General features: G+C 46.4%; 2 protein-coding genes across 7 annotated transcripts; both read left to right on the top strand.

Moving 5' to 3' along the window:
• The first annotated feature begins 14,862 nt into the window (after positions 1-14,862).
• On the top strand, positions 14,863-28,371 carry LOC123070083 (transcriptional corepressor LEUNIG). 6 transcript variants are annotated; one of them, XM_044493106.1, is made up of 18 exons: positions 14,863-15,197; positions 16,217-16,314; positions 16,428-16,537; positions 17,866-18,240; positions 18,375-18,457; positions 19,429-19,516; positions 19,617-19,692; positions 19,843-19,892; positions 21,036-21,335; positions 21,996-22,166; positions 22,974-23,204; positions 23,274-23,388; positions 25,352-25,461; positions 25,539-25,688; positions 25,831-25,995; positions 26,094-26,213; positions 27,494-27,700; positions 27,982-28,371. In XM_044493106.1, exons 1-18 carry the CDS (start codon positions 15,166-15,168, stop codon positions 28,126-28,128), a joined length of 2,628 nt encoding a protein of 875 aa, XP_044349041.1. In that variant the 5' UTR covers positions 14,863-15,165; the 3' UTR covers positions 28,129-28,371. The 6 variants fall into 6 exon arrangements, with proteins under 6 accessions (XP_044349041.1, XP_044349040.1, XP_044349038.1 ...); XM_044493105.1 differs by having other exon boundaries at positions 14,864-15,197; positions 21,963-22,166; XM_044493103.1 differs by having other exon boundaries at positions 14,864-15,197; positions 21,033-21,335; positions 21,963-22,166.
• Positions 28,372-29,467: 1,096 nt separating this feature from the next.
• Positions 29,468-30,760, top strand: LOC123065433 (uncharacterized). The gene has a single exon (XM_044488709.1). It carries the CDS (start codon positions 29,541-29,543, stop codon positions 30,678-30,680), a length of 1,140 nt encoding a protein of 379 aa, XP_044344644.1. The 5' UTR covers positions 29,468-29,540; the 3' UTR covers positions 30,681-30,760.
• The last annotated feature ends 41,329 nt before the right edge of the window (positions 30,761-72,089 follow it).

The raw sequence follows: 72,089 nt of genomic DNA, 5'->3' as shown, positions 1-72,089 counted from the left end.
ATATTGCTTTTTACGGATGCCTTTCGGGTTGAAGAGTGCTGGCTCAACCTTTGCAAGAGCAGTCCAAATTGGTTTTGAGCCCCAGCTACATAGAAATATGGAAGCTTATATGGATGACACGGTGGTCAAAATCAAGGACAAAGCAATCCTTGTGCGAGATCTGGAGGAAACATTTGCAAACCTGCGCAAGATCAATCTCAAGTTGAACCCTGAGAAGTGTGTCTTCGGCGTCCCGTCGGGCAAGCTTCTCGGGTTCTTTGTGTCCCAGCGCGGGATTGAAGTGAACCCAGATAAGATCAAGGCCATCGAGCAGATTGAGGCACCCAAATGGATCAAGGACGTGCGTCGGCTCATTGGCTGCGTTGCCGCCATGAGCCGGTTCATCTCCAAGTCCGCAGAGTGTGCCCTTCCCTTTTTCAAGATCTTGAAGAAGGCAGGGCCAGTGGAGTGGACCCCAGAGGCCGAGGCAGCGCTGCAAGATTTGAAGAAATACCTCTCCTCTACCCCAATGTTGGTTGCACCCAAACCACAAGAACCATTGCTGCTCTATCTAGCGGTAACAAATCAGGTGGTTAGCGCCGCACTAGTGGAGCAGAGAGAGGTTGGTGAGGAGACAACAGCAGCGGCGGAGTCAACGGTTGGCGGGCCAGAACCCTCCCCGGTAGGGCTCGGTCCCAGCAAGACTGGTGTCAGTACGACAGGGCCCGTACGACTGGGTGAAGAGGCGCACAAGAAGAAAATGGTACAACATCCAGTTTACTTCGTCAGCTCCCTCTTGCAGGGGGCTGGGTCGAGGTACTCATGTGTGCAAAAGCTGCTCTTCGGCCTCCTTATGGCTTCGAGGAAGCTACGCCATTACTTCCAAACGCACGAGATCACGGTGGTCACCCGCCTCCCATTACAACGGATACTGCATAATCCAGATGCAACGGGGAGGATCGTGGAATGGGCCCTGGAGCTGTCAAGTTTCGGTTTGAAATTCGAAAGTACCTCGATGATTCAGAGCAGAGTCTTGGCGGAGTTTGTTGCAGAATGGACCTCGACGCCTGACGAAGAGGTACAGGAGACCACTCTCCCTGGCAAGGAAACGAGCCGCAACTGAATCATGTATTTTGATGGTGCCTTCTCGCTGCAAGGCGCCAGTGTTGGTGTGCTGCTTGTCACACCCACTAGAGAGCACCTCAAGTATGTCATCCAGATGCTCTTTCCCCGAGAGATGTCAACCAACAACACCGCCGAGTACGAGGGTTTGCTTGCCGGTCTCAGGATCGCGGCAGACCTCGGAGTTAAAAAGCTCATCATCAGGGGCGACTCACAGCTCGTCGTCAGGCAGATCAACAAAGATTATCAAAGCCCGTTGATGTAAGCTTATGTAGATGAGGTGAGGAAACTGGAGGAGCGCTTTGACGGTATACAAGCGGAGCATGTCCCTCGGGCGGAGAACGACATCGCCGACTACCTGTCAAAGCGCGCTGCCCTCAAGCTACCTGTGGAACCAGGTACTTTTGTGCTTCAGTTAACTCAACCATCCGTTGAGCCGTCAACCGGGCAGAGCAAGCGGAGGAAGCTAGGCTCCGACAAGTACTTCCACACCGAGATCCCCGGAGCCGCCGGCGAAGATGTTGCCGTAGATGCCGATCCTGCCGCGGGACAGCCGACTCCGGCAGGACCTCAGGTCATGGCCGTGGAGGCGGCTGCTCCCGTGGCAGAAGAGACGCCTTTGGTCCTTGTCGTCGAGCCACAGGCTCCGGCATGGGCGCAGCTCACCATCCGATTCCTTCAAAAAGGAGAGCTTCCTGAGGAGCAGGAAGAGGCGGAAAGAGTAGCCCGCCGGTCTGCTCTGTACCAATTTGTTGATAACGAATTGTACAGAAAAAGACCGAATGGGGTGAAATTGAAGTGCATCTCCCGGGAGGAAAGACTAAAGCTGTTGGCAGAGATACATGGAGGCATATGTGGCTCCCACATAGGGTCGAGGGCCCTTGCCGGCAAGGCTTTCCGGCAAGGTTTCTTCTGGCCCACCGCCCTCCAGGATGCGACGTCACTAGTAACCAAGTGTGAAGCATGCCAGTTCAATTTGAAGAAGCTCCATCAACCAGCTCAGGCCTTGAAACTATCCCTCTCTCCTGGCCCTTCTCGGTCTGGGGGCTCGGCATATTGAGCCCTTTCCCCCGTGCTGTCGGGGGCTTTGAGTACTTGTACGTCGCAATCGACAAGTTCACAAAGTGGCCAGAGGTGGAAGCAGTGAGGACGGTGACAGCGCAGTCAGCCATCAAGTTCTTCAAGGGACTAGTGTGCCATTTGGGGGTACCCAACAGGATCATCACCGACAATGGCACACAGTTCACGAGCCACGCCTTCATGCAATACATTGAGGATCTCGGCAGCAGGGTCTGTTTTGCCTCTGTGGCACATCCACAGAGCAACGACCAAGTGGAGAGAGCAAATGCTGAAGTCGTACGAGGCTTAAGAACGAAGACTTTTGACAGGCTGCGCAAGAGTGGAAGGCGCTGGATTGATGAGTTGTCGGCGGTTCTTTGGTCGATCAGAATGACACCAAATCGAGCCACCGGCTAGACGCCCTTTGCCCTGGTCTACGGGGTAGAAGCAGTTCTCCCCACGGAACTCATATACGGGGCACCTCGAGTGCTCGCTTATGATGAGCTTGAGCAAGAGCGATTGCGGCAAGACGACGCAACACTCCTTGAGGAAGATCATCTCCGGGCGGCTGTGAGAGCAGCACGCTACCAGCAAGCCTTGTGCTGCTACCATAGCCGCAAGGTTCATGCTCGAAGCTTTGAGGAAGGCGACCTTGTTCTTCGGCACGTTCAGTCAGCCAAGAATTTCAACAAGTTGACGCTAAAGTGGGAAGGCCCTTATCGGGTAACACGAGTCACCAGGCCTGGCGTAGTCCGGCTGTAGACCGGAGATGCCATTCCAGTGAGCAATTATTGGAACATCGAGCATCTCCGCAAGTTTTATCCATAAGGCGCGGCTGCCGGGCCTCCCGGCAAGCCACCCTTTTGTACAAGCCTTGTCGGCAAGGCATGTAACACTTTGTATAAAGCCAGGCGCAGACCCTGAGCATAAATAAACGAAATGCTGGTGCCCTAAGTTATAGCATGCATGCTAGGTTGAGTCTCTTCCTTGGTTAGGGTTGATAGTGCTTAGCGGCGGCTAACCCCTAGCTTAGAGGTTGAGTGCGTGTCTCTCTGTTCTTCTCTGTCTTCTTTGGTTCGCAGGGCACCTAAGTATTCTTGCCGAGCTATTTTGGAAGAAAGGGAACGGACCGGCGTCTGGGCCCCGACAAGCCAGAGTTGTCGGGGGCTGCAAGAGAAAGGATCCATCCGCGACAAGCCAAGGTTGCCGGGGGCTGCAGATCCAGATAAGTTCTTTATCCTCTATCATGCATTCCGTTATGGACTGGGATACGTGAAACCTCGTTTTATCCCTTGGCTACCGTGCTCCCCCTTTTTCCGTACCCTAGGGCCATCTCCTGGGGCCGGATTCGGTCGTAGCCGCGGTAGCAAGGAAATGAAACGAGGAGCCTAAGCCCACCTCATCCCTGCCTCCGCCAAGAGCGAGAGAAAGGTCGAGCAAAGTGGGGGGACGGCAAGGCCTGTAGCCGGGTGAAAAAATGTTTATCTTAAAGGTAACAAGGATTCACTCCTTGTCGTGGTTTCCACCTGCGAACAAAAAACCCGGCAAACATCCCTTTTTCATTAAAAAAACATCCCGTACAGGTACAGTTCATATGAAATGAAAAACATGAACAGGGGGATTACAAGTTCTAAAGTTAACAAAGACCCGAAGGCTTACAAGACTAAAAAGAGATAAGGTGCCCGTAATCCCTTTCTTGTCCCTCTCCTCAGGAAATGGAACAAGAAAGCAGAAGGGCAAAAGGGGCGCCTAGGCGAGCTACGGGTGGCAGAAGACACCAAAAGAACATCTCGGTGGCCATCCAAGGGCTGGATGGTGATGGCGGCACTGGAGGCAGAGCTCGAAGATGAGGCGGCAGGACGTCAATACGCGACGAAGGTGTTGGTGTCCGCGTACTCCGACTTGACGGCCTTGCCGCCCGCCCTCTTCCTCTTCCGCAGCCTCCCTACGCCAGCCGCCCAAGGAGGCGACCCCGAGAAGTTCAAGGAGCCGGCGACACGGATGATGGGGTCGCCGATGCTACCCGGAGCGGCGCCCGACACCTAGTCGGACCCGTCATCCTGCCGCCCACTACCCTCGTCGTTGCTGCCGCTGTCCTCCTCGTCACCCTCGCTCGAAGAGGAATCTTCATCATCAGAAGAGCTCTCCACGCAGCACCTTGTGCGAGTCCTGAGGTGCCCGAAGATCTTGACGGAGAGGAGGCCACCCTCCATTAGTTTGAAATGGAGAGTGAGCCCCTCCGTCAAGCTGTGGATGCGAGCAAAGGTCTTCCACCCTCAGCGGAGACACATGATGTGAGGGGCGGGGAACTCGACATCAGCCCACGTGTCGTTGTTCCCGCAACCCCTCATATGCAGCCGCAACGCCTGCGGCGGATCCAACTCCATCTCCCGCGCAAATGGAGTCGGGAGGCGAAGGCGACGGTGCGGTGGCTGGAGCAGCCTGACGAAGAACTCGCAAGGGTTGTCCCCAGCGTGGCCCTCCATCAGAGGAGGGGCTGCTCGCGGAGGCGAGGATGATCTGCCGCCCCGTCCTCCTCTCCCTCGAGCGCTGTGACGGCCTCGACCTCGCCCCCTCCCCCTTCCTCTAGAGGCCGGCTCCGCCACTACGAGCTCTTGGGGAGGAGCAATGCGCTATCTGGCCGAAACCCTCGCCACCACCGATGAAGCATCGCCATGCCCCCTCGCCATGGCAGAAGAAAGGAGAAAGCAGGAATGGGGAGAGGCACATGGCAAAAGGTTGAGAGGCACTGTTCCTCCTGCTCCCCTCTTTATAAAGGGGCGGGGGCGAGGCTCCGCCGCCCCCTCTCGGTCAATCCAGCCTGTTGAAGTGACAGCAAGCGGGGCCGACGGCCGCCCTCCCCGCTCCATTGAAGGCGCGTGGGAATTGACCCACACACGTGCACGACTTCTCACGTCCCGCGAGCCTGTCATTCGCACTGCGTCGTGCATGCAGCGAACATGGCGCGAGGGATAGGCGCAATGGCACGCGTGGAGCGACGGTTCTCGAGCGAGGGCAGTAAATGAGCAGCGGCCCTCCGGTCTCAAAGAGACACACAAGCCGCCTCTTTACTGTCCACCGCGGGATGACGCCAGCATGCTTCCGTCATGCGCGCACACGACCCCCCACATCGTGCGTTCAACGCGGGTCGTGGGGAAGTGCAGCGGACGGAGCAGTGGTCGCGGTAAAATCCGCCCCCAACTGCTCGCGCACCATTCTGGGCTTGGCCCAACAACGTGTCGCGCTTATGTATGGCCCAGACCCGGGGGCTCCTGTCGGTGTACAAAAGTAGGGGCTCTTCTTTTGACCCCTTTACCTATACATGGGCAGTTAGAGCCACCCGCCACGGCCACGCATAACAGGGCAGGAAAGGGAAGTCGGAGAGAAGCCGAAGGCACAAGACAAGCAAAGCAACGGCAAGGACCAATGCCACAAAGATCGAATGGGCGAAGTAGGTTTCCCTGGCAAGGACCCTTGTCGGGGCAGCCTCAGCAGCCCCGGCAAGACCCTTGTCGGGGCAGCTCGCCCACACCAGCAGAGTGAGCCACCTTTGAGCCCACCAACGCTAAACAAACGCATTGGGACAAGGCTCGGGAGGCACCTCCGTGGTGGCATGCAGATCTTTGTGAAGACAAAGAATAGTCAAGATCAAATGAGGATAATAAGGCAACAATAATCACCGAAGAAACCCACAAGACCCCGAGCAAGATCCTTGCCGGGGACGCCAGCGCGCCACGGAAGACCCTTGTCGGGCCACCCGACAAGACCCTCGCCAAACGCGCCAGCAGGGCCACTGCCAGGACCATGCCAACCAAGCCTCCACCGCCGTTCGCATGCAGCTGCCGACCCAACCAGCTGGGCTGGCACCTGTGTGGCAACATGCAGCCCTTCGTGGAGGCTCCACCATCGCGCCACCTCAACTGCCTGCCTGCCTACATGGCACCACATGCATCGCTGGCCAGGGCGCGTGTCAAAGCAAGGAGGAGCAGCGACGGACAGGACGGGCCTCGCCCCGTCCCCGATAAAGTGGAGGGACACCTAAGTTGTGCATTAAATGCACTTTGTCCTGTAATACCAATGATAAGCTCACAATGCTGTAGCACTTTCCACCTCCTATGTGTCATTGTGGTAGCCCCTTTCGCCTATAAAAGGAGGCCCATGGCGCACTGGAGAAGGATTCGGCTCTTGGGAACCTAGCAGCACCCAGAGCTAGTTCAAGAGCTCCAGAACACTAAATACATCCACCAAAGCAGGATCGTAGGGTTTTACGCATCTTTGCGGCCCGAACCTGGGTAAATCCCCTTTGTGATGTCTACTAGTCCCGCTCTTCTCACAATCCCCGCGGCCCGCAACCGTAGTAGGGATTCCAGTGATCCCATAGGTGTCGTTTTCCACCGACAATCAGTGTACTATAGGATGGTACTAACTATTATACCTTGTCTTTTTTATTCCTTTGCGCCATTTCAAATCTAGATAAGATATTTATGCATATCCTTGTTTTCAGGCCTTTCCAAAGTAGTTCACTGATAATTACCTTTCAAACCACTTGTATGGTCAGGAGGCGAGGAAGGTATTCATAGAACACCCATGGTACAATATTGAAGTCTTCCTGAAGAGGATGAAGGATGGACGGTCAATCATCCACATGCACTGGCCTAAAGTTACAAAGACCTTCAAAATCAATGAAGGCTCAATATTCGCCTTCCGTTTCAGCAGTTTTCCAGATGAAATTTATCTGTCTATCTACTGTCTATGATGCTAATTTCCAAAGGTTATAGATGTTGCATGTGAAACTTGGTGCTGGTGCAATTGTGTAATGGGGTAGCTAGCTATATGCCCATATGGTGTAACTGAGTGCTGAAGCTATATGATGTTGTACTCTGATGTATTTCAATTATGAAATCTTGGTTCTGTAGTACAAAAATGAAATATATTGTGTGCTTAATATGAAATATCAATTTGATTAATAAATGGATTATTAATAATAGGCCAATTGAGAAAAAGGTTATTTAGAAAACACCATGGGCGATGACCTCAAACAACTCACACAATTTCTGGGAAGAAAACATGTTGGATCAATGAACAATCACACACAACTTCCTCTTGAAAACTATTTGTGTTAGGCTACCTTGCACAAAAATTTTCCACATAAAAAATGTGTGCGATGGTCAGCCTATGCGACACGGTTTCTTCTACGCATCGTGCGTGATGCATTCAATAACGCAAATGATAAAATTGTTAATATCATCTGCAATGGCAGCGCTATCATAGACGATTTGATGGGGGAAATTGTGTGTGATGTACGTGCGAACGAAAACATTTGTCTGGGATTCATTGTGTGGGAACATACGCACAGAAATGTTCTTCTTGGATTGACTGTGTGAGATGTACATACAAACAGAAACGTATTCCTTGCATTGACTGTGTGGGATGTACATATATACTAAGGGAAACGTTTCTCTGGGATTCACTGTGTGGGATGTACTTACAAACGGAAACGATTGGGCCTGTATAATTGTATGTGATGGCTAGCCGGATCGCATACAAGCTCATTTTGCGCAGTGTGTGTGACCGGAAGGCCTATCCCCGACAGTTTCAGGGTCGCATGGGAAGGACCCCCTATTGCCCACACTAGCAAGGCGACGGTTTTAAATGTCATCATGGAAAGGGGTTAAAAACTGTTTGTATATCAGCTCGCTGTACCAGTGATTGTATCATCCACATATTGAATAACCCGAAGGTTTTCTGAGGTGGGCTGATCAATTGGAAGATTAATGTGTCCTTCCAACCAAGCCTTGTTAATTGAAGATAGTAGTAAATCAGCCGCCAACACGAATAGTAATGGGGACAGTGGGTCACCCTGCCTCACTCCATGCTTACTTAAATTTCGTGCCAGGTATTACCGTTGAGAAGCACAGATGAAGAGCCTAAGTCAAGTATCATTTTAATCCACATGCACCATCTGTCATCGAACCCTTTGCATTTGAGCATGTTCAAGATAAAAGAATGTTCCATTGTATCGAAGGCCTCTTCAAAATTGAGTTTTAGGATGACAATCTCTCTGCCATACTGTTTACATTGATGCAAGTATTCGAATGCCCATCCTAGACAGTCATGTATAGTGCGGGTCTTAATGAAGCCGTATTGGTTTCGATGTGCCACTTTGAGGATCCATTTTGGCAGTCTCCCTGCAATAATTTTTGTTATGACCTTGAGTACACAGTTTAAAAGTGAGAACGAACGATAATCGTTGACCATTTCTGGTGCAAGCTTTTTTGGGATCAAAGTGATTAGAGAATTATTCAAGCAATTTAGATTGATCTTGCCTTCATAGAAGTCATCGCATAGCTGATAAAAATCCTCTTTGATAACATGCCAGCAAACTTTCAGGAAGTGTCCATTGAAACCATCCGGACCTGGCGCACGATCAACAGGGATAATTTTGATTACATGATCAATTTCTTCCTTGGTGAAGGGTATCGATAATTCTTCCAGCCCCTTACATTTTTGTATCAGTTCTGAGATCTCAAAATCATATATGAGTTGGCTAGAGACCCCCATTCTCTTCTTGAAGCAATCATAAAACGCAACGGCTTTTTCATCGTGATTTTCAACCAAACGACCATCTAGCATCAGCAAATTTGGAATGGAATTTCTTCGCAATCTCTCAGTTCCTCGAGCTTAGAAATATTTAGTGTTCTCCTCACCTTGAACTGCCCAGTGAAAAGTACATCTTTTTTTCCAATAATCACTTTGGTATCTTAAAAGCCTTAAAAGGTGTGACTTTAAAGTGTTTCTAAATTTGGTTTCAGAGTGAGTTGCCAAAGCTCTTCAAGGTTGTCTAACTGCAACAAAATCTTGTTACAATTCTCAATGAGCAGTTTAAGTTTGGAGATAGATTTGCTCCACTCCTTTAGAGCATATCAGAGTCTTTTTAATTTGGTAGATATTCTAGTAGCACTAGAAGAAGCTTTGATTGGTGCATTCCAAGAGTTTTGTATGACTTGCATGAAACCAGGGTGAGAGGGCCAGAAATTTTCAAAACAAAATAGTTTGGATCTAGAAATGACCATTTCAATAGATAATACACAGGGTACATGATCCAAGATAGGGCGTGCTAGGGGCTTTACCGCTGTGTTTGGAAACTTTGAAATCCATTCAGGCGACGAGAAAAACCAGTCCAATTGCTCCAGCAGTGGTGTTTGTGCAGGTTACTCCACGTATATTTTCTTCCTTTGACTCGTATCTCCAGCAGAGCCAATGCACTGATAATTCCATTGAATTTGATAATATCATCAATATTTCCACATGGCAAATTCCTAATGTCCAAGGGCCATATAAAGTTAAAGTCCCCCATGAAAAGACAAAGGTCATTTAATTCAATATTTAAGCTTTCCATCCACTCTGTAAAATTGCCTCTGTCTAGCCCATCACAAGGCCCCAATATATTTGTAATCGACCAAGATATATTAGATTGCACTGATGTCATTTTAATTGTAAGAGCAAAAGGAAGTTTATGTACAACCCGACCCATAAATTGACTACTACACCAAATAATTATGAGACCACCCGAAGCACCCCCAAAAGGAACAAATTCAAATTTATCGAATCTCCTAGGACAACATTTTTTAATGAAAGAGTGATCAAAATCATCTTTTTTTTGCTTCTTGCAGACAGACAATCGAGTAGTTTTCTTCATTTATTTTATTGCGAAGCGCATCACACTTGGTATCGGAGTTCAGACGCGCACGCTCCAGCATATAATGTTTCACAAAAGCGATGACATTAAGGTTCACAACAAATTAAAGTGCGGAACACAAAAATAAAAGATAGGAAGACAATTAATCTTCATCGAGCCATAGTCGGGCGCTTCCCCTTGTTCTTGAGAGGGGCCAGGAGCTTTTCCTTGGTGATTTCTTCTTATGGCACGACACAAGCATTTGTACCCAGGTACTACATCGTCTCAATCGGGGTCAGAGGGGGTACCTGATGTTCTTCAACTGGTTTGTTGTGTCAAGCTGCTACTGCTGCTTCACCAGAAGTTCGGGGACACACCTTGGTTAAACATGCGAGGTTTTCTTCTTCAGCTCTGCCATAGACAGTGCTTTGAATCCCATGTATCTAGTGGCTCTAACGCTGCGCCTAACCTTGGACACATTTAGAAGAGTAGCCTTGCAACGTCTTTTCCTATAAGTGGCAATGTCCAGGTCCATCATGTCTTGTTGCATAACCTGGGAGGAAGCAGATTTAGAAGTAAGCATGTCCTCCATTGCCATATCTCCCTGAGAGAAACTTGGCAGCAGGTTATTTAGACTTTCACTAACATAATCAATGCAGACAGTCCAAGTTTCAGGTGCGAGGTGTATGGTATTGGTCCCAGGAGTGAATGGTGAGAAAGAGAATTTAGTAAAACATGCAGCCCCACCATCTCATTCAGAGCAACCTGCAAACCCTTATAGCAAATCTCTTCCAAATAGTCTCCAATGCATACTCATCCCTATTCTAACCAATTTTAGGAGTGAACGGAAGAAACCCGAGTCCTGGTCTAGAGGGTAATGAAGAAGCGCCGCCGCCCATGGGTGTGTCACCACATCCAGAACAATTGTCGTCTCTGAATGCAATGCAACAGAAACAACATAATGCACATGTGTGGCATCTTCAAAATGCAGCAAATGCCTAGGAGGCAGCACCACCGCCACCACCACCTCAACAAGGTTGGAGGGTATGGCCTGAACTTCCCCCAATTCCACCAGCTTATCAAGGTTTTAGCTACAGGCAGTTCACAGGATATGATGGACCATCAATGATAGATGGGATACAAACAGAGGACTCTGGGTTTAATGATGACCTAAGAGTTTGGAACGAACACATGGCTATGATCGATGAGGTGTCTGAAACGTTCATTCAGGGAAGAGAGGCAGGGGATTTTACTTTTAGACAAGTTAATGCTCATGAGACAATAATAGAAGTGCGTGTTGAAGAAAGGCAGACATATCATATGTGATAGCCTTATTACTTCGCATGGAATCTTGAGCACGGCCATAGTAAAGACCGGAATTGATTGAATGACCGCTTTCAACAAGATTTCTTCCTCCCATTGCTAACATTTTTTCCTCCCATCCCTTTAATCTAGCCACCACCCTTTCAAGAAAATGTATGAAGCTATTAGATCTATCTACACCAACCATTTATAGTAAACCAATATATTTATATGATAAGGATTCTGACATAATATTCAATTATGAACAAATCTCTGTCTTCCACCTTCAAATATAGACTAAAAATATGCTACACTTTGCTTCGCTTACCAATTGTCCCGAGTTTGCACAATATTCATCAAAAATCTGTCACAATGAGGTTACATTATTCAAGTCATCCTTCACAAGAATTAATGAATCATCAATAAAAAGTAAGTGTGACCCTTATGATGCATTTGTGCACACCTTAACTCCCATAATCCTACCAACCTTCCCTCTATGAGCCAATAAACTTGAAAAATCTCACGTGCACAAATGAAACAAATAAGGTGATAAGGGGTCCCCTTGCCGGAGCCCCCTTTTAGGAATGGAATCTTTTGTGTTCTTGGTCATTAAAGTGAACTTTATACTTCACCGAAGTATTACATGCCATAATCATACCAACAGAGTCACCATGAAAACCCAATCTCAACATCATTTTTTCTAGGAACCTCTATTCAACTCTATCACACGCCTTATGCATGTCTAGTTTCACTGTACTATTTTCCCGACTTATTATGCTTTAATGTATGGATATATTCATAAGCTAACAAGATAATGTTAGTAGTTAACTTGCCTGTAATATAAACACTTTGCACATGGGAAAGTATATCATCAAGGACATGCTTCAGTCTAAGGGTGATCATCTTTGAAATTATCTTTGTAAAGGGTTGTACATAGGTTGATTGGCCTATATTGTGTGATACATTCTGGATTCACAACTTCTGGAATGAGCTCAATAACTATATGTTCCACCCCTCAGGAATTTATTATTCACAACACCAAGAACCTCTCCTATGATTGAATCGCCTAGGATGTGCCAACATTTTTTGATAAATATAACATGCAAACCATCAACCCCCAGAGCTTCCATGTCTCATATAGAAAATAAGGCTTCTCTTAGCTCTTCAACCAAAGGTTTTGACAGAGACCCATTTGTATGTTCGTTCACCCGGGACACCACTTTGTCCAATAATGCAGGATCTATCTCATCAAATTTAGTAGCTCTGAAACAAGTGGATTCAAATATGCAATACCTTCATGCAACTTACCTAGATTATCCTAAGCCTTTTAATTTTTTTCTCTATTTTCTCGTTGTGACAGATTGGTGGAAAAAGAAGTATTCCTGTCACCAAACTTCATCCAGTCCATGTAGCTTCTTTGGAGATGGCACATCTCCTCCTACTGCAATAGTTTCTCAATCTACTCTACCGTCCCTCTTTGCTTTGCAAGATTTGAATCATTTAGTGGTTGTCGTGTGACAACTTCTAATCCTCGCCGAGCTCGCCTTAATCCGCCTTTTGTGCTTCTCAGGACCCTTATGTCTCACTGATGTAACTGTTTGTGAAAACAACCAAATTGCCTGCCAAATTATTGGTTTGAACTCTATTTCTTGCCATCCCGGGGCCCCTTGGACCATTTCCTTAAAACGGGCTTCCTTTAGCCATTTAGCCTCAAACCTCAATACCCTTGGTTTGCATCCTTCTTGGGTTATTTGGGCCTTTGTATTCATAAGTAAGGGCCTATTATCCAACTTTGCATAACCCAGGTGTGAGAGAGTTGCTTCTGGGAATTTATCCCTCCACTCCTCATTAACTAGTGTCCGATCTAGTTGCTCCCTTAATAAGACCTCTATGCCATGTGAACTTATCTCAAGTGTACTCAAAACCTAACAGTTCACAATCTGCTATCGCCACCATAAAAGCTTGCATGTATTGATGCAGCCATGGGTTTCCTCCTCCTTTCTGCAAAGCAAATAAAAATTCATTCATATCACCAATTACCAACCAAGGAAGGTTATTGACTACATGCAGATATCGAAGACAAGCCCATGCTTCATGTTTGTTTTCCCATTTTGTCTCTCCATACAAACCTATCATCCTCCAAACATTATTCTGACCCATCGGACCCCCAGACCCTATGCAAGCGGGAGCTACATTCACCGGCCTGCCCTTATTCCAACGTACACATCTATGAAAAGTTTGTTTTCTATCCGAGGGTAACCATAGCCTCATTCTTCTAAAGCAAGAGCAAGCTGCCACTCCTACCATTACTACACACCACTTCCTTATGATCTATCTTCATACGTCTTCGATCACTTCCGTAGCCCAATCATCCAAATGAGTTTAGACGCGAACACAATATTCGGGCCTTGTAGCCATTTAATATCCAGAAATGCCCTTAGAACCAAGTCCCTCAAAAGCCCCCTGACAACTATAGCTTAGGATTTTCATTGTTCCTGAACAATTGCCATCTTGAAGGCCACCGATATAAGTTTTATTTTCCTTTTTCTCCCTCACCTCCCCTTCACGTGGTATCACCGATCCTGGAGCATTGACATTTGAAACCATACTATCAATAGCTAGACCATCAAACCCCTTTCGTTTATTTTCTTTTGCACTTTTTTGAGGAGTTGAAGCCGTCTCTGATCCATATTCCCACCAAATAAGTCCACTATTTTGCGACCTTTGATGACACATCCACTGGGATTAAAGCTCCAACCAAGCTTTGCGCTTCTTTGACCCTCGAGTTAGAGTTCATAGCCAACCTCTTCCTCGCCAAAGGAACTATATCAGTCATGTTAATATCCTCATGATGGTCATTCTTTTTCGCATGTCCCGTCAAAAGATTTTGAGGTTCTTTGTATCCAAATGTTGCATTCCATCTCCAGCTACCTTGACCATCATAGGTTATATCCTCTTCTCTGTTACTATTCCAATTCCGATGTAGAACACCTCCTCTTCCAACCCCCCTGCCAAAAGGAGCACCTCCCCTTCCGCTTCTTTTACCCCTTCTAGAACCACGACCACCATCCCGATTTCTCCGTTCACCAGTTAAAATAAATTCCCCTTATTCAAACTTGGGCACAGCGTGTTATCCTGTTCCACATTCCTTATATCAATGACCTATAAGTCCATACTGGTTGCAAAAAACTGGTTGCTTCTCGTATTTTACTTGGTACAGTCGTTTTTCCTAGCCCTAGTAGTTGAAACAAATCTTTCCAATTTTTTATTCACATCAAGATTTACTTTCACATGAACAAGGGTCCAACATAACTTGTGTGAAGCTGACTTTGCACTTTCAGGATCTCTCCCATCTTTCTACACATTCTCTTGATCACCACATCATTCAAATAATTATCCGGCAACTTTAATACTCTTGCCATACAACATTTTTTCTCTCAAAGACACCGATCTAGGGTTCATGAAACCGTCATATTCCATCAAGAACATTGTCCGATTTCTAAACAACCATGGTCCATTAAGCATTGCCGTGTTCTAGTCCCCCAAGCATCCCTGGGTCATTTGAAAAATAATTATATACATAGCAAAAGTGTACAAACATCACATGATGGCACATGTGGTAAGCCATCTTGATAAAATATACATTACATTTATATATATGGAAAAAAGAAGGTGGGAAATCCGTGGGTCCCGTTGCGCTTCTATACCTTCTCTTTCTTCTCCCCTTCCTATCCAGTTCTCCCCTGCACACCCTCCTCGCGCTTTTGCAACTGCAAACTCCAATCTGTTCTCACATCTCTCGCCGCCGCCTCGCCTCACCTTTCCTCCCAACCGAGCTGCTTCTAGGTTTCGCCTCGGGTTCCTCCCTTCCGCCTCTCCTCGTCTCGAGCAACTCGCCCGTCCACCCGCTGCACAGCGGCTGCGTAGACGTCGGTGGCCGCGGCGGCCCAGGCGTAGCCAGAGCTAACTTTTCTCGTGGGCGGCGCTTCGGGGGAAGGGAGGCCGGTCGGCGAGCTGCGGTGGCCATGTCGCAGACGAACTGGGAGGCTGACAAGATGTGAGGATTTTGTTTCTTTCGTATTCATTCTGTTGATTCGCGGCATGTTTTGGCTGGGCAACGTTGTTGTTGCTTAATCTGGAGATTATTTGAGCAAAAATCACGGGAGGGGCTACGAAGTTTAAACTGAAGTAGTGGAGAGGAGACCCGTGGTGCGGTGGTGGCGCGTTTGGCCGCTAGGGTTTCAGGAGTTTTTTTTTTTTGCGGGTTTGGTTTGAGCTTTGTTTTACCAGTTGAAGGACCTAGTGTTTTGACTACATAGCTCTTCAGTGATAATCTGTCGTGGTGATCTCTCAAATATCAGAAAAGTGATTTGGGGATTTGAGAACAGCAGGATAACTTGTCCATCAGATTTGAAATACCGGTAGTAATAGTTGACCTATCCATTATATATGGATATAAGAGAAGGGAGTTCGATTTGGTTCATGGGCCGCTGTAATCTTCTTCAGGAGGATAGTATGGAGGGAAGTACCAGCGAATAAGTTGATTCCTTACACATCGATGACTAGATTTGAACTGACATCTGAGTTTCAACATTTCTTGTACGAGGAAGGAGGTGAAATATCTCATTCTGCTTCTGGGAACTAGACCTACTAATACTTTTCATGATTTTTCAGTGTTTCACGGAAACGTGCACTAGCAAACCTAAGCATTTGTCGTACATAAGATCACTCTAGGTGACGATGTGCTAGTGATAAAATAAAAGTTGAAGAAACAAAATGAATATACATTGATGCAGCATAAATGTGCCATTCAAGTCTTAATGTTTTATGCCCAAGCTGGTTATTCACCATACTGGTTGCGGGTCTTTTGAATGGTATCGTACTTGTGGTTGAAGAATTCTACCCCCTCTGTCCAGAAATACTTGTCGGAGAAATGGATGTATCTAGACGTATTTTAGTTCTAGATACATCCGTTTTTATCCATTTCTGCTACAAGTAATTCCGGACGGAGGGAGTATGTCTTAGTGCATTTAACCTTCCCCCTAAGGACTAATGTTTAACTGCTTGCTGAAACAGGCTCGATGTTTACATATACGACTATTTTATGAAGAGAAATTTGCAGGCAACTGCAAAGGCCTTCCAATCAGAAGGGAAGGTTTCTTCAGATCCAGTTGGTATGTGCTTCTCAGCAAGTTTAGCTACTTATGTCTTGGTTTTTGCAACCTTTCCCTTTAAACATTTTGTTTGTGAAAACTATTGCTCACTTTTTAGCTGTGCTTCCATGCAGCAATTGATGCACCTGGTGGGTTTCTTTTTGAGTGGTGGTCAGTTTTTTGGGATATATTCATAGCAAGAACAAACGAGAAGCATTCAGATGTTGCAGCGTCATATATTGAGGTAAACAGTTATGCATTTGATTATCCTTATTATAATGTAATAAAAATCCTTTGTGACCTGTAATCTGATGTAAAATGTCACTAATTTTAGTCTGCAGGGCCTGGGAGGTCCTTTGGTTTACTACAATTTGTTTGCTGTTACTGCTAAATGACACTTAAAAGGTGTTTGGTTCATGAGTCAGTAACCAATTTTACTTGCAAGGCCTGTGAGGTCCTTTTTGTTTACCACAATTCATTTTCTATTGCTTTTAAATAACACTTAGGAGGTGATCCATTTACACCGGTGTTTGTTTTGACTGGGTCATAATCAGTTGCCGCAGTATCAGTTTCCGACCTAGTGGAATTCCGTTTCCGCCCGAGATCCGGTGTAATCGCATATGAGCTCCTGTAAGAAAAAAAAGGAAAATCTCCCATATGAGTTTATCCCCAGGAGACCACGATGTATTCTCCACGATCTCCCCTCGCTAGAGGGCGCCACCGTCGCCACAAACCAGTCGCGTCATTCTTCCCTTCCGTCAAACTGCCAGACCTGATTCATTCTCCATGACCCCCATCTCATGCAATTGGATCTTAGCGACGCCAGAGTTTTGGTCGAGGCATGGTGGAGACGTGAAATCGTGGCTGGGCTGCCACTGAGGAGATCTTTTGGGTTTTGATTGATGCGCTCTAGATTGATTTTTTCTAATCTGCTATGTCTTGTGAGGGCTGATGCAATTTTTGTTCTTCCACGTGCTATTTTTTTTCCACAGATGAAATCCCTTCTAATCATTGAAATTTTTGTAAATTGGTGCTGGACGTAAATGATTCAAAATACCAATTTGTATCCTTCGTTGTTTGGTGGTTTGAATTCCATTTGTGGATGTTCTTCCTAGTTGCATCCTACAGGTTAAAGAACACAGACCTAGCTTTGCAATTAGTTAACGTCATATTTCATGGTAAGCGAACAAGATTGAACTTTCTTCCATTCCATTCCATTCCATTTACATTAACAGTGTGATACTGTTATTCCACCACGTTTACCTTTCCATTACTTCTGACAAACTAAACAAGTTCTTAGTTCTTAAACTTCTTGTTACATGTGTTACATCCACTATAGCTGGGAAATTCCGCTGTCATCACATATGTTTTATTTTACATATTAATAATACATTGTTGTTTTCTATGTTTTCGCTTGTCAAGGGCACTTTGTTGCATATTGATCTAATTAATTGCATTAGAAAATCATAATTTTATTTGTGTTGCTTTTGCATCAATAGCTGTGATTCTGGGGCATCTTTTGTCCTGGATTGGTAGTTCTAACTCAGCTAGAATGTGCTGCTCTCTTTTCAGACGCAGCTCATGAAAGCCCGGGACCAACAGCAGCAGTTACCTCAACAGCGGCAGCAGCAACCACAGCATATACAAATGCAACAAATGTTGTTACAAAGAGCCGCACAACAGCAGCAGCAGCAACATCAGCAGCAGCAGCACCAACATCAGCAGCAGCAGCAGCAGCAGCAGCAGCAACAGCAGCAGCAGCAACAGCAGCAGCAGCAGCGTAGAGATGATTCTTATCTTCTTAATGGTACTTCAAGTGGACTTTCTGGAAACAATCCTTTAATGCGACAAAACCAAAGTACTGCAAATGTTATGGCGACCAAAATGTATGAGGAGAGGTTAAAGTTGCCTTCCCAGAGAGACTCGTTGGAAGACGCATCTATGAAGGTATCACTGTAGCTACATCCATTGTTCTAAATTCTCTTAGTTGACTCCTCAAAGGTTTTCATTTATGTTTTCCTCAAAAGAAAAATAAGTTCATTTGTTATTACTCGTTATGACATTGAAACTTTCGGTTGCAGCAAAGGTATGGAGAAAATGCTGGGCAACTACTTGATCCAAATGAAACATCACTGAAAGCAGCTGCAAGTGGACAATCCTCAGGGTACTCGCTGAACTTGTAAATTATGAAGTGCTTTAACAAAAAATGTTCTGCATACAGAAGTAGCTGATGACATTTTAGCATTCTTGTTAAAAGTAACAAAATCATCATTCAAATGCCACACTTACACCTGCTGGTGTGGCTGGCTATCCTTGCTGCCTTCTCCTTAGAGCCTAGAGATGTCAATAATCCTGGACGTGCATCAATTGTAAGGTTTTCAATGTGTATGGAGTGTAGATGCGTACGCCCTATGAATGTAGGGATGAAAATGGAGTGAAAACTTTCCGCTTTTGCGGAGGAAAATCTGAAAAGGAGAGGAAATATGGAAATGGGAATTTGCAAAACGGAAACGGGAACATAATTTTTTATGCGGAAACGGAAACAAAAACAGAATGGCATTTTCCGACGGAACAGACATGGAAACGGAACTCTCCGTTTCCGTGAATATAGAATTTCCGTTCTTACTATGGGCCTAAGGCTGTTTTGTAGCTCAGCCACCAAACAACACACAATGACACAGTGAGTAGAACGGCCCATGTGAGGCCCAACTTCTACTACCACGCACGTACTCAAATAGACCCTATACGCAATTGTCCAGTACTACTACAATACTATGCTAATTCACTAACCTAATCATATTACTCTGTAGCTATATTAACAATTGATCAATTTTATGGTTAAAGTGTGTTTAAGTTCCGAGCAACACTTGCTTTTGTTGCCTCATCCACTGCGTATTTGCTCTGTGTTTGTTCCTGCTAGTAACTGTTTCCATATTCATTTCCGGGGTTTCTGTATTTGTTTCCGCTTCCGCAAAAAAATATGAAAACAAATGTGGTAGCACCCAGTTCTGTCCGTTTCCGTTCCGTTTTCATCCCTATATGGAAGGACATACTGTTTCTTTATTAGTCAGATTGAATGATATATTTTATTCCGTATTTTTTTCTTAATATGTTAAACATTTGCCCCCTATATAGGCAAATTTTGCATGGTTCCATTGGTGGTTTGTCGGGCACTATGCAACAAATTCAGGGTAGAAGTCCCCAACTTCCAGGGCATGCTCAGGTTAGTCCCTTGAGTCTTCCTGATTTATCTATTATCTGTCAGCCCTAACTATACCCAGCTGTGAAAACAAGAAAATACTATTTATGTGTTCTTTTAGCAGAGTATCAAGACAGAGATAAATCCCATTTTGACACCTAGAGCTGCTGGTCCTGAGGGGTCATTCATGGGTCAACAAGGTAATATTTTTATTCTGCTCCAATGAATTACTATTCTCCACTACTCACGTCATTTTTTTTCATTTTTCCCACTATTCTTATTTCCAATTTTGTATTTATCTTAGTTGAGTGACCAGTTTTGTGAGGCTAATTTAGATGCATTCTTAACAGGATCTAATCAAGCTGCCAATAATTTGACTCTCAAAGGATGGCCACTCACAGTAAGGGTTTAGTTTATGACTAAACATTTACTATTTTGTGCTTCATCACTGTTGTATTCAGGGTTCAAATTTGTTGCGGGAGATTTTAAGCCTAAGGGGTTTCTGTATTAAGTGTCTGAGTTTAATTTATCTTTTTTAAAATTGAAACGGATTTTTTCCAGTTACGACAGTAACCAGTCAAAAACTGCAAGGGCCCCAACTTGAATCCTACTCCCTCCGTTCGGAATTACTTGTCTCGGAAATGGGTGTATCTAGAACTAAAATACGTCTAGATACATCCATTTCTGCGACAAGTAATTCCGAACGGAGGGAGTAGTTACGTACACTCCACTTATGATTAATGTCCTTCTATTCAGTATTGATTCAGCTTAGACTGAATTCCCCTACATTGACGAAACCTGACAATTATTTTATGGGACACACACACTTGCCATGGTTGGTAATAGCATAGTATTTTTTGCAGTACTTTACTGACCAAGGGGAGCATCTAAATTTGCGTTGATCTGTTTTGTGTTTACCTGGTACATTATGACCACGTCTGTTCTTTCTTCTGTTGATTTGCACAATTTGATATTGCCCTAGCGCATCTCACCTTTATGCTATCATATCTCGGACCTTGTCTATGGCTCTCTCTGACCCCTGTACGTAAGTAATTTTGTGTGGTTTACATAGAGTTAATATATAGTGGTATCACAGACAATGTCATTGCCAGCAATTTGTGGAACAAAGGCTAGTTTTGTACTCCCTCTGTTTCATAGTGTTGGGCATATATATATTTTCTGTTTCATAATGTTGGGCATATAGTTTTTTCGGAAAGTCAAACCTCACAAATTTTGACCAAGTTTGTGGTGAAAAACATTTACATCTAGAATGCCAAACATATACCATTAGATTCATCATAAGATGTAGTTTCATATTTTATATATTTGGTATTGTAGATATAAATAGTTTCTTTATAAACTTGGTCAAAGTTTGCAAAGTTTGACTTTTCAAAAAATCTATACCGCACTACATTATGGAACGGAGGGAGTATTTCTTTTCCAATATAATGTCAAATAGCAAATATGTGATTTGACATCTGCTAGTAAGGGTGCTAAATTTTAACCTTGTTTTGACATGCATTCTGCTTGTTTATTTCAGCAGGGACTTGAGCAACTTCGGTCTGGAATTCTACAGCAGAAGTCATTCATGCAGAATCAACATCAATTGCAACAACAGATCCAATTTCTGACTCCACAACAACAGCAGCAGCTTGCCTTGCAGGCGCAGCAAAATATGGCATCCCCAACATCTAGTGATGTTGACAGCAGAAGATTGAGGATGATGTTTAACAACAGAAATGTAGTTCTTGGGCGGGATGGGCAGACAACAAGCGGTGGAGATATCATCCCAAATATTGGCTCTCCTAGTCAAAGTGGTGGTGATATAGACATGCTAATAAAGGTAGACCTTTTCATTTTTAACCGAGTGTTCATTTTCTTGTATTTTCTCCACTAGCAGGTTTGAATTTTCTCTTTGGTGAAATTTTATCTTCATTTTTTAATTGTGTCAAGTGCTTATTATATGAGGTAAGGCAACTCCTGTTCCATGATAGATGGGGGGTTCGATCATAGAAGATAGAACATCATGGCAAAATGTCATCATCTCAATCTGTTCATAACGTATTTTTGTTGCCTGATATCATATTTTGGCATTTTCTGCAATGACAAAACAATGAGTGTGAGTTATTTTATATTCGCCATTTTACCTGATTGCCTAAACATCTAATTCCCCATAAGGTGTTTGGCATGGTAAGGCCAATATTTTAATAGTGCAAAGACAACTCATAATGTTCATAATTTTTTCTAGCTCCTGGATTTTTACTTTTATGGTATTGATTTTGCGGTTCTCTATCTTCCAAGTCTGTTTTATTCCACTCATATGTGTTATGCTTCCCTTTTGATATAAGATGACCTAATTTTATGTTACATTTGTCTTTGATGATTCAACTTGTAGATATGCCTTTGGGTTATTCTTCTAGCCTTTTTTTTTCTGCTGCCATGTTCTTATGTAGAATTTTCTGTTTAGTAGAAGAAAATTGCTAATGCACACCACCACCAGCAGCAACAGCAACAACTATTACAACAACAAAGCAATAGCCAACAGCAGCACCATCAGGCTGTCTCTAGTCAGCAGTCTCAAAGCTCAAATCAGCTTCTCCAACAAGAAAAGCCAGGAACTGGAAATATGCCTGTTGATGGGGGCATGCCGAATTCTTTTGGGGCCATTGATCAAGTAAACTTTTGCAGCACACAAATGCCTTTTATGGTTATTTTGCATTAATCATTAAACCTAAAGTCCTCCTGTTTATAGTATACATAAGATCTGAATGTGCTGATAACTTTCGTTCAAATCTTCCTGCCAAATAATGCATTTTCACACAATATAATATTAGCAATAACTGAGCTAAGTTTGCTGTGGTACATGATCTGGCCATGCCTACACCACTGACCCATCTTCTAGGGTTTATAAAAACATACAATTGTATTCTTTGCTCGGCACTACAGTTCATTTGTCTATAGCACTAAATTGACTGAGCTGTTACTGCTCCTTGTCTCCCTTACTGTTACTCCTGATCTTCCATTTTTTGTTGTTGTTGACGGTTTTAGATCTACTTCCCAGCAGTGACTAAAAAATGACGAACCAGCTAGACCTCACCAGACTGGTAAAATTATATCAGTCTGGAAAGTGGTGCTTTCAGACTAGTAAAGATGTAGTGCAGAGCAAAGAATACTGTAAAAGTATATCAGTCCGGAAAGTGGTGCTTTCAGACTAGTAAAGATGTAACTTGATATTAGTGTTCATATAACACAAGAGAAATACAGTACTTCGACAAGAAAATGTGTAAAGAAAATATAGCAAACTGGAATGGATCATAGGAGACTGGCGGTAACCTCTTGGTTATAGGCTACCGGTCTCTCTCCGGTTAACTTTCAAAAACCGTCGTTTCATTTTTGCCTCCCACTGCTTTAGATTAGTGAAGTGACCGATACACTAGACCTCAGTTGTTCATTTACACAAACAATACTATTTGTTGTTCAGTTAACGAAGAAAAGAAAGAAGCCTGGCTCTTCCTCGGGTAGAGCTAATAGTTCAGGAACTGGAAATACTGCTGGCCCATCTCCAGGTTCTGCACCCTCGACACCTTCCACTCATACACCAGGAGATCCGATGCCAGTACCACAACTTCAGCAGAATGGTGTTTCAGCAAAACCCTTGGTAATGTTTGGCTCTGATGGCACTGGAAGCTTGACTTCTACCGCGAACCCACTGGTATTCTTATGTTCGATCAAAATTTTCTTTTTTTTTGGGCAGTATAATAATAAAAATGCTTCATTACAGGGTGATGTGGACCGTTTGCTGGAAGAAGGATTGGATGAAAATGTTGAATCTTTTCTGTCACAGGATGACATGGATCCCAGGGATACCTTGGGACGCTGCATGGATGCCAGTAAAGGTATGCTTTTTAGTCCTGCTGATAACTGGTCCTTGTCAAGTTCAATCTGTGTATTCTGTTACTTGTGACCGAGGTAATGTAGCTTGATAAATAGCCCTCATTGCTGATCGCATGCCTATTTTAGGTACATTGTCCACAATCCTTATTCTAAGAACCACAGTGCTAAAGATAGCCAGATGGCGTGGCTGCTAGGTATTGTGTAGACATAGGTTGAGTCGAGAGAATAACTGGCAGAGTTTAAATTGCTTGTTCTTGCTTGCCTCAAACATACATGGCATCCTTATATAGTTGGATGCTAAGGCCCTTTTCCTTCCCTACAACAATATGGGCTCCTAATAATCTAGATTCCTTTATTAATCCTAAGCTTCATAATACAGTACTGTTTCCTAAAAGCACCCCTCTTTTGGTTTGCTTGCTGTTGCATGTCCTTGATCAAGGTCCAAGGTGCGGTGCACAGAAGTAGTTGTGCCCCGTGGCTACATCTCAACAATGTCACCATTGATAAAGTCATGGGGCCTTGGTTCCATATGGGAAGGGGGAGAGTATTTTCTGCATCTCTTTATTCTAAAACTGACTCCTAATGCAGCATCTGCGTTAAGCCACATCACTTTAAAAAGAACAGTCGTCGGATTATATCGAGAATTAATCAAGTCAGTTAGATCTTAGCGGTTGGGGCCGACGAACAATGTGTCCTTTGACTAAAAGACACATTTGTTGGTGAAGATGTCCCTTGTTTAAAATACATCTACTCATGGGACACGACCATTGATGAAAAGATGTCCCTTCGTGGAGAGGCGTTTCTCTTGGTAAAATGATACCTCTTCGTGGAAAGATATTAGGAAAGAATCAAAAGAAGCACAATGATTGTAAGATTAACACGTCACAAAATTCTGGTTGTAACTTCACGAAAGATGCTACCACTGAAATTGCCTTAGCTGTGCCAAAGTTTAACATTTTCATTTGTTTATGCACTTAAACAGTGATTGAAATTTGTGACTCTGCTTAAAAATATATTCAAATTTCATATACACGCATTTTAAAATAAACTTGTCCGCAGCAAAGCGCAGGTCTTAAACTAGTTAGATCCTAAAGCTGTCGTCTAATCTTGAAATTAAATGCGATTATGATATAACTTGCAAAGGTGTGCAGGATAGGGACCTGTGATATGATCATACCACTTTAGGGAACTATGCAATCCTCTCCGTAAGAAATGTCTTACATATTTATTCCTTGCTCCATGTAAGGGAGCTCCTGCTTGCTTGCAGCTATACCTTATGGACATTCAAATCTAGCTATCTTAGCAAAGGAAGTGACATTCAAATCTACAGGTTTTTCTTCTTCAGCCTTCTCGCCCAGCGTTGTCATTATTGACACGTTTTTGCGATCCCTGTTATTGAGATCCTCAATGACTACCACCAGAAAGGGAATGTGCCAACCATTCTTATTTGAGATAAGTGTCTCCACTATAGCACTAATGATCCTAGACAGCAGCGCAAGCTTGATTGGAGCTATGAACTATTTATAAAGGATCCCTTCCACTCTTGTGTGGAAAGATCCTTCTTCGTTCAGTCCAGTCTGATTTAAAACGTGTCGTCGTAGTATTTAAAGGGGCTGTTGTTAGGGTCATTCCTTATTATACCGGCAGATGACAGTTATCTGTATTTAGAAATGATAATTAATATGGGTGTGATTGTCATCACAATGGACTGATTGAGTAATCAGCCCTGTAGGTCCCTCTCTATTTAGATAGACCCCATCAACATGGCCATTCCCTTCTCCTGGTAGCAAAAACCTGGTCTGATTCTCAAAAGAAAACAGACCAGAAACTCGAAACTGTTACTATTTGCCACATGGCTTTATCAATTTTAGTTTAAGAGTAGGAAAAAAGGTGTCAAAAGTAGTAGTATCATAAATTCTTAAGGTGTCCAATTGCTGCAATCTTCTCAAGATCTGTTTGTTGCAGGGTTTGGCTTTGCTGAGGTTGCAAAAGCACGTGCAAGTGCAAGTAAAGTTGTTTGTTGCCACTTCTCATCCGATGGCAAATTGCTTGCTACTGGTGGTCATGATAAAAAGGTGTGGCTGTTGATGCAGAAGTAGCTATATTCTACCATTGTTAGAAAACCTTCAATCACACACCTGCCCCTCTGCAGGTTCTTTTATGGTGTACAGATCCCCTGAAGCCTAAATCCTCGTTAGAAGAGCATTCGTTTCTGATAACTGATGTTCGATTTAGCCCAAGCATGCCCCGCCTTGCTACATCTTCCTTTGACAAAACCGTACGGGTTTGGGATGCTGACAATGTATACTCCTTAGCATTTGTTTCCTCCTTTGAATACTCCTTAGCATTTGTTTCCTCCTTTCAATATATTTCTCGCACGAAGATATTGCATTAGAAACTGCTGCAATCTTAGTTTGTTGTGACTAACTGATTTGACTGTGCAGACTGACTATTCGCTCCGTACTTTCACGGGTCATTCAGCATCTGTGATGTCACTTGATTTTCATCCAAATAAAGAAGATATTATTTGCTCCTGTGATAGTGATGGGGAAGTCCGCAGTTGGAGCATTAACAATGGTAGCTGCCTGACCTGTGTCAAGGTTTTTAAGGTATTTGCCTATTCAGTTCTAATTTTCACATACAGCACAATTTTCTGCTCAAACAATTGTTTTTTTGATGGTTTTCTCTCATATTATTATCTTCGCAGGGAGGTGCCACTCAGATGAGATTTCAACCCTGCAAAGGAAAATATCTAGCAGCTGCATCAGAGAAGGCTATCTACATACTTGATGGGGAGACACAGCATGCTTGTAGAAGCCCTTTACAGGTTTGTTACCAAAAGATCAGCTACAAAATTTGTTGAGAGCATTTAAGAATGCATTTACATCCTTCTCATAAGAGCATCTCCAAAAAAGGATTATAGGGTAGGGAGAGAGAAGTTTTTTTGGCATTGTGGCTGTTGTTGCTTTTCCAGATGACAAAAAATTGGAAAGCAAATGAAACATGAGATCCAATGGTGGGGAGGCGGATCTGACGGCTGCCGGGGCTGAGTCGGTCGCCGGGCCGCCTAGGACAGGAGACCAGGAGCCGGGGCAGCGGCCAACTCCAGCGGTGGCGCGCCGAGAGCTCCGGAAGGGTCTGGCAGCTTGGCGGTGGTCGGGCCGCTCGATTGAAGGTCGCCCGGCCGCTAATCGACCTCGGCGACCAACTGTGAAGCGACGGTGACCATCTCTGGTGGTGGAGGGGGGCGGGGGGAATGACCGGAATCGGCGGCAGCGGCGGGGGTTGTGGCGGTTGTCTTGGCTGACGAGGAGCGGTGGGGTGGCTCCGGGGCTGGGGCCGTCGTGGGACCGGCGGCGAGAATATGTCAGAACCGGGTGATGGTCAGGCGACGGGGAAGTTTCAGCGTGGCAGTTAGCTTCCCGCCGCAGCGTTTTGGTATTGGGCCGCCGCTAGAGGGCTCTGGGCAGCACTTGGGGCTGAAATTTTGGGCCGCCCACAATTTTTTGCATCATCAAATAGAGATACATCCTCTGCTGGAGCTGGTTCTTTGGCCCAAAGTGCCTCAAACTGCAGTTGTTTGGGCACCGTGGCTGTTTTTCATCAGCTGTTGGAGAAGTCATTACTGTGCAAGTTATGCTGTGCCATGTCTTTAGTTTCTCCAGTAGTAAAAGCATTCCAATTGTCTAAGATAGCAGTGGACAAAGAAGGTTCACTATATGCACTTGGTACTAGGAGGAGGCTTTAATCAGTAGGTTTGCTGAAACCGAAATATGTTTACACCTTTCTGTAAAATTGTGTTCCTTGGTCCAAGAGTTTCCATATGACCTGCTAGGGAACAAACCGAGCATGGTAGTGTCCATTAGGTAGACACTGCATGATCAGACCAGTGCACCCAGAATAAGTTCCTCTTTGCTAATAATCATCTCCTATATGTATCAAAGGCATCAAAGATTATGATTCAAATGGTATTTCCTCTAGGGATTTTATGAACCTTAATTATGTTAAGCTGTATGTTTCTTCCATCTCAAAAAAGAAGTTGCAAGTATCTTGTGGTCCAGTGGTGGTGGTGGATTTTTGAGTGGGAAGTTCTGTTCATGTATGCAGGGTCATGCAAAGGACATTCAGTCAGTTTGTTGGGACTCTGCGGGTGACTATCTCGCTTCTGTTAGTGAAGATGCTGTCAGAATATGGTCATTTACTTCTGGGCAGGATGGTGAATTTGTGAATGAGTTGAACTGCAGTGGGAACAAGTTTCAAACATGTGTTTTCCATCCAGCTCACCCTTCTTTGCTCGTCATTGGTTGTTACGAGGTAAGTTTCGAAAGTGCCCTTTTAATCCCGAGCCCAAATGCCCCCTATGAACAGGAAAAAGTAAGTAGAGAATTAATTGAATTTGGGCTCGATCTTAAAATAGCACTCTAAAATGCTTTAAAAAAATAGTCTTTTTGGAGCATCAATTTTGTTTTTTCCACCCAGCTCAGTAGAAATGCTTTTTCAAGCTTACTGTTCATGAGGGTGCATTTGAGCTTGAGTGCAGAAACTCCATTTAGTGAGCATGCTGATAGTGTGTGTTGCTATACTCTGCCGTGCAGTCCTTGGAACTTTGGGACATCAGGGAGAAGAATGCCATGACCTTTAACAATGCTCATGACGGTTTAATTGCAGCCCTAGCAGCATCGAGCGCAACAGGCAAGGTTGCCTCAGTTAGTCATGACAGGCTTGTCAAGCTCTGGAAATGACTTGTAAAATAGTGACTGTTGTTTGTTGACTTTTACATTCTGTTGCTAGATTTTATAGAGAACATGATGGTTCAGATAACCACATGACAAGAAGGTACTAGCTAACAAAAGGCAGGTTTGCGATTTGTGGTTGTCTTAGTTGTATCTTGTATGCTGCTTCTCAAGTTTGTAACTCGTTACAGAATGGGCTGTTTGCCTGCTGTTACAATGAGGACTTTGTGCTGATTAAAAGTTACAGAACTACCCTTGCCGTCTCATGTATGCCCTTTTGGAAGTCACCGTCCTGAAGCCTTGTATCTCCCCTTGATAGGAGTAAGTAATACTATTTCCCAATCCCTATTTTATTGATTAAGAAAAACCGAGCAAATATTAAGTGTTGCGTGATAGGCCGCAACGTATGGGTCGAGGGCAAGGTAGCTTTTATTTTGCTGGCAAGTAGGAAGTCGCAATGCTTGCGCCGACCTAGGGTAGGCCGATGCATCAACTGGAGAGTATGCCTAACGCACGCACGGTACAACAACTTCACTTTCACTAGTCTAGAGACTTGGACCATGTTGTGTACCCCCTCCGTTCTAAAATAGATGACTCAACTTTGTACTAAAGTAATATAAAGTTGAGTCATCTATTTTGGAATGGAGGGAGTAGTAGATTTGGTGCCCGGTTCCTTTCCCTAAGATAAAGCAGCAGCTATGGGGCCACGAGCCATTGATCTTCCAGACGGTCCCTCTGACCGCTCTACGTGTTCCCTCCCCACCAATAAAGCGCTGCACACTGGACGCACTCCCATTGGTCCAAAATCCTCACCCCCACTCTACCCACCCGACCACCGCCACCTTTACCCGCAGCAACAACACACGCAAAACCTGAACTTCGGCCCACAGACATGTGGACCTCATAGCTCCGTCAGGCCCACCTCTCAGTGAGGTGCGCGTGCTTGTACTTGTAGCCGAAGCGAATTACGCCTTTTGCGCTCTCTTGTGTTCTACGGATGGGGCAGCAAGCAAGCGACACGTCGCGCTAGCGCTAGTACAAATCTCTTCTCTTACTGGCCAGTCTGGTACTCCTAGTACTCCCTCCGTCTAGGTGTGTAAGTCATCTTATGAAAACCAAATAATCCCAAAACACTTAGGCGCGGTGCATTAAATTTTATCTCGTTTTTTGTTTCTTGACATATCAACCAATAAGATATGTGGGGTGTACATGTTTTTAATGACTTGAGACTACCAAACACGACATGCAGTGGCTAGTTCATTGCATGCAATGCTATTAATTAGCAAATGAACATTAAGTTCTCTTGTTTTTTCCTCTTCCTTGGTCACGGTGCATAACCTAAGATGACTTACTCACGTAGATGGAGGGAGTAGATATTTAAATCCGCTTGCGTGCCACGGCAGCCATGGCGAGCGCGCCCAATGGGGTCGCGGCCTTTCACGTGCTGCCGCTGCCCGTCGGGGGCCAGGTGGTGTCGCGAGACCAATCATAGCCCGCTCCCACTCGCGACACCTGTGCTCCCTGACGCGTGTCCCTTGCGCGTCCTTGATAAAACCAACCTGCTTGCCGCCGTGGTCTACTCGCACCGCGCCGAGAAAGTAGCACTCGGTGTAGCTGAGACTAGTCGCAGGCTCGCAGACGTTCTGTTCTGCTTCCGCCGAGGTGCGTGGTGTATGATGGAGAGGAAGGGAGGGTGCTGCTTGGCGCCGAGGGCCGCCCAGGCAGGCCAGGGGTGGCACATGGGAAGGGCCATGCTGAAGTTTAGGCCCATCGCGCCAAAGCCGGCGGCGATGTCGCCTGCGCCGATGCCGGCCGTGCCGGCTGGGAAGGGGAAGGGGAAACGGAAGGCGGTTGCAGGGCCAGGGGGCACTGGGAGGAGGGGACCGAAGCCCAAGAAGTCGGCCACTGTGGCTGCACCGACGACGCAAAAGTTGGACTATGTGCAGGACAAGCGTTTGTCCTCGCCGTCGTCCTCCTCGTCGGGGATGACGTCCGTCGACTCGTCGCCTCCTCCACCCCTGCCTGCAACCCTGCCGCTCATGCCTGCGCTGCCGGCAGAGGAGGGGTTCGGTGGGGCGGCGCCGGTGGCGAATCTGGCGTCTGCCCACGTTGTCAGACAGCCGCAGGCCCTGCGGCAAGTGGTGTCCTGGGTGACGGTTGAGGACGTTACAAGCATCTGGCGCGACGGCGAGGCGCCGTATGCTGCGGCCTGCGGCGGCGACGAGGCCCCAACGTTCGTGTCCGACCAGTGCGGCCGCGTCACGTGGACAAACGTGGCTTTCAACCGGGCAGTGTCCGGTAGGGAGGACGCCGACGCTACCATGGCCCCATCGGCGGCTGCTTCCGAGGTGCGGGTGGTGCTCGCCGCCAAGGATGGCGCCCCCGTGCCGGCGTGGGGCTCATGTGCCGGTTTCACCTGTCGGGTGCGCGTCCCGTACGCATGCCCTCGCCGAGGTTCCCTCGTGGCCCCGTGCGACGTGTGGCGGCTAGACGCTGGCGGCTACCTCTGGCGGCTCGACCTTCAGGCCACCCTCAGTCTCTCCCTCGGCGGCTTCATTTGACTGCGTAACTGCGTACGCATTCCTTGTACGGAGACCGGGAGACGTATGAACCAATCAAAATCATGTGTTAGTCTGCGCTATGATTATGGTATTAATTTAGCAGTCATGACTCGTTACCAGATTTGGTATACTCTTATTATGAACTGAACTAGGAGTAGAGTAGTTTAAGTAAGAAGAGGGGCAGAGATGCAAGCGCAAAAGATTTCTTTCTAACAATGGTAGGGTCCCCCAGATCGGATTTGGGGAGGGAAGTGCTGGCCAGATCGGATTTCCCTCAGATTCAATCTGGCCTTGGGGTTGAGTTCGTTGCACGGCGGTCACCTGGAGCGGGTGAAGGCCGTCGTGCTGGATTCAGCCCTTGCACGGCATGGTTAGCTGCTGCGGCTCCTCGTTTGGGTGGTTTGTGGCTGTTGGTCGCGTTCTCTCGGCAGTGCGGGTGCGGGAGGACCTCGGTTGCACGGCTTCGATGGCAAGTTGCTACGGTGACGGCGGTGCGAGACTTCATGGTCGGTTCTGCCTATATCTGGAGGTGCGGAGATGCGTGGCATTACGGATGAAAGTCTTGCCCGGTTGTGGCCGGGCCGGCGGCGATGGCACCCGTGGGTGTCGTTTCCCTCCTTGAAGGCGTCGCCGAGTGTGTCGCCATCTCCCTCGCTCGCTTGGTGTTGGCAATTGTCTCCGGGTGAAAGCCTTGATCTGGTGCTGGGTGCTGGATCGGCACGATGGCGGTGTCTTCAACATCGTCCCTCTGTTGGGTGCATCGTGCCAGAGACATGGTCTGGTTGTCCCATGTTGCGCTCCTCCGGTGTTCGCCGCTGCACGTAATCGCTCACGTCGGTGTTATGTACGATCTTCGCGGTGATTTCAAGACGACGTCTTCCTCGGGTCAGATCGGGTCCTGCCATCCTCTTGCCATCTCCTTTAGGCATTAAGGGAGGATGGTGCATCGACAAGAGATGCTTGGTGGAAGTTGCTGCTCTTCGGTGGTGATCGTTGTCGGTCGAGACGCGGCAAGGTTTTCGGTGTTGGGCAGGCTCTTTTGCTTTGTAGTTGTGTGGTTGTTGGTGGCTGTCTTTGGACTAGCCGGATGTGGAGTTGGTGCTAAGCTTGTTGTTCGCAACAAGTGTTAGTTGTCTTATAATTGTTTTCTCTTTTATAAAGCTATGGTACGCATTTTACGTACTCTCAAAAAAATAATGATAGGGTCCCGAGGACTCATATGGAAACAGATCTGATCGGACTGCAGGTGCCATTGGTCCACTGACATATTGGCCCATGTCGGCCCAGGAATCTTCGTAGCCAAGCTATATAAGAGAGCATGGTTTCATTCTTTCAAAAGACGCATCTAACTTAATAATTTTTAATGGAGGCAAATGATAAGTGTTTGTTTCATTTTATTATTTTTCTCAATAGTCGCATCTATCCAAACCGTTTCTAAAATGAAGGCAAAATATTTGCCTCATCGATTAATTGAGAAAAAAAGAATTGCCAATTAAAGAACTATGTGAAAACCAATGCAAACATCTCACATGCACTATACACGCCTACACGGCTGGCTGGCAACCATTTCCAACACGCAACAATCACAAACTCACAAACTCCCATGCTCAACAAAAAACATCTTAATTAGACAACGAGCACCCACAAACACATAGAGAAAGTCAAGCCAAACCTGGAAGAAAATCTAGAAGACTAAGAAGCACCCATTAAGCAGCCGCCAACACCTTTTTGGCATCATTCTTCTTCCTTTTGCTCCGCCGACACCTTCTTGGCATCATTCTTCTTGTTTTTGCTCCTTACAAACTACTCTACCTTCTTGTTTTTTCTCCGGTAGCCTTTCCTGCCAGGAGGATTGCCAAATCTAGGGCTAGCTGCCTTCTAGTTGGCGAGCAAATCATAAAGCTCTTTCGCAAAGAGAGCATTAGAATTAGGTGCCAACACACCTGCTCAATTACCCCATCATTCACAGACACCGATAGCTGGCTAAGATCCAACGACGGTGGTGGGTGCATCGTGGGCACCGTGAGGGCCCCTAGCGAGCCCATCTCCTTGGGAATCACCATTAATAGAGGTTAAGTATGCTTCTCACATGGCACCCGCAGCTCAGGCATAATCTGTAGCACTTGAGCTACGACCTCGACGATGACTTCACTCTCATAAACAAAAGTCACCACAGGCAACGACGACGAGTAAGATCTAGAACGTGGGGAGAAACCTCCATAGTGGAATACTTCCCCTTCATCTGTAGAAACAAAAACAACCTGAAGCAAAGGCACAACGAGCACAACTTGGAGCTTGCCAAGAGCGGCCTCCACTCTCACAAAAACACTCCCAACACGAGCAAGGCAGCCGTGAAGCTCAATGCAAAGCAACTCGCCCCTCATCATGCACACATACTGCAAAGGCACGTCATTCAGCGTAGCATCATCGGTGGATGTAGGTGGTGGGGTAGGAGGTGGACTAGCTCCCCAAGGCGTCGTAGTCTAGTCGTCGCAGGGCTCTACATGACAGAAATGAGCGATACGCCCGAATTAAAGGCAACCCGTGCACCGGATTGGGTCCCTACACTCCCGGGCGCGATGCCCTATAGAGAAGCATCAAAAGTAAATGATCCTACAACCACCTCGGGGGAGTAGGCCGCGCGATGAAAGCATGACGACGGAGGACCATGGAAGGCGGTGGGTGGGGCCTCATGATGGTGTGCCAGCAACCAGAACTCCAGAAGGGTCTGCACGAGGTGTGGGCGTGTCACACACACGGGACCACCAAAGTCACATCCCGGTCGAAGGACGCTTGCCAGTTCCCCGACCCGGGGCCTGTCGCCTCGGGCGACACTGACGGGCGGATCAGCAGGTGCCACCACCGGTGCCAAAGGTGACATCGGCTCCAAACTGAATGCATGCAGGACGCATGACGGGCACAAACCCACAAATGGAGATGACGACAGAGTCGTCATGTCCGTATCCAACTTCTTATGATTAGGAATGGGCGGAAGGTGTGGAGGAACGCCAGTAGCAATAGCACGACAGATTGATGTTGGCGAGGGCTGCAGCTGGTCGACGATGGCTCCAACCATGGTAGAAGGGATAACGGGTACTGGTGCCGAATTAGTTGTCTTGGTTCTTGGGAGGCAGCGAGCGCGAGCCAAACGACCACCGATGGATTGGTCGGCCTTGCAAAAGGCCAGGACAGTCGCGACCAATGCGGCGGCAAAAGCCTTTGGCAGAGTCGGAGTAGTTGTCCCGGGCATGGGGAGTAGTGTCACAGATGCATGCACAACCAACTTGCTTAGGAGAGCCTCCGGCACCAACACGCATGTGCCACCTTCGAAGATGGGGCGGCCCATCGTCGGTTGGGACATGATGTCACGACCCGATCCCTGATAGGGGCTCGAATCTCTGCGCTTACCGTGTCAGTCCCTGGATCAATAGCTAACACGCACGGTCGACTACCAAGAATACATCACATGTCATAGTATTACATCATAGATCCAGTGCTTTGCAATACACACCTGCTTAGCTCATGGACTAGCTTACAATACAATCATGCAACGGAGATAATGTTTAAGTCTTGTTGAGTCCATCCACTCATATGCAAGAGTTGAGTATAGCATCATAACCTTACTTTGTTCCTTTCCTTCGATGCGGTAAACTTGCTACATGATATGTTGCAGCCACAAGGGTCAATACATTGAATGTTTTGGCGAGCTTCACCAAGATTACCCAGTTAGAGCATAAACATGCCATTTGTTGCAGTTGGGTTTTCCTTTACATGAAAATAGTTTTCCTACCATTGTAATAGTGGTCTACTCTAATAGTTGTACATACTATATGACACGACAATCCTTGACAGATTGCATCACGCGCCGTCCAAAATATAAGCATTTGAGCATGTGGGTCTCCGCGTCACACGACTACCCTAAATCACTACCAGAAGATCCTCCTGGTATCACGCCAGGCATATGAGTCGGTCCATGTTCCCCTTTGGCTCAACCCATTGATTTTATTAGAAGAGATGATGAGATCAAGCTGATAATTCTCAGATGAGTTGCTTAAAAGTTGTCCGTAACCAGGGACACGGCTAATCATGATCAGTTTTATACACTCTATAGAGGTTTGTGTACTTTACCCGTGATTCCTGATCACACCTTCCTGCTACTAAAACTTCACATGTGAAGTAGCTAGGTAGATCAAGACAAGACTTTTGGGAAGTAGTAGCCCTCTCAAATGGCTGACCCAGTTTGGTTTCCCTACATGCAAATCTACATCAGCTGGTCAGCCTAGGAGGGTTCCCACAACTTACTTGGTCCAGAGAGAGCCCATATTGTCTCACGGTCAAACATGGAATGTACTCAACTTTGAACTCGTACAACCCCTTTGATACATGGGGGCATTCCCCAGATCGATCATTAATTAAGTAGTACTTAAGTAGTCAACCGTAAGTAACCTTTTAATGTGATCCCAATCCATGTTATAACAGCTAAGCAACTACTTGTCGGTTACAAGGTCAGGGTATAATTGACCTACATTCCTTCTACTGGGTTTTGTCAAGCATAAAGTAATATCACATAGGGGTTCCCTAGTTGAAAACAACTACAATGCATGAAAACGTAGGTTATGATCAAAGGTTCCACTTGCTTGGTATTGACGATTCTTCAATCTCACAATATTGATCAAGTTACTCTTTGCTCTACGTATAATCTATCGTAAGTAGAGAGAAATCATAAACAACCATACAATAAAACCAAATATATAACAAGTGTTGTGCATGGTGTCAGTGTCATTGTGTGTTGAGATCATGTGTCATGTCAAGTCATAAGAGTTTGGAAAACAACATAGTGGTTGTTAATTGGAATACATGTGACATAAGGGTTCACATGCAGTTTCAAATAATAGGGTTCTTCACATATGGAGTATGTGATGCCAAGTTGTGGTTGCCAGATTCTGCAAAATAAATCTTGCAACTAGAGTCAAGGTCTATGAATTCTTGGATAGCCAAGTTCATGTCCAAGTTTGATGACAATTCGAACTTGTTATCCTTTCATGAGATTGAATACACTAAGGTCTGAACTAAAAAATGATAACTTGGTTTGGCTTCCAATTCAATTTGGATTTGAATCAGGGTTCATCTTATTGAATTCAAATTGAATTAATTCATAATTGATTTGGTTTCCCTAAGTTTGAGCTTACCAAATTAAAATGAATTATGAGTGATTTCCTATTTGACTAAGTCAGTTCAATATGATTAATGCTTAACTAAAGTCAAATAAAAATCCAATATAATTACCAAAGTTTATTAATTTAAATTCAATTTTAAACTAATGTCTGTCGGATTCAGCGCTCTATAGACCCAAGAAAGGTTCGAACTCTGGGGCGTGTGCTAAGAACTCAACCTCTTCAGCCAACCAGTTCGTCACCCCCACGGCCTAGCTCGATGAACAAAGAAGAAGATGGACACGGTAGTTTACCCAGGTTCAGGCCACCTTGCGGTGTAAGACCCTACTCCTACTTTGTGGTGGATTAGCCTCATGAGGGGCTGAGGATGAACTAGTATAAGGGAAGAACAACCTCGCGAGGTCTGCTCCATTGAGGGAGATATGAGTTGAAGAGGTTCGGCCCCGGAAGTGAGAGAGAGAGAGATCCCCTTCCACGGCGGTGGCTAGCCTATACTTATAGTGGCCCTGGTCCTCTTCCCCCAAAGCGTAGGTGGGAAGGGATCCCACAGTGGACAATTTGGAAGGGGACAAGTAGTACATCTTATCCTGACGAAAGGTGGTCTTCGCCTGCAAAGCTTCTAGTCATGACACTGCGGTGGGCTCGATGATGACACCTGTCTTGCCGTCCTGGCGGTCTTGGTCTTGCTACACGGGAATGGAAACCTTTGCCTGATTCCTCGGGGCCCCGCACCCGCGCTTGCCTCCTTAGCACCAAGGAGGAAGCAATCTCCTCTGCGCTCGCTGGCGCCCGCCTGGCCTTAGTCGTCATGGCTTGCATCACCGCAACCTCACGAGGTTGGGCACCTGCATAGAAATCTCCGCTCCTCAGGAGCAGTCTGGGGAGGCCGCTCCCTACGGAGGTCTTGGCGTCGTCCGCCTCGCGAAGCTTGGCCTCTCGCAAGGGTCTTATCTTGACAATCTTGTAGATGGGCCGTACCAGGCCGTCGATGGAGCCATGCCATGGGCCGCATGCAGACAGGTCTGGGTACCCTGGTTCCCAGAACGCTGATAGTAGCCCCCGGGCCCAAGGCGCGCTCGGACTTAGCTTCGAGGCGAAGCCAAAGGGCAAAGGCGGAGCACCACGGGTCCCCAATTGCATGCGGACTGAGCCGACGCATGGCGCTTGATGGGACGTGGGCATCTCCACTTCCCCACGCTGCCTTGGCAACTGCCCGACTGGACAACTGCGTGGTGCATGTAGAAAGGCCATCATTGCCCGAGACGAGGGAAACCCCAGCCCATCTTTGTCTTCTCGCCTCTTGCTTCTCCTTCTTCTTGGTTCCGCCATCTCGCCAGAGCGTCCATGGCGCCAGCGAGGAGGTTCTTTGCCGCGGAAAAGGAAAAGGCCCGCAAGGAAGGATCGGGCTCACCGCCACCAAAGAGAGGCTGCGGCCGCCCTCGCAAGTACGCCGCGACACCAGCGTGGCTCCCCGAGGGCGTGGGTGCACCCCCTTGAAGGCTAGCACTACCTCCGGTAGCCGTGGGGGTGCTCCTTCCCGCGGCGGAATTTGCCGCGGCTGGGGTGGCCAGGGCGACGGGGGAAGGCATGCGGCAGCCGTTCGGCCACCGTGTTCGCGATCCCATTCGGCCGATGCGTCCCCAGAGTTCGTGGTGTGGGCAGAAAGACCCACGGGTGTATGGTTCCAGATCCCGCGCTTCTTTGCGGGAGCGCTGCCGGCCGGGGGGCCTTGTGGCCTATGGCCGCAGGCTGATGGCTGCTGCAGCAGGGCCTCATGGGTGGAGGTCGAGGTCACCCCACTGGAAACGTGTTCCTGAACCGCGGGTGGCAGCCGCCCGCGCCCGCGGCCTGCAGGGGAGGTGTACCCTCTACTTAAGGTATGACGACGTTGTGACCCTCTACGTCAGGGTCTCCGGGGAAGATGACATGCGCTTGGGGTGCTGCCCTAAGAGCGACAACGATGACGACGACGTCCACCCCTCTAACAACGATGACCGGTGGGGCGGCGGCATCTCCGGCGGTGATCTTTCCCTTGGCCAAAGAAAGCTATCCTACAAAATCATATAGTATGGCTATGCTCTATCTTCATCACACAAAATATTTAAATCATGCACAACCCCGGTTTTATCCAAGAAATTGTTTCATACTTTAGTATTCTCAAACCTTTTCAACTTTCATGCAATACATGAGCATGAGCCATGAACATAGCACTATAGGTGGAATAGAATGGTGGTTGTGGAGAAGACAAAAAGAGGAAGATAGTCTCACATCAACTAGGCATATCAACGGGCTATGGGGATGCCCATCAATATATATCAATGTGTGTGAGTAGGGATTGCCATGCAACGGATGCACTAGAGCTGTAAGCATATGAAAGCTCAAAAAGAAACTAAGTGGGTGTGCATCCAACTTGCTTGCTCACAAAGACCTAGGGCATTTTGAGGAAGCCCATCGTTGGAATATACAAGCCAAGTTTTATAATGAAAATTCCCACTAGTATATGAAAGTGACAAAATAGGAGACTCTCTATCATGAAGATCATGGTGCTACTTTGAAGCACAAGTGTGGTAAAAGGATATTAGCATTGCCCCTTCTCTCCTTTTCTCTTTTTTTGTTTTTTTGGGCCTTCTCTTTTTTTGGCCTTTTTTTATTTTTTTTATTTTTTGTCCGGAGTCTCATCCCGACTTGTGGGGGAATCATAGTCTCCATCATCCTTTCCTCACTGGGACAATGCTCTAATAATGAAGATCATCACACTTTTATTTACTTTACAACTCTAGAATTACAAATCGATACTTAGAACAAAATATGACTCTATATGAATGCCTCTGGCGGTGTATCGGGATGTGCAATGATTCAAGAGTGACATGTATGAAAGAATTACAAACGGTGGCTTTGACACAAATATGATGTCAACTACAGGACCATGCAAAGCAATATGACAATGACGAAACGTGTCATAATAAACGGAACAGTCGAAAGTTGCATGGCAATATATCTCGGAATGGCTATGGAAATGCCATAATAGGTAGGTATGGTGGCTGTTTTGAGGAAGGTATAAGGTGGTGTATGGTACCGGCGAAAGTTGCGCGGCACAAGAGAGGCTAGCAATGATGGAAGGGTGAGAGTGCGTATAATCCATGGACTCAACATTAGTCATAAAGAACTCACATACTTATTGCAAAAATCTACAAGTCATCAAAACCAAGCACTACACGCATGCTCCTAGGGGAAGAGTTGGTAGGAGTTAACCATCGTGCGATCCCGACCTCCACTTATAAGGAAGACACTCAATAAATAAATCATGCTCCGACTTCATCACATAACGTTCACCATACGTGCATGCTACGGGAATCACAAACTTTTCACAACTACTCCACTAGCATGACTCTAATATCACCATCTTCATATCTCAAAACAATCATAAAGAATCAAACTTCCCATAGTATTCAATGCACTTTATATGAAAGTTTTTGTTATATCCCTCTTGGATGCCTATCATATTAGGACTAAATTCATAACCAAAGAAAATTACCATGCTGTCTAAGACTCTCAAAATAATATATGTGAAGCATGAGAGTTTATCAATTTCTTCAAAATAAAACCACCATCATGCTCTAAAAAGATATAAGTGAAGCACTAAAGCAAATGACAAACTACTCCGAAAGATATAAGTGAAGATCAATGAGTAGTCGAATAATTGTGCAACTATGTGAAGACTCTTTAACATTTAAGAATTTCAGATCTTGGGATATTATTCAAATAGCAAGCAAAACAAAATAAAATAAAATGACGCTCCAAGCAAAACACATATCATGTGGTGAATAAAAATATAGCTCCAAGTAAAGTTACCTATGAACGAAGACGAAAGAGGGGATGCCATCCGGGGCATCCCCAAGCTTAGGCTCTTGGTTGTCCTTGAATATTACCTCGGGGTGCCTTGGGAATCCCCAATCTTAGGCTCTTTCCACTCCTTATTCCATAGTCCATCGAAACTTTCCCCAAAACTTGAAAACTTCACAACACAAAACTCAACAGAAAACTCGTAAGCTCCGTTAGTATAAGAAAATAAATCACCACTTTTGGTACTGTTGTGAACTCATTCTAAATTCATATTTGTGTAATATCTACTTTATTACAACTTCTTTATGGTTCATACCCTCCGATACTACTCATAGATTCATCATAATAAGCAAACAACGCATAGAAAACAGAATCTGTCAAAAACAGAACAGTCTGTAGTAATCTGTAACTCTCAAATACTTTTGTAACTCCAAAAATCCAGACAAATTAGGAAAACATGATAAATTTGTCTACCAATCCAGATAAAAAATAATCATATCCAAAGCACGTTTCTGTGAATTATTAAAACTAATTTACTGGGTGCAAAAGTTTCTGATTTTCAGCAGGATCAACACAACTATCACTGTAAGCTATCCGAAAGGTCTTACTTGGAACTTTATTGAAACAAAAGCTATAAATCATGATTACTACGGTAGCTTAATCATGTGAACACACAAAAACAGTAGGGGTAAATATTGGGTTGTCTCCCAACAAGCGCTTTTCTTTAATGCCTTTTTAGCTAGGCATGCTGATTTCAATGATGCTCACATAAAAGATAAGAATTGAAACATAATGGGAGCATCATGAAGAATATGACTAACACTTTTAAGCCTAACCCACTTCCTATGCATAGGGATTTTGTGAGCAAACAACTTATAAGAACAAGAATCAACTAGCATAGGAAGACAAAACAAGCATAACTTCAAGATTTTCAACACATAGAGAGGAAACTTGATATTATTGCAATTCCTACAAGCACATATTCCTCCCTCATAATAATTTTCAGTAGCATCATGAATGAATTCAACAATATAACCATCACATAAAGCCTTATTTTCATGATGCACAAGCATAGAAATTGTATTACTCTTCACATAAGAAAATTTGTTCTCATGAATAGTAGTGGGAGCAAACTCAACAAAATAACTATCATGTGAGGCATAATCCAATTGAAAATTAAAATCAAGATGACAAGTTTCATCGTAATCATTATTCTTTATAGCGTACATGTCATCACAATAATCATCATAGATAGCAACTTTGTTCTCATAATCAATTGGAACCTCTTCCGAAATAGTGGATTCATCACTAAATAAAGTCATGACCTCTCCAAATAGACTTTCATAATTATCACAATAAGATTCAACGCCCTCCAAAATAGTGGGATCATTACTCCTAAAGTTGACACTCTTCCAAACCCACTTTCATCAATATAATCATCATAAATAGGAGGCATTCTATCATCAAAATAAATTTGCTCATCAAAACTTGGGGGACTAAAAATATCATCTTCATTAAGCATAGCATCCCAAAGCTTGTGGCTTTGCATGTCATTAGCATCATGGATATTCAAGGAATTCATACTAATAACATTGCAATCATGCTCATCATTCAAAGATTTAGTGCCAAACATTTTAATGCATTCTTCTTCTAACACTTGAACACAATTTTCCTTTCCATCATTTTCACGAAAGATATTAAAAAGATGAAGCATATGAGGCAACCTCAATTCCATTTTTTGTAGTTTTCTTTTATATACTTAACTAGCGATGAAACAAGAAACTAAAAGATTCGATTGCAAGATCTAAAGATATACCTTCAAGCACTAACCTCCCCGGCAACGGCGCCAAAAAAGAGCTTGATGTCTACCACGCAACCTTCTTCTTGTAGACATTGTTGGGCCTCCAAGTGCAGAGGTTTGTAGGACAGTAGCAAATATTCCTCAAGTGGATGACCTAAGGTTTATCAATCCGTGGGAGGCGTAGGATGAAGATGGTCTCTCTCAAACAACCCTGCAACCAAATAACAAAGAGTCTCTTATGTCCCCAGTGCACCCAATACAATGGTAAATTGTATAGGTGCACTAGTTCGGCGAAGAGATGGTGATACAAGTGCAATATGGATGGTTGATATAGGTGTTTGTAATCTGAAAATATAAAAACAACAAGGTAGCAAGTAACAAAAGTGAGCGAAAACGGTATTGAAATGCTTCGAAATAAGGCCTAGGGTTGATACTTTCACCAGTGCAAGTTCTCTCAACAATGATAACATAATTAGATCATATAACAAACCCTCAACGTGCAACAAAGAGTCACTCCAAAGGCACTAATAGCAGAGAACAAACGAAGAGATTATTGTAGGGTATGAAACCACCTCAAAGTTATTCTTTTCGATCAATCCGTTGGGCTATTCCTAGCCCTAGAGTTCGTAGTAAAATAACACCTTAAGACACACATCAACCAAAACCCTAATGTCACCTAGATACTCCAATGTCACCACAAGTACCTGCGGGTTTGATTATATGATATGCATCACACTATCCCAGATTCATCTATTCAAACCAACACAAAGAACTTCAACGAATGCCCCAAAGTTTCTACCGGAGAGTCAAGACGAAAACGTGTGCCAACCCCTATGCATATGTTCACAAGGTCACTGAACCTGCAAGTTGATCACCAAAACATACATCAAGTAGATCAAGTGAATATCCCATTGTAACCATAGATAAGCACATGCAAGACATACATCAAGTGTTCTCAAATCCTTAAGTACTCAATCCGATAAGATAACTTCAAAGGGAAAGCTCAATCCACTACAAGAAGGTAGAGGGAGAAACATCATAAGATCCAACTATAATAGCAAAGCTCGCGGTACATCAAGATCGTGTCGAATCAAGAACACGAGAGAGAGAGAGAGAGAGAGAGAGAGAGAGAGAGAGAGAGAGAGACCAAACACATAGCTACTGGTACCTACCCTCAGCCCCGAGGGTGAACTAATCCCTCCTCGTCATGGAGAGTGCCAGGATGATGAAGAAGGCCACCGGTGATGGTTCCCCCCTCCGGCAGGGTGCTAGAATAGGGCCCTGATTGGTTTTTCGTTGCTAATAAGGCTTGCGACGGCGGAACTCCCGATCTAGGTTTCTTTTCAGGGGTTTCTATATTTATAGGAATTTTTGGCATCAGTTTCACGTCAGGGGGGTCTTTGAGTCAACCACGAGGTAGCGGGCGCGCTCAGGGGGGTAGGGCGTGCCCTCCACCCTCGTGGATGACTCGAGACTCTTCTGGCCCAACTCTTTTGCTTCGGGGGCTTCTTCTGGTCCATAAAAAATCTCCGTAAATTGGCAGGTCAATTGGACTCCGTTTGGTACCTTTTCTGTAAAACTCAAAAACAAGGAAAAAACAGAAACTGGCACTAGGCTCTAGGTTAATAGATTAGTCCCAAAAATCATATAAAATAGCATATAAATGCATATAAAACATCCAAGATGGATAATATAATAGCATGGAACAATAAAATTTATAGATACGTTGGAGACGTATCATTGGCTTAGTTGGTTTTTTAGGACGAGTAATAGTACAACTACGTAATCTGAGTTACGTAATTAACGTAATGTGAAACGTGTGAGCTGTTGATTGGAGATTTGGGGAAGGGAGGGGCCCACCACCATGAAAATCAGGGGGAGAGAGAGAGGCAATTTACGTTAACCCTTTCATAGGTTCCCGTAGATGTAGAAAGATGTGAAATGCGTGAATGTGTAGTGGACGTACTATTGGAGTGCCTAAGATAAATTGTGTATGTAGACCCAATGTGTTTATTTACTTCGCATGTTAGCTTTGTCTCGGGTCAAACCTTCTAAGTTTATACACACAAAAATGAATCATCATTCCATATACTAGTATTTTCATACTCCTACAATATATCTTACTATTATTGTGGAAATTCATATACACCGGACAAGATTAATGCAAACACGACAGATTTTCATTACATTTCGAACTTTTATAGGTCAGAAAAATAAAACAAAACCCGACCCTAAACCTATTCTATAATGGCGACCGACGTCCTCCATCTACGATCTCCATGTACGGGGGCGGGGTTCAAGACCCGTGAAGTGAAGCTGCGGTCTCTGGCGAGGAAGAGTAGAACACGGGAGATGGACTAGCCAGTTGGCACACCATGCCCAGCCGCCTCCCATGCCCTACTCATCCTTGGAGGAGTCCCCGACCTCGGCGGTGCCGGTGGATGTGAGGTCTATGATGATGGACGTGGGCGGTTCATTGCTTCAACTTCCACATGCACCACCGAACGTTGGACAATGGAAAGTAGGACGTGTGGCTGATGGTGCTCCCATCATCGGCTGCCAGCGTGGCCACCACTTGTGCGGTCACGTCCGCGTCCGGCTATGCTATTACGTTCAAGCGGCGACTTGAGCGAGGGCGGCGACCTCGAGCTTCATCCTCGAAGACAAGCTCTCCCACAGAGCGTCCGTGCTCGCGGTCATGGCGGATGTGGTGCTAGTAGCAGGACGATGCACTATGATGTGGAGTTTAGCTAGGCGTTGCCACTTTAGGTAGCGCATTCTGGTGAGGCCAAGCATCCGGGTGCGTCATTATGTCGCTGGAGTTGGTTCCTCGGGCACCGAGCCTCTTAATGGTGGCATACAGGCGGACGACATGAATGCGGGCAGTTGGCGCCGGCTAGGAACGCACCGCACGACGGTGCGAGGGACGAGGGTTCTTGGTATGCCAGGGTAGTCAGCTGCGGTCATGGCAACGTTGGAGATGCCCTTTGCTCACATGCGATCCCCACATGTCATTGGAAAAAGCAAGACGACCCGGCATGGTCTCAGGTCCTGGGGATGCAGTTGGCCGCGCTACAACACTCTGCGGACACATCGCGGCGCGCCCGCACTTCGGCGCCCCGTGCATCCTCGACGTGACGGGTGTTGATCTGCTGGTCGTGCCACAACACTAACGCCACCCTCGGCACACTAAAGCCGACCGTGTCCAGCGACGATGAGCGTGTCGCTCACCGCGGTCGCCGTGTCCAGAGGCGGTGCGGGAGCTGCGCCACGTTCCTAGCCCCCACGACCCCCATGAACGGTTGCCGGTGGCGGGGAGGTCGTGGGCCAGCTCCTCCATTGGACTAGTCTACACCATGTCATCCTAAAAGGTGTGACCCACATGTCGGTTTCCCTATTTTCCCGGCCAAATTCGAGTGTCAGTGCTCCGCGTTGTGCATTAGGCGCAGAAAGGTGGTTTTTGTGCCCTGGTTCAAATATGGTACAATACCAAGTTGTTACCCTAGCCCCAAGTGTAGTGGTTTTGGGTATGATACCACCCTTTTCCTTTTCAACTAGTGAAGCGTAACACTTGATTAAGTAGCCAGATGGTGTGCTAATGTAGGTGTCCGACTGTTTGAAGGAATAATTGAGGTGTGCCCGGTCCGTGCCCGCATCTAGGGGTCCAACTTACCATGTTCCGGCAGTAATAACTATACTAGTCCCTGCGTACTCCCTCTGTTTTTATTTACTCCGCATTTTAGCTTTGCTCAAAGTCAAAATTTGTAAACTTTGACAAAGTTTATAGACAGAAATAATAACATATACAATAACAAATCAATACCATTAGATTCGTTATTGTATATACTTTCACATCATATAGATTTGCTATTGTAAATGTTCATCTTTTTTCTATAAATTTGGTCAAATTTTATGAAGTTTGACTTCAGTCAAACCTAATATGCAGAGTAAATAAAAACGGAGGGAGTATCTTACTCCGTGACCAAGACGAAAGGGAAAATGAGACAACTTATTGTTTATTTGATCTGTTCAAGTATAATCATGTGGCGTTGCTTATTTCTCATTCCTCTCCAACCCTCTCATGCCGCCCTCTGGTCGAGTCCATCCTCCCGCATGCCTCATTTGAACATTCCGCCTAGTATCATTTGCATGTGGGCCTAGACCATGCTTGTACTTCCAATGTTGTAATTTGTCCGACATGCATACAGACAAACGGTTCGTTTAAAGTTTCACTTTGCCTCCACTACGTGTCACTTCCCATCTTAGTTTTGACATCCCATTCGGTTCCTGCCCCAACACATCTTGACGAGATCGATTGATGTTGAGAGATCAGTTGCGTGTCGTGCAAGGAGATAACGGTTTGGTCTGTTTCTATGATAGAAATGACCCTAGGGGGGGGGGTCTGTGGGGATCAGGGGGAGTATATTGTACGTTCAAAAGCGAAAGGAACATACTGTACCCACCCTAGTCCTCTTCCAATCGATCTCCAGACCCCGAGATGAAACCGAGAGAGAACGAGTGAGTGCATGCGTGATACCTAAGGCAGATTCAAAATTTTGAACTGGTGATCATAGCATCAGCAAATCATATATAAATGGTATTCAATGTTCATTTCGCTTTTGAACGTACAATATACTCCCTCCGATCCTTTCTAGTTTACATATAAGTTTTATGTGTAGTCAAAGTATCTCTACTTTGATCAAACTTACAAAAAAAGTATCAACATTCAACAACGCCCAATCAATATTGTTAGATTCGTACATACTCCTAGATTTGTATTCAAATAGAGATGGTTTCCAATTTGTTTTAAAACACATGAATGTGCTTGTTTCGCGCATGATATTCCTACTAGGATTTCACCATGAATAGCCAGTCCAATAGTAACTTTTTTAAGCTCCCTATCCAATAGTACTAGTGGAGTACTGGCAACATCTGTAGTAGAGTATGCAGTGCTCATAGTAATAGTAGGCCATGTCAGGGGATCCTCATCTGTAGTATACTCCCTCTATTTTGATTTACTCCGTATAAAACAGAGGGAGTAGTAGTATAAATGACGCGAGCGGGGGAGGGGGAGGGACGTCGGTTTGCTCTCAACTGCGGTCCCACAAGCGAGCGAAAACACAAGACGAAGCGCGTTCCATTCGGTAAGCGACGTGGAGGGTCCATCGTGCTGGGGTGCAATGCGAATGCGACAAGAGCGATGTACAGTCAAAACCGATTGATCGGTCATCACCGAAACCAATATTCACACCAGAACCTTTGCTGCTTGGCCTACGCTAGCCACTGCCCCAAAACCACACCTCCTCTCCAGCCCATTCCCCCACCTTTCAATCCCCTAGCCCGCATCAATCGTCCCCTAGTGCGCCGGAAAGCCATGGTGCGCCACAAGATCACGTACTACAAGATGTTGACGCCGGAGCGCCGTGCAAAAATCGCGGCGACGGTCGGGACCACATACCTCCGTTCCCAAGCTCGCTTTGCTGCGGGCCAATCCCCGAGTTCTCTGGAGCCAAGCTCCGAGGAGGAGGAAGCAGATCCAATGTTCATGGCGAAGGTCGTGGCACAAAAGGCCCCCGATGCGTATGAGACGATGGACGTCAACTTCATGCCGGCGTCCGGGTCCCCCATGGTGCAGGCAAACCAGCAGTTCAACCTAGCGATACTAAAGGAGGACCGGGAGGCGGATGCTCAACTCGACACGGAGCACGCGCATGCCATTGCCATCGAGGCCCTCCTGCAGACGGAACCGGAGGTCATGGATGTGAACTGGGCGGCGGAGGCTCAATTTAACGCAGAGCGCGCAGATTCTGCTGCCATTGAGGCCCTCCTGCAGGCGGAACTGGACATCCTGGACTTGAACCGGGCGGCGGAGGCTTAACTCGATGCGGAACACGCGGATGCCGCTGCCATCGAGGCCCTACTGCAGGAGGAACCTGACGTTCTGGACTTGAATCGGGCAGCGGATGCTCAACTTGACGTGAAGCGCGCGGATGCTGTTGCCATTGAGGCCCTCCTACAGGCGGAACCGGACGTCCTGTACTTGAATCGGGCGTCGGAGGCTCAACTCGATGCGGAGCGCATGAATGCCGCTGCCATCGAGGCCCTCCTGCAGGCGGAACTGGACGTCCTGGACTTGAACCGGGCGGTGCTCTCGTCCGTGCAGAGCGCCCGCACGCTCCGCGTGAACGAGTAGCTGGAGGCCGAGGACAACCACGGTGCGGAGACAAATGTCGGCAGCTATGGCTGGTTCGTGCCGGCAGGCAGAGACGACGAGGCCGTCTCGTTCCGCGAGCAGTGATAGTTTTTCTTTATGTTGTTGTTTTTAGGGATCTTTTGCTATGTAAAAACATATATTTATGCAAGTCGCCTGACTTCCATCATTTGGGTCAGTCGACCATTTCAGGCGGTTGGATGAATATCCTACGTCTCCTAACCCTTCTTCCTCACATCTTCTTCTTCCCCAACAGACCACCGCACGGGCCGTACGGATCTTCCCCAACATGCGGTTGGATAAACATACTGTATGAAAAAAAATTATGTGTTAGCGGTAGGATGGATGAGTTTGGTTTGATCACATGCGGTAGCACGTGTCAGTGAGGGTGCGTTCCCTTGGTTGGGTTTGTGGCATGCAGGAGCTACTGTGTGAGGGTGCGGTGCGACCGTGACAACCGTGCGCAAGTGTACCTCCTTTAATTTTGAAAACTTTAGGCAAGCTTGGCAAAAATGTGTGGCGAAGTATGGCAATGCAAGGCCTAGACCCAAACAGGATACAAGTACCTATGTAGGAGTACTACTTGTGTTAAAAAAGAAAGGCGGGGTTTTCCTTCACGGGATTGATCGATACAAATCCTTGTTTGACGTGTCAATTAATGCGTATTTTTTTCTCCAACGCCCAAAGAGCTAACCATCTCACTCCTCATCGCTTGATTAATACAGCGCCATGCAATCCAACCTTCTCACTTCCGCATGCATGCAAGGGTATATTAATGTCCTTGATTTCTAGTACGAGGCAAACCCCATCAATTTTGCCTCGATTAGTGTTAGTGGCCTTCTACAAATTGTAATTTTGACATACTGGCCTTGTGTACAAAAAATGGAGGCAGTGACTATTTGACTTCCTTCCCCATTGCGGTGATGTCGATGATATCTCGAACGTTGTGGTTTGGCGAAGTGCGTTCGACAGAGAACACCATTGAGGGAGACAACGGTAAGTCATTCCCAAATGCCGCCTGCAAGCAGAGACAACCGCCTTATTTGCATCCAGGAAGTCCGTTGAACCAAAGGACGCGTAAATGTACTAGTACTACACAATAGTGTTGTCCGTCCAGCTTAGTGCCGCAAGGTCGTTTCTCGAAGAAGACGATGGAGAAGCGGAGTCAGCGAAGAGTGAAATGATGGTTGCTTCGTCCGTACTTTGTGATTTGATGCCTCACTACTTTGTGATTTGGGATAGAAGGGACAGGGGAGTAGACTCTGTGCTCTATACTGTACATGCGTCCAAGCACGGGAGAAAGAGGAGAGAGGTTGCATTTTTCTATTCCATCAACCAATCAATTAGGGAGCTTCGGTTCCATCTTTTTGGCTTTGGCAGCACCGTTCACAATGTTTCCCGTTGATGCCAAAAGCTATTTTCACATTTGGCTACACATTGTGGATGCCCTTAACCGTACCACTTGGTTTTGCTCCTGTGTGCTATCTATACAAATCTCGATTATATTGATCTAAAAAATTATAGTATCAAGATTAGTAAAAAGGAGGTGATTTTGCCGCGCGGATGGCGAGGGAGGTTTCTTATTTTTAGAGGACGTTGGCCTGGCGGTTTGCTAACATGCGGTCCCTCATGTCAGTGCTTTACCAAGCGGATCCGCGTCCCACATGAGGCAGAACCAACATGTGGTTAACTTGAAGAAGATGAGGGAGAAGCGGATTCAGCAACGTGTGAAATGATGGTTGCTTCGTCCCTCCAACTTCTTTTTTAGCATTATTACTTTGTCGCTCCAACTTAACTGCGGGAAAGGTACAACTTTGTGATTTGACGCGTCATTGCTCATTACTACGTCGGCGCCATGACTGGGGTGCTTCACCCCTGCTGCTCTGCAATGTTATTTCGGTATGGCACATGAACCCAGTTGCTTGATGTCCCACATGTCGGCGAAAGGGACTAGAACATTTATGAAAGTGAGCGCTCCACTCTTACGACAGAGGAGTACATGACACGGCAGCCCAGTGAACTGTTACTTGTACTGTAGTACTACTACTATAGTTCTGCTGTTTTGCACGATCCATCGATATAACCCGATTAAACAGGCAAGGGCGGGATTTTCCCCGCGTGGTAGATGATACTATACATTTCAAAGGCAATTTTAATGTATGCACACTGAATAATTAAGTAACAATATGAGATCTAGTAAAACTAAAAACACATATGAGTTATTGTGTTAGAGTGTAGTAGTAGTGATGTATTGCATAGTTGTTAGATGTAACATGAGAGAACATGTAGAGATGTACTTTTGGAGGGCCTACAGATAGAAATTGGGCATAAAGTGGATTCAAATATTTGTATTCGTCTTCATAGCATTTGTAACTCATATCTATAGTTTGTACATTAGACGTGAATGCTTGTTCGCTCTTACGAAACCATACAACAATAATGGGGTGGCGTGCGCCAATTTAGGCACTGGCACATTGGCCTACTCGGCTCCACAGAGAGAGCGAGAGAAGAGATAAATACACGGGCGGTCAGTGTATTTCAAGCGAAAAGCGTAATACGGTCACCGAACTTCAGAATACGCTCATTACGGTCACTATATATGTTTTGCGGTGATTATACGGTCACTTGCTCACTGTTCAGCATCGGATTGCACTCTGTTGACCGGCCAAATAGTCTGCATGGCACTATGTTGACTAATTAAATTGATCATGTTCCTTGTGGGTCCCACCTATCAGTTCGCATAAGAAAAAGGTCAGGTAAACACAAATTTACGCAGGCGCGTCAAGACTCCAACCTGTGCGCGGGAACCACCTGGTTGTGTATGTGTCTGTCAGGGCCTGATGTGTGCGCATGCACGTGTAGGTTGAGCACTTGAGCGTGAGAGTGTGTGTTGGTCGTGTGGTGTGCGCATGCATGCGTGCGTGCGTGGCTGTGTGTGTACGTGTGAGTGTTGCGTGCGTGCGTGACTGCGTGTGTTCGTGTGAGTGTTGCATGCATGAAGTTCGTGTGCATGTGTGTGCGCGTGTATAATCACCACACTAGCTCATGTGTGTTAAAACAGACGGCTCAACATACCAATACAATTCCACCTTGTCCGTTGTGCCCACGGTCATGACTTCGAACCACCGTCCAATATTTTTCTATCATTTGTTTTCATTCTTATACACGCCGACAGGTGGGCCCAATGGTAGCGAGATAATGTGATGCAATACTAGAGGTGCCACGTGGAGCGTTTAACTGGTCAACTAGTTGTGTCTTTAGCAAATAAAGAGTTGTACGGTGAGCACGTAACTGTATAATAACCACAAAACGTAAATGGTGACCGTAATGAGTGGATTCTGAAGTCCAATGTACGTATCGTGCTTTCGCTTCAAATACAATGATCGTCACTGTATATATTGCGAGTGAAAGATGGAACATGCGTGAATGTGTTGGGGGCGTACTTTTAGAGGACCTAGAGATAGTTGGTGTGCGTACGTGAAAGGGGTGTAGAGGGGGTGTATGCGATGGAGAGAGAGATGCTCTTCGTTTCTCTTATTATGACTTACTTTATATATAGTATAAAAATATAAAAATTCACAGTGCGGAATAAACATCATTGTGGGCACCATGCAATGCAAATTAATGTTCATACTCCATATAACTTTGTAATGTTATATATATGTAGAAATTCTAAAATAATTTTTTGGCCACACTTTGTGTGGTTTTATTCAAAAGGAATGTTGTATGCGAAATAAATGTGAAGAGAGGGCTTTTTAGATCAATGGGGTATGTGATGTAACATGTGTGAATGTGTTGTTGATGTATTTGGCAGGGCCTAGAGAGGTATGTGTGTGTATTACATATTACATATTTGAGAGAAGCATGGATAGAGGGGCCGATGGGGGGGGGACGTGGGAGAGATAGCACGAGAAATGAGAGAGGTCTAGAAAGAGAGACGAATATGATGTCACGGCGAGAGATGCCCTTGAGTGTGTATATGCAAGGGGGAGGGAATAGAGGCACGAGGAGATTTTTTTTGTGTGGTGTCTGTGTTGGTATGTGTGGGTGTGAGAAGATAACGAGACCTGGGCAGACGGTGTGTCACTGCGTGAGGTCCGGTGGGCCGAGGTGAGACCCTTGGTTCGGTTCCGTCCTGCACCACATTGGTCGACCCGTGACGCATTTAGGGAGACCCATGGAGGACTAGTCGTACAAGACAAAGATAACATAGTTATGAAGGACTATGTGTCCACTGACAAAGCCAGCTAGGATTTGTAACCCTAGGTCCTCGGACTAAGGTAACCCCTTATCTCTGATATTACTATTCATCCAACCTAACTTTAAGGGGCATCCTACAGAATGCTCTGCTAGAATCATACTCGTAAATTAGGAAGAGGGGTGGAGACAATGCGTGAGAGATAGGCCTAAAGATAATGTGCGTGCGGGAGACACGTAGGCATGTCTTTGTATATAAAAAGGGTCGATGGGGATTGTGCGTGTGTATGCTTGTGAGAGGAAGAGTGCTTGTGATAAAGGTTAGTGAAAACAGTCATAAATGGTTATGAGAGGGAGGGAGGGTTATATCGGGAGCATGTCTGCGAGAAAGACACCTCGGGAGAGAGTGTGTGAGCATGTGTGAGAAACCACCTGAAAGTGCGTTACATCGACTAGAGGGGGGTGAATAGGTGATTTTTATGAATTCTTCATTGAGGAATTTCAGGGTGAGGAAATTCCTAAGCGAATAACTACTTGCAGCGGAATAAGTACTCAGGTATAAGCATAACAGAGCAATATCATAGCCATCATGATGAAATGAAAGACAAACACAAAGTACAGAAAGCGTAAACACAGGATAAGCAGGATGAAGACAAACAGACTGAAGAAATAGGATTGAGGAATTAGACAAAGTTTTCAGTCAATGTCTTCAAACAGTAATGATCAGGTACATCAACACATAACTGAGGAAATGAAAGGGTTGAGGAAATAGAACCAGTAGGCTTGGTGAAGACAATGATTTGGTAGACCAGTTCCAACTGCTGTGACAGTTGTACGTCTGGTTAGAGCGGCTGAGTGTTTAAACTTCAGGACACACAGTCCGGGACGCACAGTCCTCACTGTATTCTCCTTGAGCTAAGATCACACAGACCTCGCCCAACAGTAGTGGTAAGTCTTCACAGGTGACTTCCAAATCTTCACAGACTTGGTCACTCGGTAATCCACAATTCCTCTTGGATGCTCAGACCATGACGCCTAACCACCTGGAGGATACACAATCCTCAAAGGTAACAAGCATCGATTCCACATAGGAACAATCTCTTCAGTGATGCTCAATCACTTTGGGGTTTGTAGGTTTGGGTTTTCCTCACTTGATGATTTTCGCTCAAAGTCCTCAGAGGATGGGATGCTCTCAAATGACAAGTGTCAGTTTCTCTCGGAGTAGCCAACCAGCTAGTGGTTGTAGGGGGTGGCTATTTATAGCCTAGGGAGCAGCCCGACATGATAAGACATAAATTCCCTTGGCTGATATAACCGTTAGGTGGTAGGATATTTTGGAACAGCTGGCACGCGGCATAGCAACAGTCGGATTTGAGGTTTGAATTCCTCAGGGCTATCATGTTCCTCACTGTGTAGGCAATTCGCACTAGCGAATTCCTAACTCCTCAGCCAGAAAAAATTCCTCAGAGACCAGAAGATCTTGGTCTCTGTAACAGAAGAAATTGACTGAACTGATATGAGATTTCCAATGGCTTCACTCGAAGGATTGGGTAGGTGTAGGATTTTGAGATGAGCATCACTTGGAAATCAGTTTCCTTAGTATTACCTCGACCTCCTTTAACAGTACGGTGTTTCCTATGACTCAAGAAAGAGAAAATGAAACTACGAAAACAAAAGTCTTCATGCTTCAGATTCCTCGCATGAATATCCAAGTCTTCAAGGTCACACCAATTTCTTCACTTTCAAAGTCTTCAGGAGAACCGAAGTCTTCAGTCGAAGACATTCATTTTTAGGGGTCCACTTTCACTGTAAACATCAAACTCCTCATTGAGTTATAGAGCCTGTGTACACTCACAAACATATTAGTCCCTTAACATATAAGTCTTCAATACATCAAAATCACTAAGGGGCACTAGATGCACTTACAATCTCCCCCTTTTTGGTGGTTGATGACAATATAGGTTAAGTTTTCAACAGGGATAAACATATGAATTGAAAGTACTAAATATTGAGGAATTTGATTGCAAGATATATAAGAACTCCCCCTGAAGATGTGCATAGTGAGGAATTTGCCTTTGAAGCAATGCACATTTGAAGAGTAGAATCATGGAGAACTCCCCCTATATCTTGTAATTCATACACACATTTAACATATGGAATGAAGAATTTGAAATGCATGATGAAATATGGTGACCGATGTAATTCAGCATGAGTGCATAGCATATGTGAGGAAATAGCATGCAGAAAAACAAGGCAAAAGTATCAGGTCACCATCGGACTTAAGTTTACAACTCAATCAATAAACACTTCAGAAGAGCGAGAGTTGGAACTTAACAAAAACTCCCATATATATAGACCCGCTTGAAGAATAACTCAAATTTCTCCCCCTTTGTCATCAAATGACCAAAAGGGACAAAAAGTGAGGACTAACACCCCTGAAGAATACACCACGAGGTTGATGAAGGAGCGTTAGCGTTGTTGGGGTCGGTTGTTGTAGTAGGGCCTGCCGCAGTGTCGTCCAGATCTTCATTTTCATCAGTATCTCGGTATGAGGAATATGAGCTGGGCACCAAAGGAGGAACTTCAACTTTCTTGAATTTCTTCGGAGGGGGCTTAGACCAGCCGAAGTCCTGCTTGAAGCCCATCTGCTTGAGATCTTCATCGCCGTAGAGATGAGACAGAATAGCCCAGGTGCGATCAAAAACTTCATTGAGGTAGTAGTGGTTCTTCTTCACTGAATTATATGTGGCAGCCATGTTGTGAAGAATTGAACCAAACTGACGCTTTACCCATTTATGATTGCGATCCACCTTTTGATGAAGACTGAGGAGAAGCTCACGATCAGTCATCACCCTTGGAGCTGTTGCCTGAGGACTTTGCTTAGATGCACTGGCGGCAGAATCATGAGTAGCAGAGTCATCATTGGTGGAGTATGAAGCAGCTTTGCAGAACTGTCCATCCAATGGATGATTGCCCTCATCAATAATTGCAGTGGCCTTGCCCTTCTCATCAGCTGAGGAAAATGCCCACTTGAGGACTTCAATTGGGGGCAAGTAGCTGCCATGGTTGAGTGTATCAGCTTTATAGTTGAGTGAAGACCTTGATCTGATGAATCTCATAATCAAAGGAGCGTAAGGCTTCAACTCAAAAGGGAACATTGCAACGTTTGCCAAAGTCCTCATGAAGAAATCATGGTAGTTCATTGGAATACCGTGCATGATATTGAATAGTAGATTCTTCATGATGCCAATTACTTCTTCATCATTAGAGTCATGGCCTTTGATAGGACTTAGAGTCTTTGTCAGAATGCGGTAGATAGTCCTAGGAACATATTGCAATTCCTTCACAAGGAACTTTGTCCTTGAGGCTTGACCAGGCTTCAATGGCTTCATCAACACTTGCATGAAATGATCAGGCAATTCAGTTTCATTGTAGATGAGACGTGCACCTTCTGGGGGAGGACTGACAGGAACGGCACGAAGCAATTCAGTGGCCGATGCCTTATAGTGAGTATTTTTTGTCATCCAGTCCAACACCCATGAGTTCACATCTTTAGCATTGCCAGTGATGTGCAGCGTCGCATAGAATTGAAGAATGAGTTCTTCATTCCAATCACAGATGTCAGTGCAGAAATTTAGCAGTCCAACAACATGAATAGCAGCGAGGACTGGCGTGAAGCAAGGCAGTGATTCCATATCCAAGTGAGGAATATGCTCATGGTCGAAGACTTTGTGTTTGTTGAAAAGCACTGAAGAATAGAGATTTGCTTTGCTGGCAGTCTAGAAGCGCTTCCTCCTTGAGGGAGTCCTGTATTAGGGGGTATCCGGACAGCCGGACTCTATACTACGTCCGGACTATTGGAGCGTGAAGATACAAGACTCAAGACTCCGTCCCGTGTCCGGATGGGACACTCCTTTGCGTGGAAGACAAGCTTGGCGATCCGGATATTGTATTTCCTTCCTTGTAACCGACTCCGTGTAAACCCTAGCCCTCTCCGGTGTCTATATAAACCGGAGAGGTTGGTCCTTAGAAGGCCGATCACAATTACAGTCATAATCATCATAGGCTAGCTTCTAGGGTTTAGCCTCTACGATCTCGTGGTAGATCTACTCTTGTACTACTCATATCATCAATATCAATCAAGCAGGAAGTAGGGTTTTACCTCCATCGAGAGGGCCCGAACCTGGGTAAACATTATGTCCCTTGCTTCTTGTTACCATCAGCCTAAGACGCACAGACCGGGACCCCCTACCCGAGATCCGCCGGTTTTGACACCGACATTGGTGCTTTCATTGAGAGTTCCTCTGTGTCGCCGCTGCAAGGCTTGATGGCGCCTTCAATCATCAACAACGCGGTCCGGCGTGAGACTTTTCTCCCCGGACAAATCTTCGTGTTCGGCGGCTTCGCGCTGCGGGCCAATTCACTTGGCCAACTGGAGCATATCGACAGCTATGCCCCTGGCCACCAGGTCTGGTTCGGAAACCTGAACTACATGGCCGATATCCAGGGAGACTTGATCTTCAACGGAATCGGGCCCGTGCCAGGAGCGCCGGACAGTCACGATGAGCATGGCTTAGACCCGCTGTCGGACAGTGCTCGGGATATCACCCCTGCAGTAGCCTCGGACCTAAATCCGGAGCAGACTGCATGGCCCGAGGACGGGTGGATGGACCCCGCCCCGCAGGCCGCACACTCATCGACGGTAGAGCCGAACACGGGCCTCACCTCTAAGGAAGCATGTGACTCCGGACGCCCGGACTCATATCCGGTTGTAGGTTCCAGACCGCGCGCTCCCGAGCCCGCCGAGCCCGGTTGGGCTCCGGTAATGGAGTTCACCGCCGCGGATATCTTCCAGCACTCGCCCCTTGGCGATGTGCTGAACTCGGTAAAATCTCTCTCTTTGTCAGGAGACTCATGGCTGAACTATGTCCGGCTCGAGAGGGAAGTAGGCGACGAAGGAATTCGTTTCCCACCCACCACCAATTTCATAGCCACGGTCGATGATTTGACCAACGTGCTAGACTTCGACTCCGAAGACATCGACGGTACGGACGACGATGCAGGAGAAGAACAAGAACCACCGCTCACGGGGCGGTGGACAACCACCTCCTCATATGATATATATATGGCGGACACTCCGAAGGAAACCAATGGCGATGAGGCAATGGAGGATAACCCCTCAGGGAAGCAAGCAAAGCATGGGTGTCGTCAACGCCGGTCCAAGCCCCGCCACAACAATACCGGCGCAAGAGACGAAAACAATTCGGATGGTGCCAAAGATGAATACAACCCTGATCAGCCTGCCTTCAAGCAGGCCGGACTAGCCACGGTGGGATACTTGGAGAGGAACAACTATACACCCTCCTCCGAAGACGAGGTAAGCCTCGGCGATGCCGAATGCGGCATGCCTGAGGATCCAGTAGAGCAAGTTCGCTTCAAGCGACGGCTCATGACCACGGCAAGGAGCCTGCAAAGGAAGAAACAACAGCTTAAAGCTGACCAAGATTTGCTCATGGACAAGTGGACCAAGGTCATGGCCACCGAAAAATATGAACTTGACCGCCCTGACAAAGGGCACACACGGTATAATTTGCTACCTCAACCTAAGCAGGAGAACCCAAGGCACATACCCCGATGTCAACACACCACAACGGTCCAAGACAATACGAAGGATATACGAAGAGGCATCCTCAAGCCTCGGCGCAATTATCATAAACGTCAAGTCAGGGAAGTTGGTGCCAAATCCTGCAACTCCCAGTCCTGTCAGCGGACAAAGAACAACTCAAGCCTATCCGACCCGAGCAGCATACTCGATCAACCATGTGAAATTCATGGTACTCCTAGAAGGACGACCAAGCATACCAATAGAGAATGCCGGATCCTCAAAACAAAGCGACCGGTCGTGTGCCGGAAACAATGAGGGGAGGAGTCCAATAACGATGAAGTCAAAAGATCCCCCGGAGCATAAAAGTACGACCGATCTCCCCCAATCACATCGACCGTCCGGACAACATCAACCACAACAATTTAATTGCACTACCTCTAGACCCAGTAGTATGGGGGATCCATCTCACATAAAGCCCCCGCGGGTATAAAACCACAAATAGCATCTTCTAAAAGGTGCCAAGTGCAAAGGCCAAGTTTTATTGGCCCACCACTCTAACGGTTGTCTTCGGACCACCAAACAAATACCACACCGAAGAATAAGTCTTCGGCATTACCCCTTCATGTAGTAATTACCACATACTACCGGGACGAGCCATGTTGGCTAGATTCAACAAGGCAGAACATCGGGCCAGTCCCGCGTGACATAGTCACAGTTATGGGCAAGGTCGAGCCCCACCCTTAGAGTGGAAATCATGCCGCCGCGGCAATAGCGAGTCGTGCCTGTTTATCAAATTTTGATTTGGCAGCCAAACACCCGGACACCAATTGAGGAATCCACATTACTTTACGGCATGGTTCAGCCAGGCTCCACTCAGGCACCCGCGGTCCAAACACAACGGTATATGTAGCTGGCTTTAAGTATTTGTCTTTACAAACTAACTTTGGCGCAAAACAGGACTAGCGACATGGAATCATCTCGGACGCACAAGGCAGTCAGTCCGGATACACCTCAGATCCACCCACAGCCTCCTCTAGTCCGGGTATGACAGGTTCCGCCAAAAATACTCCTTTTCATAAGCATACATCGAACTCATATGCATAAACATGTCATTTTACTACAATACGTAGACTTAAATAACACTTACCGGCCGTCGTTTCTCATCGACGCCTCTTTGTCAAAAACGTCACCCACGCCTTGTGTTATGCCCGATTATGCCAGGGGCTCCACAGCTTGACAATAAAGTCCGACCACCTTTTCGGTCACCCGACACCCCGAACTTATAGCACTATATGCATCAGCTTCGAATCATGTCTTGGGTCATTGGTTGGGTTCGCCCGGCTCCCATGTTTTGGTACCTTATGTTCCGCCCCATCGGCTAAGGTTGCGCTGGGAGAACTACTGCGATTGTGTCCCGGTTCTGTCGGACGAGCACCTCAGTAGAGAAAGCCAAACACTGACTGTCATGATACAGCGAGAGATGGTCAGCTGTTCGAGAGGTTGTAAAACCCTTAAAGATTTATTTTGCATAACGCCATTATAAATGCAGAGTGCGACGGATCGGTCTTCCGATCAGGCGCCAATAGAGCCCCTAGTTCGGCCTTCCGAACACTAGGGGCTGCGCTGACCATACTTGAATTCCTATGGCTAAGTGAGAGTGGTAAAGCCCTATAGTCCGATTGCCTGGTTCATGGTGAGGAACACCTCCTTAAAAGGACCCAACCATGGGATAAAGAGTGTTCAGGTATATCCCGAACACCCCCGTATTTTTTTCGTGGGGGCAGAAGCCGACGACTGGCCAACTCTCAGGATTTACATACACTAAACAGCCGCATAGGAAGAAAAAATGTTCAAACAAAACAACCAATAAATAATAAAAGTGCCGTTATCCCATATTACAAAGTATAACACGAATGCCCTCAGGGAAATATAATGTCTTTGGTACACTTATCCGCCACAAGGCGGGCTCCCTTCAGTATACCTTCATAGTACAGCTCGGGCTTGCGGTGCTCCTTACCCTGTGGCGTCCCCTCAGTCATCATCTTCTCTGCATCAAGCTTCCCCCAATGCAACTTTGCATGGGTAAACACCATGCGCGCACCCTCTATACAGACCGATCGCTTAATAACATCAAGCCGAGGGCAGGCGCCAACAATCCGCTTCATGAGTCTGAAGTAACTGCTCGGAATTGGATCCATGGGCCACAGCCGGACAACCAAGTCCTTCATGGCTAGTTCGGCCGCCTGGTGCAGTTCGACCAGCTGCTTCAGCTGATCGATAAAGGGCACCGGATAGTTCGGCGCCAAATACCGCGACCATAAATCCCTCTCCACAGACTTCTTCTCCTCGGTCCAGTAGAATTGGGCGGCATCTGATATGCTGCAAGGCAGATCTGCAAACGCCCCTGGAAAAACAAGAATTCAGCTTGTCGCTTAGAGTTCTTCCCATTATCCTGTAAAAATGGCCATGAATACAAAAGGCCTTACCAACCGCAACCTTCCGGGCCTCCTGAATGTCCCGCACAGCACCTCGGGCTTCTTCCCGAGCATCCTCCGCGGTTTGGAGAGCTTGGGCGAGTTCGGATTCTTTCCCTACTAGACTCTGCTCCAAGCCCTCACTTTTATTCACAACCTCCTGGAGCTCTCGCTCAGCTGTGGTGACCCTGGCCTCTTGTTTCTCACGAAGCGCCTGTTCGGCGGAAGCCTTCTCGTTGGCATCAGCCACAGCCTTCTTCAGTGCCTCACATTCGGCACTCGCTCCGAGAGCATACAATACAAATATTTTTCATCAGGCACAATTACTCATTCGTGCCAAATTCAAGACAATGTTTCAACATACCTTGCCTGTCCTCCAATTGCTTCTTCACACGGCCAAGTTCCTCTTCGGCCCGTTCCAGGCTCTGCTTCAGTCCGGACACTTCCGCATTATGAGCGGCCGTCTTCTCTACAGACGCCTGGTTTCACACAAAGGGATATACGTCATTAACAAAGGCTCCTACAAAAGTAGAGGATTTGATCCCCTGTTCGGCTCTTTCTCTCTTTCGTCGGACAGTGTATCAGGGGCCACTACTCATATTATGACAATTCCTCAAAGGTTTGTTAGAAAACATACCTCAAAGGCCTTTATAAGGCCAAGGCAGGACTCATTCCGCCCGCTCTCGGCGAACTGAATCTTTTCAATCACTGCACCCATGAGGGTCCGATGTTCATCGATGATAGACGCGCTCCTTAATGCTGTCGATAGACTGCTAGGAAGCTCTGCTTGGATAGAGGTTGCCGGCGGAGTAGGCAAGCCTCCCACCGTCGAAGGTGGCTGCTCGCCCGATCCTGGAGCCTTAGAGGTCTCCAGGACCGTGTCCGGCTATGGTCCGAACCTGAGATCGCCCCCTCCGTCGACAGGCCTGGGGGCCACCGCTCCCTTGTGTCCGGCCCTAGAGACATGCCCCCCTGGTCCGGGTCCCGTTGAGATGACACCTCAGTGTCGCGCCTGGACTTTGGGGGGCCTCTGGAGGCGTCTCGCTCGCCAAAGCATCTGAGCTCAGCAAATCCTCTGATGAGGACTATCCGGTGCGAGACCTCGCCGGGCTGTATGAAATATGGCGACCGTTAAAATTACTGTACCCAGAAGACCCTAGATGCATATGCATGTCCGGATTTTGTATACTTACGACTTTTCCAGGGGCTGGGCCCTGGGATCCCACTCCGGGCTGTTATCGGCAGCCGTGGTGGATGCCTCTGGGTGGGAACCTCTCCCCCTCCATGGTGATTCAGCCTCCAGGGATGAAGAGGCCGTCCTTTTCTTCCCACCTCCAGAGGGAGGCTCGTCTTCCTCTTCCCCCTCTTCGTCTTAGGAAGAGGGATGGTCGCTGGAGTCTTCGGATTTTGCGTCCAAAGCATCGCGACGACGGAGGCCACTCCGGGTCTTTTTGACCTTCTTAGAGGCCTCTTTCTTTGGCGCCTCGTAAGGCGCTGGGACCAGCATCTTCGTCATAAGAGGTCCGGCCGGTTCCTCCGGCAGCGGGGCCGAACAATGTATCCGCTCCACCTTTTTTATCCATCCCTGGGGTCATGATAAAGCATGATAAAAATGCCTCCCTCAGGACATGCCAACTTGTAACGCCCCGGATCCGATGCGCCAGGTGTCTGCCAGTTATTCGCCGCCGTTGCCATGTCATTTGCTTGCGTGTTGCATTTTTCCATGTCATCATCTGCATTTCATATCATGTCATCATGTGCATTTCATTTTGCATACGTGTTCGTTTCATGCATCCGAGCATTTTCCCCGTTGTCCATTTTGCAATCCGGCACTCCTATGCCCTCCGACGTTCCCCTTTCGTCTCTTGTTGTGAGCGGGTGTTAAACTTTCTCGGAATGGCCCGAGGTTTGCCAAGCGGCCTTGGTATAGCACCGGTAGACCGCCTGTCAAGTTTCGTGTCATTTGGAGTCCGTTTGGTACTCCAACGGTTAACCGGGTAACCGTAAAGCCCCTCTCTCTTTGCAGCCCAACACCCCTTCCAAAGTGGCCCAAAACCGATCTAACTCCCCTCCATGCTATCGGTCGTTCGATCACGATCGCGTGGCCAAAAACCGCTCCTCATTTGGACTCTCCTAGCTCCCTCTACCTATATATACATGCCCCTCCCTCGAAATTCGCGGATCAAATCGCCCCTAACCCTAGCTTCGTCCTCATCCCGCAGCCGGACACGTCCGGACCCCGCCAGACATGTGCAGCCTCCACCTCACCCCAGCCAATCCCAGTGCGCCACGTCACCCCGCTGCCACTCTCCTCCAACCGTCGGCCGCCACCTCACCCTCTCTCTCCTCCCTCCACCGCGCGGCCCGCGGGACCCGGATCAGGCCCGCGCGAGCCCACGCCGCCGCCGCCGTCCGCCCGTTCGGCCCGCGCCGTCTGCCTCCCGGCCCGCGCCCTCCGCCGCCATTCGCCGAGGCGAGCGCCGCCCCGACTCGCCGCCGGCAGCCGGCCCCGCCGCAGCCCGCGCCCTCCGCGCCTCGTCGCCTCTCCGCTCCTCCCGACCGGCCCCCGCCACGCTCTGCCCCGCCGCCGCCTTGCCTCCCGACCGCGCCGCCGGGGCCCTGCCGCCCGAGCTCCGCCGCCGGAGGCCGGCGCCCCGCCTCCCAGTGCCGCCCCGCTTCGCCTCCTCGCGGCCGGATCCAGCCGGATCTGGTCGGGGAGAGGCCCCGTCGCTGAACCCCGTCGCCGGAGCGACCTCGCCGGATCCAGCGCCCCTCCTCTTCGGCCATCTTCTTCCCTGGCTCCGGCGAGATCCGCCGCCACCTCGCCCGTTGACTTTTCCCGTGAGGTATAAATCCACTAAGTCCCTGAATTATGCAATAATCATGCCATGTTTGTCATGCCGTATCTCTGCATCCGTAGCTCCGTTTTGTGCGTGTAATATGTCAAATTGTTCGTCTCGATGAGTACATCATTTCTTACCATTGCATCATATTCATTTGAGGTCATATTGATGCCTTAATCTTTGTTGTAAGAGTGCATCATGATGTTTTCTGCTGTCTATTAACAGAACGAGCTCTTTTGTCATTTTTGCCATGACTGATGTGTGCATCCTATGAGGTTGATGTCTATATGTGTTTTGATCTATGCTATGTCTTCTTTACAGAGGTGCTTACCATGTATTTTTGTGATCAATGTGGTGACTAGCACAAGCATGCAAACTAGGCATCGTGATGTTGCTGATTTTAGTCCCTGTTCTGCTCTTATTTTGATGCCATGTAAACTTGTTGCTACAGAGAGATCCATGCATATTTTGACATACTTCAGTAAGGGTGTTTTGAACATATGATTGTTGTCTATCCATTCATGCACTTGGTTGCAATTATGGAGTAGTCTAGCATGTCATTTTCGTGCTCTACTTTTGCTTCAAAATGTTTCCTGGCAGATTGTTTACGTGTTATTCAATTTTGCCAAGCTTGCTATAGTTGATCCTTGCATGCTATGGACTTGTTCTTGCCTTGGTTGGTTACACAAACATGTATTCTTGATGATGCTATGATTATATTGTCATGCAATGACTTGTGGTGAGTGAATCGAGCTTGTTAAGTAGTGTACATGATGTTGCTGTTTTGCTAGGCTGAATCTACTATTTCGTGATGCCATGTAAACATGTTGCTACTAATCATTCTATGCATAATCTGGAGATGACCACTAAATATGTTTTGATCTACATATCATGATATATCCATACATTCCCATGGTAGCATTTATAGCTTGCTGTAGCTTATTGTAATCTTGCTCTAAAGTTGCTTGATAATGTTGTTGTCAGCCTGTTAACATTAAGTTCAGTTGTTTACATGTGTTTTCTAGTGTTCCATGCACCCTATGAACTTGCTATTGCCATGCTTAGCTTCATAAACATGTCTTCTTACTGTCATGTATTGCTCTGTAGTGAGTGGTACAAGCTCATAAACATGCCTTCATAATTCTGTTTCTGCCATGTATGAATCTGTAATATAACTTGCCATGTTTACATGGGTGCCATCATATTTTCTGATCCTTTTTGGCTCATGGTCAGTAAGGGACTTTTGATCTATGCATTTAGTAGATTCATGCCATGCCTTTGTTTGCCATGATAAGTTCATGTAACATGTTGTTTGATAGCTCTAAACATTGCATCGTGATGTTATTTTCTGCAAAGTCTGAAATTGTTATTACTTGCAATCTTACCATGTGTGTTTGAGTATGTTCTAGTGATTTCTGGAGATAGCTCAGTGTTCATGTTTTGTAATGCTTTACCTGTACATCATGCTCATGCCTTTTCTTATTATGTTGAGGTGCTGTAGCATATAGTTTTGGTGCTTGCAATATGCCTAGTTGCTGTTTTGGACAGATTGTTGCTATAACTTGTTTCATGTGTGTGTGTTGAACCGTTGCTCTGTCTTGAGTGTGCTCTATATGAAACTTGCTTAGAATTGCATGTAGTTTCATATTATCATGTTGCATCCTTGTTTTGAGGTCTTTTCTTGATGTTTGGGTGCATTTTGCATCAATGCCATGTTTAACTTGTTTTGCTCATATCTTCTAGGCGGTAGCTCCGAATCTAATGAACTTTATATGTAACTTGACTAGAATCTCGTGTAGATCATCGTTGTGCATCTTAACTTGCTGTTTAACAACTTCAACTTAACATTTGTTCAGATCTGGACCAACTTCGAAATATGCATATGAGGACTTACCGGAATTGTTATATGTTGTTCCCGACCTCATTTAAACTTGCTTTGATGTGTTGCTCTTGTTTGCATCATCTCTTGCCATGAGTAGCCTCATCTAGATCTGTCATGCATCATGCTTGTTATGCATCATGTCATGTTCATGTGTGGTGTGTTTACCTTGTTGTGTGCTTCTTCTCGATAGTTCCTGTTTCCGTTGCGATCGTGAGGATTCGTTCGTCTACGCTTGGTTCATCTTCGTGGCTTCATCAGTTCGTCTTCTTCATGGACTCGTTCTTCTTCCTTGCGGGATTTCAGGCAAGATGACCGCTACCCTGGATCTCACTACTATCATTGCTATGTTAGTTGTTTCGTTCTATCGCTATGCTGCGCTACCTATCACCTGTTTATCAAGCCATCCCATATTGCCATGAACCTCTAACCTTTGACACCTTTCCTATGCAAACCGTTGTTTGGCTATGTTACCGCTTTGCTCAGCCCCTCTTATAGCGTTGCTAGTTGCAGGTGAAGTTGAAGATTTCTCCATGGTGGACAGGATTTTGGTTGGGATATCACAATATCTCTTATATTATTAATGCATCTATATATTTGGTAAAGGGTGGAAGGCTCGGCCTTTTGCCTGGTGTTTTGTTACACTCTTGCCGCCCTAGTTTCCATCATACCGGTGTTATGTTCCCGGATTTTGCGTTCCTTACGCGGTCGGGTGATTTATGGGACCTAGTCGACAGTTCGCTTTGAATAAAACTCCAGCAAGGCCCAACCTTGGTTTTACCATTTGCCTCACCACCACCTACTTTTCCCTTGGGAGTCGCTCTCTCGAGGGTCATCTTTATTACAGCCCCCCCGGGCCAATGCTTGTCTAAGTGTTGGTCCAAACTAGAGCACCGTGCGGGACCATCCCTTGTCAACTTGGGTTACGTCGGTACCTGTATGCTTAGCTTATCCGGTGTTACCCTGAGAACGAGATATGTGCAGCTCCTATCGGGATTATCGGCGCATCGGGCGGTCTTGCTGGTCTTGTTTTACCATTGTCGAAATGTCTTGTAAACCGGGATTCCGAGCCTAATCGGGTCTTCCTGGGAGAAGGTCTATTCCTTCGTTGATCGCGAGAGCTTGTCATGGGCTAAGTTGGGACACCCCTGCAGGGTATAATCTTTCGAAAGCCGTGCCTGCGGTTATAGGCAGATGGGAATTTGTTAATGTCCGGTTGTAGATAACTTGACACCAGATCCAAATTAAAACGCATCAACCGCGTGTGTAGCCATGATGGTCTCTTTTCGGCGGAGTCCGGAAAGTGAACACGGTTTCTGGGTTATGTTTGACGTAAGTAGGAGTTCAGGATCACTTCTTGATCATTGCTAGTTGACGACCGTTCTGCTTGCTCTCTTCTCGCTCTTATTTGCGTATGTTAGCCACCATATCTGCTTAGTCGCTACTGCAGCCTCACCACTTTACCCCTTCCTTTCCCTTTAAGCTTTGCTAGTCTTGATACCCATGGTAATGGGATTGCCGAGTCCTCGTGGCTCACAGATTACTACAACAACAGTTGCAGGTACAGGTTGTGCGATGATCATGACGCGAGAGCGATGCTTGCTTGTGTTGAGTTCTTCTTCTGCTTCTTCGATCAGGGGATAGGTTCCAGGTCGGCAGCCTGGGCTAGCAGGGTGGATGTTGTTTGAGTTTCTGTTTGTGTTTCATCCGTAGTCGGATGATGCTCTGATGTATTGTGATGTTGTATTCGTGTGGCATTGTATGCCTCTTGCATGTATCCCCATCTATTATGTAATGTTGATGTAATGATATCCACCTTGCAAAAGCGTTTCAATATGCGGGTTTATCCTTGGTGCGACCGTCGAGTTCCTTTTGGATAGGGTCGCATATTGGGCGTGACAAGTTGGTATTAGAGCCTCGACCGACCATAGGAGCCCCCTTGGTTGATCGTGTAGTTTGGCCGTTGTAGAGTCTAGAAGAAAACTGTTTTCTGAGTCTAGTTATATCGGAGAGTAGGAATTCTTTTTACTCCTCAACCCCTTCATCGCTCTGGTAAGGAATCTTGACGTAGGTGTTTTGAATTACTGCTCTTCCCCTTCAAATTTTCTTTAGGATCACGCAGTTGATTTTCCGGTAGTTGTTCCCCAGCTCTTTGCATCCGGTGCATTTCTCGTAAGTTGACTCGAGCCTCTTCATCGTTGCCAAGTTCAATCCTCAGTTGTTCTCTTTCCCACCCGCCCACCCTTCTTCTTCTCGGAACCAGAGTCCGTTATCGAGTATCCATCCTACTCGTGTGAAGTCTTTGCATTCTTTCAACCGGTGTTTCCTCTTCAAGATATTCGTCGTTTTCCCTTCCAAGTTGCCTTTGTTTTCCCGCCCTCCCACCCTCTTCTTCCCGGAGCCGAGTCTCTCTCGACCATCTATTTCATTCGTGTGGAGCCTCTTTAGTCTTTCGTCAATTGTTTTCAACCGATGAATTCTCGTCTAGTTCATCATTCTTCATCTCTTTTCTGGTGGCATCAATTCAAGTTTTTCGGGTTGATCATATTCTCTTCCTTCGATCAAGTGTTTTCCCTGCTCGTTCGCCTCTCGCCATTCAATCATTCCGGAGTGTTCAAGTCATCTCAGGAGATTCGACTGTGTTCGAATTAATTCGAGGTTGTCACCTCATTCAAATATCTCAATTGTTCCGGTGCTTCATCTATCTGTTCATCATCCCTTTCCAACGGTGTTTTCTCTTCACTGGGCCCTAACCCACAGGTCTTTTCCCAGGATCTTACCTGACTCTTCTAATTCCCCCGGAGTTATTCTCAAATTCTTTTCAAGCTTGACGTAAGAATGAATTTCATCAGTCAGATGCTTTTCCAAGATCCCGTTCAAATGCTTTCATTGTTGGCTTAACCCCTTCGTTTTTCATTCTCCTGGAGTATCTCAGTAATTTTGGTGCTGTTTCTCGTCGGCATTTGAAGATCGAAGAAGAGTTTTCATATCATCATCTCGAATTATTCCATTTTCTAGATATTCTTTCTTACCCATCCGGAGTACTTCAGGAGTTGTTTTCTTTTTTCTTTTCATCGGAGGCCATCATTTCAGCTACCATTATCCAATTATCCCGGTGCTTCGCTCAATTGTTCTTTAATCAACTTATGTTCTCTTTGTCCTTTTGCATCTAAATCCCCTCCTGCTTATTTGTTCTTCTGATTCTTCCCGGTGATTCATTCTTTTTCATCAGTCATTTTCGAATTCTTACGGTGGTTCATTTAGATTCTTTTTCCTCGATTATCATATTAATTCATTCATTCTTTCCAATCCTACCGGTGGTTCATGAAGACCTTCCTCAAGTTTGCGCTATATCTTCTCAAACCTTTTCAAGAAGAATAAGTAATATGCAAAATCCATTGTTTGTCATCAGTTTAATTTGATGAAGGATAAGCATACAATAAATCTTATTCTAATTTCAAACTAGTGAGTAACCCCTTTTCTTCGAAGTTTATTCCTGTTGAATAAATTCTAGTTCCAAGTGTTCTCCATCTTTTCTTTCCGGAGTTCAATTTTTCCTCAGCCATTTCGTCGGAACCTTCATCTAAATCATCGCAAGCTTTAATCTTATTCTTTCATCCTTCATTCTATCTCATCATCTTTTCGTTACCGGAGTTCTTCATGGTGGATCTTCATGATTTAATTCATTCTTCAAGAGTTCATCAAGATTCTTGTCCGTGGAGTTCAAATATCTGTTCTTCTCGCGTCTTGAAGTGCAATTAATTCTCCGTATTCTTTGAAGTGGAGTTTTGCATTCCTTCGTTCCTCTCAGCTATTCTATCATTTCTGTTTGCGGCTGGTTATCACCTCATAATTTCTGAGATGTTTTCCATAAGCCCACAACAAGCATATTCTTTCGTTGTTGATTTTCTCAACAACCCCATTCAATCCTTCCAAGTTCTTTTCATTCAAATTCTTTCAACTCTTCCGGAGGCATTGCGTTGTTTATCTCGTCAAGTGTCATTCCATCTTCTGAAGCTCGTGTTCTATTCTTTCCTTGTTCAGCCGGAGTGCCGCCTAAATTCTTTCAGTCTTATTCGGTTCTCATCTCGTTCTAACCGGAGTGGTTTCTTAGTCTATCTGTTTCAGTGAGCTTTCGATTCTCGTCATTCTCGTCTTTCCTCTCTTTTTCTTGAGTGCTCTCGATTCTTTGCTTCTTCTCTTGAGTTCTTGTTTCACCTCATTTCCTTTTTCTCTTCCGTCTCGGTCCTAAGATCTCGGGACGAGATCTCTTGTTAGTGGAGGAGTGTTGTAACGCCCCGGATCCGATGCGCCAGGTGTCTGCCAGTTATTCGCCGTCGTTGCCATGTCATTTGCTTGCGTGTTGCATTTTGCCATGTCATCATCTGCATTTCATATCATGTCATCATGTGCATTTCATTTTGCATACGTGTTCGTTTCATGCATCCGAGCATTTTCCCCGTTGTCCATTTTGCAATCTGGTACTCCTATGCCCTCCGGCGTTCCCCTTTCGTCTCTCGTTGTGAGCGGGTGTTAAACTTTCTCGGAATGGCCCGAGGTTTGCCAAGCGGCCTTGGTATAGCACCGGTAGACCGCCTGTCAAGTTTCGTGTCATTTGGAGTCCGTTTGGTACTCCAACGGTTAACCGGGTAACCGTAAAGCCCCTCTCTCTTTGCAGCCCAACACCCCTTCCAAAGTGGCCCAAAACCCATCTAACTCCCCTCCATGCTATCGGTCGTTCGATCACGATCGCGTGGCCGAAAACCACTCCTCATTTGGACTCTCCTAGCTCCCTCTACCTATATATATGCCCGTCCCGCGAAATTCGCGGATCAAATCGCCCATAACCCTAGCTTCGTCCTCATCCCACAGCCGGACACGTCCGGACCCCGCCGGACATGTCCAGCCTCCACCTCACCCCAGTCAATCCCAGTGCGCCACGTCACCCCGCCGCCACTCTCCTCCAACCGCCGGCCGCCACCTCACCCTCTCTCTCCTCCCTCCACCGCGCGGCCCGCGGGACCCAGATCGGGCCCGCGCGAGCCCGCGCCGCCGCCGCTGTCCGCCTGTTCGGCCCGTGCCGTCCGCCTCCCGGCCCGCGCCCTCCGCCGCCATTCGCCGGGGCGAGCGCCGCCCCGACTCGCCGCCGGCAGCCGGCCCCGCCGCAGCCCGCGCCCTCCGCGCCTCGCCGCCTCTCCGCTCCTCCCGGCCGGCCCCCGCCACGCTCTGCCCCGCCGCCGCCTTGCCTCCCGACCGCGCCGCCGGGCCCTGCCGCCCGAGCTCCGCCGCCGGAGGCCGGCGCCCCGCCTTCCTGTGCCGCCCCGCTTCGCCTCCTCGCGGCCGGATCCAGCCGGATCTGGTCAGGGAGAGGCCCCGCCGCCGAACCCCGTCGCCGGAGCGACCTCGTCGGATCCGGCGCCCCTCCTCTCCGGCCATCTTCTTCCCTGGCTCCGGCGAGATCCGCCGCCACCTCGCCCGTTGACTTTTCCCGCAAGGTATAAATCCACTAAGTCCCTGAATTATGCAATAATCATGCCATGTTCGTCATGTCGTATCTCTGCATCCGTAGCTCCATTTTGTGCGTGTAATATGTCAAATTGTTCGCGTCGACGATTACATCATTTCATTCCATTGCATCATATTCATTTGAGGTCATGTTGATGCCTTAATCTTCGTTGTAAGAGTGCTTCATGATGTTTTCTGCTGTCTGTTAACAGAACGAGCTCTTTTGTCATTTTTGCCATGATTGATGTGTGCATCCTATGAGGTTGATGTCTACATGTGTTTTGATCTATCCTATGTATTCTTTACAGAGGTGCTTACCATGTATTTTTGTGATCAATGTGGTGACTAGCACAAGCATGCAAACTAGGCATCGTGATGTTGCTGATTTTAGTCCCTGTTCTGCTGTTATTTTGATGCCATGTAAACTTGTTGCTACAGAGAGATCCATGCATATTTTGAGATACTTCAGTAAGGGTGTTTTGAACATATGGTTGTTGTATATCCATTCATGCACTTGGTTGCAATTATGGAGTAGTCTAGCATGTCATTTTCGTGCTCTATTTTTGCTTCAAAATGTTTCCTGGCAGATTGTTTACGTGTTATTCAATTTTGCCAAGCTTGCTATAGTTGATCCTTGCATGCTATGGACTTGTTCTTGCCTTGGTTGGTTACAAAAACATGTCTTCTTGATGATGCTATGCTTATATTGTCATGCAATGACTTGTGGTGAGTGAATCGAGCTTGTTAAGTAGTGTACATGATGTTGCTGTTTTGCTAGGCTGAATCTGCTATTTCGTGATGCCATGTAAACATATTGCTACTAATCATTCTATGCATAATCTGGAGATGACCACTAAATATTTTTTGATCTACATATCATGCTCTATCCATACATGCCCATAGTAGCATTTATAGCTTGCTGTAGCTTGTTGTAATTGTGCTCTAAAGTTGCTTGATAATGTTGTTGTCAGCCTGTTAACATTAAGTTCAGTTGTTTACATGTGTTTTGCTAGTGTTCCATTCAGGCCGTAGCTCCGAATCTAATGAACTTTATATGTAACTTGACTAGAATCTCGTGTAGATAATCGTTGTGCATCTTAACTTGCTGTTTAACAACTTCAACTTAACATTTGTTCAGATCTGGACCAACTTCGAATATGCATATGAGGACTTACCGGAATTGTTATATGTTGTTCCCGGCCTCATTTAAACTTGCTTTGATGTGTTGCTCTTGTTTGCATCATCTCTTGCCATGAGTAGCCTCATCTAGATATTTCATGCATCATGCTTGTTGTGCATCATGTCATGTTCATGTGTGGTGTGTTTACCTTGTTGTGTGCTTCTTCTCGATAGTTCTTGTTTCTGTTGCGATCGTGAGGATTCGTTCGTCTACGCTTGGTTCGTCTTCGTGGCTTCATCAGTTCGTATTTTTCATGGACTCGTTCTTCTTCCTTGCGGGATTTCAGGCAAGATGACCGCTACCCTAGATCTCACTACTATCATTGCTATGCTAGTTGTTTCGTTCTATCGCTATGCTGCGCTACCTATCACCTGTTTATCAAGCCATCCAATATTGCCATGAACCTCTAACCTTTGACACCTTTCCTATGCAAACTGTTGTTTGGCTATGTTACCGCTTTGCTCAGCCCCTCTTATAGCGTTGCTAGTTGCAGGTGAAGTTGAAGATTTCTCCATGGTGGACAGGATTTTGGTTGGGATATCACAATATCTCTTATATTATTAATGCATCTATATATTTGGTAAAGGGTGGAAGGCTCGGCCTTTTGCCTGGTGTTTTGTTACACTCTTGCCGCCCTAGTTTCCGTCATACCGGTGTTATGTTCCCGGATTTTGCGTTCCTTACGCGGTCGGGTGAT

The sequence above is a fragment of the Triticum aestivum genome, chromosome 3B, assembly GCF_018294505.1.
Source record: "Triticum aestivum cultivar Chinese Spring chromosome 3B, IWGSC CS RefSeq v2.1, whole genome shotgun sequence".
In the NCBI taxonomy this organism is placed as follows: Eukaryota; Viridiplantae; Streptophyta; class Magnoliopsida; order Poales; family Poaceae; genus Triticum; species Triticum aestivum.
The sequence above is the reverse complement of the archived record's forward strand: the minus strand, read 5'-3'. Positions and strand labels throughout refer to the sequence as shown.

Bases quoted from the DNA above. Each gene is read 5' to 3' on its own strand.
- LOC123070083 (XM_044493102.1), top strand. From the start codon at position 15,166: ATGTCGCAGACGAACTGGGAGGCTGACAAGAT. The intron at 21,336-21,962 runs GTAGACCTTTTC...TCTGTTTAGTAG, and splicing joins ATATAGACATGCTAATAAAG to AAGAAAATTGCTAATGCACA. The intron at 26,214-27,493 runs GTTTGTTACCAA...TCATGTATGCAG, and splicing joins CTTGTAGAAGCCCTTTACAG to GGTCATGCAAAGGACATTCA.
- LOC123065433 (XM_044488709.1), top strand. From the start codon at position 29,541: ATGGGGTCGCGGCCTTTCACGTGCTGCCGCTGCCCGTCGGGGGCCAGG.